This window comes from Lissotriton vulgaris, chromosome 4_1, assembly GCF_964263255.1.
Source record: "Lissotriton vulgaris chromosome 4_1, aLisVul1.2, whole genome shotgun sequence".
Classification (NCBI taxonomy): Eukaryota; Metazoa; Chordata; class Amphibia; order Caudata; family Salamandridae; genus Lissotriton; species Lissotriton vulgaris.
The window spans coordinates 613,272,716-613,344,804 of record NC_141691.1 but is presented as its reverse complement, the minus strand read 5'-3'; positions in this window follow the sequence as shown (position 1 = coordinate 613,344,804).

Here is a 72,089-nt window from a genome sequence, read left to right as displayed (position 1 = left end):
CTTTCAATGTGAATATCTGCAGGTCTTCAGATTAGATTTTTGTAATTCTGGTATTAGTATATTTATTAAAATGTACTCTATTTTTCTAAATTGTTTCGGGTCTTTTCTTGTGTTGTGTTTTCATTTTATTACTGATTGTGTGCTGCTTAAATACTTTACACATTGCCTCTAAGTTAAGCTTGACTGAATCACTGAATTTTTTATTTGTTTCAATTAATAAAAATTGTTACTAAAAGCCATACATCATGTAACCTTATTTGATATCAATATTACTTAAAACACGAGCCAAACTACCAGTTGGTTAAGCACAGTATAATTACTGACTTTTTTGTGGTTCCCCTTGACAAGGATTGTCGTTGTTACCAAAGTGGTGTTTCCACCCCCTCAACCAATAATCCAATTTTTTACACTCACCACTTGTAATCAGTCTTCAAATCAAAGTGAAGATATGGATATGAAGTAATTCTTTCCTCAGTTCTTCGAGTTATCCTCATCTCACCTATGCAGATCAATATGATCCTGGAAGAAGAGTAGTCTCTATTCCTCAACTACCACATTTTCTATGAGGTTTTCTACATTTTTCAGTACAAGATAATAGATCCAGATCCTTAAGCATCAAAACAATTGCACTAACAATCTTTGTGTCTGATGGTACAGGGGACCTAAAAGGCATTTTGGGCCTCACTATTCCAGACGTACCATGTCCAGGTGTTGTGGTGACTGCTCTATAAACAAAGACTACATCACCTCTGTCATAGTTGCCCATCCAAACCAGTGTCTACATCATTGAATTCACAGCTATTAGCTTGGCTTCTGTCTCTGTTGCTCACTTCTCTAAGTATTCCAGGCAGGATACCATTGACACCAAGGCAGGATACCATTGACACCAAGGTTTTGTAATGAAGTCCAACTTTGTCAATATTGTCTTGAAAGCAGCCACTAAAGCGGCGATAATTTTAACGCCGTTTCTTGATAATATGCCCCTTGAGTTCTCCGCAGGTGTTGGTGCTGGCCTTGCTGCTGGGTGTGAGTGTTGTGGTGTGGCTGATTGACATGGAGTCAGTTGTTCCCCTAGTGATGCAGCTAAAGCTGCAGTTCCGGCAGAAGAAGGGGCATTCAGTGGTCCTGGGGAAGGCCTGGGTGCAGCTGTTGTTCTGGCGTCTGGGGTGCAGGGCTTGAAGTTCATCTGAAGTGAAGCGAAGGCGATCAGTGGTGGTTGGAGTCCTGGCTCAAAGCAAGGTTCGCACACATGCACGGTGTGCCCTCTGTGTGTATCTGCTTCATGATTGCACTGTGATCTCCATGCTAGAGGGCGAGCTCGCTCTCTAGGAAGGGAGGTGGCGGTGGTCTACACTTGGGGAGATACCAGGTGCAACAGGGAATGACGTGGGAGGCGCGGAGAACCAGCAGGCCTGCCTATAACAGAAGGGATCTTGACATATGGGAGGGAGACTGCTACATGGAAGGGAATAGGAAAATGACATTCCTCTGAACTGCATTACATACCAAATCACACACCTGACAGCTATTCCCTCCCAACAACCTAACTACTACCCACGTCACAGGCTCTGGTTTTCCTTTTCATCTTTTAAGTCCTACAGCCACCATATTCTGCAGGAAAAAAGCAGACCTCAGTTTTGAAGAGGAAGAGAAACTTAAGTGAGAATGAGAAAGCCATTGAAGTTAAATGTAGGGTAAACGCTACAACTACGTTGGTTGCTCTCTTTCACACTCAGTGAACCACAGAAGGCAGTCTTATGGCAAGAGGTGACATACTCTGTCAATGCATTGTGGGAGGAGACACACTCAGTGGGGGATATTTAAAGTAAGTGACAAGGTGAGAGGAAAGAGGATAATGAGAAGTTCCTTGGATTCAGCTGGCAGAACGTCTTCCTGGAGGGGTACCTGGATCTCATTTCCATCTCACTCTCCTCAAGAAGGTTGTCCTCTAAACAAAAGATAGGAGCGACAGAGATCTCTGCTCATATGTTTGTGAATATTATTTTGTAGTATGTGAATATTACTACCGCAGTACTGATAGAGCGCGGGCTCACCTGCTCGAGATTTTACCATACTCGCCTGGGCCCATAAAACATACACACTTTGAACAGGTAAACCTACGCTAAATCAGGATTTTATTGAACCATTTAGGACCTATACCGTTTGTCTTACCAATCCTTGTCACTGGTACCTAGAGTCCTAAGGGATCAAGGGAGTTAGCAAGAAAATAGCTAGTAAATAAACATTTGCACTCATAAAATAACCACAGACTCGGGAAAGATTTAAACTCTTTATCTATGTAAATTCTTAAATATCAGAGTCAATGCCAATTCGATTAAAGCACATTCAATTAGAAAGAATATAATCAAAGCAAGATGATGCATAAATATTATGATACTTTCTTTAAGCATTGAAACATAGGAAGGGTAAGAAAAGGGAAACAGTACAATGACATACCCACATGAATTTTATATTTATCTAAAATGGTGTGAAGACCAACCCACGGCCACGGGTGGAGATAAAAGACAAGACTTCTTGTAGTTCAGATGCCAGTAAGACGGCACAGGTGTAGATCAGGACCAGTGAAGACCAAATTAGGATGGATTCAGGATGGAACCAGGTACCCTGAGCTAAATACAACGCCAGCGTTACACCCCTCACTGCGGCTAACGATTGGACCCCAATTGGGTTAGCAAATCTTCTCCCTCAGGATCCTCGATTGGGTAACCGAACTCCTTCCCAGAACCCAGATTGGTTTATCGATTCTTCTGACAGAGTGCTCCACCAGCACCTCTGCTCCCAAATCTTCTGACAGAGTGCTCCGCCAGCACCTCTGTTCTCGATCGCCTATTGAGTGCGTTGGGTCAGTGACAGGTCAGCTATTCGGACAAGTCGCAAAATGTAACTAGCTAAGCCTACCTTAGTTATACCATTTTCCAGGGCAGTGTACCACCCCCCAATGTTGCAAATGTGTGTATTCCCTCAATTTGATTGGTCAAAGGATGAGGAGAGGTCATCACACCACACTAGTAATATGGTCATTTCATTCAAATATTAAAATTAATGTTCCCTCCCGTGATTTTATTTTCCCATGCACTTTTATTCTTCCCAACAATGGATGTTTCAATAACAAATACAATGTATACGAAGATTGGTAAGTTGTCTTCCTTTCCGTGGGTCAATAGTTCACTTTCCCAGGCGCATCGCAGGCAAGACTGTCGTTGGCATAGATGCAATGCCATGGCTTGTGGACTCTTGAAAATGCAGTTCATGCGCAGTTGCGGGACTCAAACTGGAGTAACATTGGACTTGACTGGTCCAAACATGAGCTAATAGCAAAATCAAAGAAGAACAGTTTTAGAACAAAGAATAAATGAATGGACTGTATACCACTTATCTCTACTCTATTCCCATTACTTTATTTTAACTACAGCGTTAGGTTTTAGGCAGAACGAAAAATTAAGTAAAAGCAGCAATGCAAGCATTAGCACATGAAAACATAGAGCAGCCATCTTTAGTTCTAGTGCGCAGAAGCAAAGTTTTCCCACCAAAGCAGAAAGTATGTCATGTCACGTGAGTGTGACAGATGCATGCGCAGAAAAGTTCCCGCATTGTGGCGGCCATATTAGGACACTCGAGTTACGGTTAGTAATAAAGCACATAGGAAAGCTTCCCCTGGATACTAGAAATGTTGTGTGGTGCATTATTAGTAATACAAAACATGTTTATTAGTGTATTACAGTTTATTTCGAGAGGGTTGAATCCAAGCAAGTCTCTTTACGAGTGAAACCTTGCTCCATCAATCCCTCTTTGATGATATTTTATATCATCACATATTACTGAAACAGATGTCAACTTTTCAACATTTACTCATTTCTATTTCGTCAGGTTTTTCATCATTACTCATGTGGAAGTTTTTCATCCTTTTATACAAATCCCCATTTAATTCTTCAAGACTTTGAATTTGACTTTGTTCGCCTCCTTTTTCCTGAACACGTTTTTCTACCCGTATCTGGTCCTGCTCAGGTCTTTGGATTTCTTGATTGTCTTCTGCCTGAGCTTTCGCCCTAATACCTATCTTTCCCTCCTCAGACTCTGGAGTTCTGGCTGGAGTTTCAAATGTCTGAGTACACCGATCTTTCCTTATCTGGTCCTACTCAGAATTACTTTTGACTTGGATTTCTGTAATCTGAGTACATTCTTCTATTCCTGACTCATCCTCACTATCACTTTGTCTATCTAGATAGGTTTGACTTCTGGTTCTCACAAAGTCTTCAGGTATGTTGAATACTGGAATCCATTCAGACTGGTGCTCGGTTGTTCCTCATCAACTATTTCAGGATCAACTTCTTGAGACCCCTCAGCTGCAGAACCTTCAGCTTCTACTTCATCAGGTTCTGTCATCCTCTTGGTATGACTCGCGTGGATCCAGTTTGGAAATCCCCTGCACTTTACAGCTGTGGTAGTAACCAATATCACTTGATGTGGCTCTCCCCACCTTGGTGCTAGGCAAGATTCTCGAGTATGTTCCTTTATCACTACCCAGTCACCTGGATTCAGGTCATGTGCTGGAGTTGATTGTCTGGCGACAGCGTCTTCTCCAACCTGGTGGGAGATAGAACGCATTGGTCAGCTAGTTCTTTGCAGTACTTGAGCACTAAATCATCAGATATATTTATCAGCTTGTGTCCTGGTATCCATGCCTACCTCATTGCTCTTCCCATGAGTATTTAATGGGGAATCAAGCCTGTGTTTCTGTCTGGAATGCTTCTGAGTCCCATCAGAACAAGAGGTAAAGCATCAGGCCCCTCCAATCGGGTAGATTCATACATCTTTCCCAACCGTGCCTTGATTGAGCCATTTAGCTGTTCTACCACTCCAGAAGCCTCTTGGCCGTATGCACAGTGCAGCTTTTGCTCAATTTGGAATACTTCACAGATCAGACAAATTATTTCAATATTAAAATGAGACAATCGGTCTGATTCAATCTTTACTGGAAAACCGAAACGTGGTATGAGTTCCCTCAGTAGTAGTTTAGCTACAGTAAAGCTATCATTCCTGTGGGTAGGGTAGGGTTCCATCCATTTTGAAAACAGGCAAACAATGAGAAGGACGTACTTCAGTTCTCGGCAAGGTGGTATTTGGATGAAATCAATCTGGAGTCGTATGAAGGGACCTTCTGCCTTTCCAATCTTTTCTGGCAACACTACAGTTCTCTTACTAGGATTCATTCATTGGCATGTTATACACCTCTGGCAAAGACTCTTTGCTACATTCATGAATCTCCCCTTGAACCAACTCTGTCTGAACTGCCTAATCATCACGTCTCTACCTCTGTGAGAACTTCCATGATACATCCTAGCCATAGAAGCAAGCATACAATCTGGTAACACAGGTCTCCCATCAAGGTAAACAATAACACCATCCTCAACCCTTCTCCGACATCCTATTTTCTCCCACTCTTCCTTTTCCTTCATTTCTGCCTCATTTTGCAAATCTCTCACTTCTTCCCTTGTTTTCACTCTTTCAAGCAACATAAGTTGGCAGCTGTTTCCATGTGTATCGATTTTCTTATTTATTGCCATCTTATGTTTGGCACAATGCTGGGCTAGTTGGTCAGCATATCGGTTGCCTGCTGTCACTCTGTCATTTCCAGATTGGTGAGCAGCACACTTGACCACAGCCACTTCTTTTGGTAATTGAATTGATTCCAGTAAGTCTTTTACATAATGTCCATTCTTAATAGGAGTACCCGAAGAAGTCAGAAAATCCCTTTGCATCCAAAGTTGGCCAAAGTCATGCACAACCCCGTAACCATATTGACGGTCAGTGTATATGGTTACTTTCAAATTGTTCCCAAATTTGCAGGCTCTTGTCAATGCAACTAATTCGGCTACTTGTGCAGACTAGACTCCAGGCAAATAGGATGCTTGCACTGGACCCCACAGAGTACACACAGCATAAGCAGCACTTAATCCTCCTTCCTCATGTCTCATGCATGAGCCATCCACAAACAGCTCATATTCAAATGTCAACAATGGCTCTTCTTTCATGTCTGGTGGGGGCTTTTTACTGTATTCTGTGAGGTCGATGCAAACATGCTCGACTTCCCCTTTCACTTCTGCGAAGTGTGAATCAGGTAACAGGGTAGCTGGATTTAAGATAGTGCATCTGGCAATGGTCACATTCCCTGCTCTTAGAAGAAATCGCTCCTACTTAGTCAGCCGACTAGGAGTCAAATACTGAGTACGTGTTCTGATTAACAGAATCACCACTGAATGTGGGACATACACAGTTACAGGGTGTCCCATAATGATTGATTCACTTTGTTCAAGACTCATGCAGGTTGCAGCTGCTGCTTTCAAACATCCTGGCAATGCAGATGCCACTGGATCTAGTGTGGATGAAAAATATGCCACAGGACGTCTCATTAAACCATGAGTTTGGGTCAGAACAGACCAATTGTCGCGTGCATCACAGAATAATGCAAATTCTTTTGAATAATCAGGCATCCCTAAGGCTGAAGCTGAGCAAAGACAGTCTTGCAGCTTTAAGAAGGCAGTCATGCTTTCGTCATCCCACTCTACTGGATCTTCTGCTCTTTTCGTTGTCATTTGTATCAGAGGGTTAGCTAGGACTGCAAATCCCAAGATCCACTACCTGCAGTAACCTACAACCCCAAGGAACATTCTGATTTCTTTCTGCGTTTGAGGTAGATTCATGTTTCTGATTATTTTGCTTCTTTCAGAGGTAACTCTTCTGAAACCTCTTTCTATCTGGTGCCCCAGATACTTTATCGATGTGGTGCAGAATTGCAACATTTCAGGTGACACTTTATGCCCTCCTTCTGCCAAATGATTCAGCAATGCAATGGTATCAACAACACAGTCATTCCGAGTCTTAGACACCACCAACAGGTTGTCTATATATTGCACCAGGACAGATTGTCCGGGCAGGAGCAATGATTCAAGACATTTTTTCAATATCTGATTAAAAATCGATGGACTTTCTGTGTAACCCTGGGGGACACGGTTATAAACGTAGACATGGTCGTTGAATTTGAACGAGAAAAGATATTTGCTATCTGGATGTAATGGTATGGGGAAAAATGCATGGCACAAATCAATTACCATGAACCATCCGGCTCCCCACAGTATCTGATACATAATCACTGCAGGATTTAGCACAACTGGACAACATGGGACGACAATCTTATTAACCTTGCGGAGGTCTTGTACGACCCTATATTTCCCGCTCGGTTTCTTTATGCCGATTATTGGTGAATTACATGGACTGCTCATTATTTCCTGTAAAATTTCTGCTGCAACACCTGCTTTTATTTCTGGGCTCATTTTGTATTGTCGAATGTTTGGGTAAACTGCACCTTCTTATACAGTCACTTTTACTGGGTCAACATTTGCCATTAATCCTGCATCTCTCCCAGTGAAATCCCACACTTCAGGATTCACTGTATGCTGTAATTCTTTTGGGAGGTCTTCCACTAGCATCTTTTTATTTTCAGTTTCTTGTTTGGCCAACATTAATTTATAAACTCCATTTTCATCTGGGGTTTGAATTTCAACACCACTTGGGGTGCAAAAGACTGTGTGTTAGAACCGGCTGTCTCTAGTTGGCAGAGGTATACACTTCTGACAAATAGGGACACTCCTTTTCTAGTCAGGGCAAGGGGATCACACCCTTTGATAACCCCTGCTCACCCCCGTGGTAGCTTGGCAGAGCAGAACAGGCTTATCTCAGAGGCTGTGCGTTAAGCAACTATGACCACATACAGTAATACCGTGAATGCACTACAAATGGACACGACACAGTAGTATTATAAAAATAAGTATTTTTATATAAGGCTTAGCACAAGACCAAAATAACGACAAACTGTACACAATCGGACTAAATACTTGGGAAGGAAAAAAAGGATAGTTCAAAGGTAGTTTCTTCTTTAGCACAAAGTTTTTAGTATCAAAGCAAATCTTCTTCTTGGCAATGCAGTTCTTAGCAACAGGGTAACCTGCACGGGGGCTACACGACGTCGAGGCAAAGTTAATCCAAAGGTTCGGCGTCGACCGCGAGGAGCGCTACGTCAAGCCTGGAGTCACACGGACCCCCAACAACACAGTACCTTAGGAAAATGGAGCACACGATGATCAGCGGCGTCGAGCAATCCGGCGTCGCGTCTTCGGTGTCGATCCGGCCTCAGCAGGCGTCGTCGTTGATGATGCGGTTGCACAGAGTGAGCAGCGCTCACGGCGTCGAAGGGCACACAGGTGATGCGATCAGCAGCGGTGCAGACACGAGGTCCTCTGGAGCTAGAGCCGTACTCCCACTCACTGGCGTTGCTGCTGGCGTCGGTTGGGCCTAGCGTTCGGTTGTCGTGATTGCTGACTCTTTCAGAGGTGCTGGATTCACGGTCCCAGCAAAATAGCACTTTAAGCAGATGAAGTCCTTTAGCCCTGTGACTTCAGCAGGAGACTGGCACTCTTCCAGTCCTTGGAGATTTTCTTAGCAAGCGTGAGAGTACACACACAGTTCCTCTCTCCTGGTTCCTTGGCAAAAATAAAGAAGCACTGCAGGATTCCCCCAACAACAGCACACTGGCAGAAGGGGTAGGCAGTCCTTAGATCAGCAGGCCTCTTGTCCTTGGTTACAGGGTTCCTTGTCAGAAGTGATCTAAATTCTTGGTTCAGGGGTCCTACTCTTATACCCCTTTTCGTCTTTGATCCCTTTGTCCATGCCGGGGGTTTCCCAACATCCTGGGTCCGTTGTGGGTGGAGCCAGGCAGAAGCACCTGGCCTATTCACTGAGCAGGGCTGGGTCCTCAGACGCCCAGCAGGAGGTGGAGCCAGCATTGACACTGGCAAAGCAGAGCTATCGGCCACCTGGCAGGAGGTGGGGCTAGGATCGTCCATGGCAGGCACAGAGCCATCAGCCGCTTGGCAGGAGGTGGAGCCGGCATTGTATCAGGCAAGGCAGGCTATCAACAACTACTCTCCCCCTACTCTCAACGTAACTGTCCCACTCATCCCACACTGACTCATCCAGACCTAGGGAGCCACCCAGCTCCTGTCACACACACGCAAAACCAGCAGAAACCAGATATGGTTAGACAAGAAAATAGACACCTTCTAAAAGTGCTATTTTCGAACCCAGAGTCCAAAAACCATCCACACCAACGGATGCGTAATTAAACCCCGAGTTCAGGGATACCAAACTCGACATTGCACCATGCTCTCCGAGCCAGCGAGGATCATAGTACTAATAATCCCGGCGGCCCATTCTAATCAATGGAGAGCAGGCTACCTCGCAATAGTGAAGGACCAAGATGGCGGTAATTCACTATTAGGACATGCCAACTTGGTCAGGCGTGTCCTACCTCAGACTTACAATGCACCCTGCCCGAAGGCCGACCATAGGGGTGACTAACATGAAGCCAAGGGAAGGTTTGGAGGGCTGGCAAGTAGGTATACTTGCGCGGCCGGCGTGACAGCACGAGGCTGCACGTGGGTCTCGCAATGACCGACCCGTAGACATTCTTTTACGAGGCCGCTCCTGTGGGTGGCACAACACGTGCTGCAAGCCCACGAGCGGCATTTGCGTTTACAAGCCCCGGCACTCTGGGTGCACTAGACGAGGGACTGATAGTAAACCAAATAAGCCAAACATGGATACAATAGATACATCAATTTAACATAGGGAGCACTTGCGCTATGGCACTGATCAGCAGTGACACGGCGCCCAAAGCATATACCAGCAAAACATCGTAAAACAGTAGAGGCAAAACAGAAAAAATGGAGGAGAGACTCAAGCCAATGATGTCAGGTCTAGCACGTGTCCCCTCCAGCTGAAATGTGGGGAGAACTACCCTTGACCTAGGGAGTTCTCTTCACTAAGGCGGAAAAATCTGGACAGACCATCAGCATTGGCGTGATCTGTACCAGGGCGGTGTTCCACCGTAAAGTCCATCCCCTGGAGAGAAATGGACCACCTCAACAGTTTCGGATTCTCACCCCTCATCTGCATCAACCATCTGAGGGGCCTGTGGTCTGTCTGAACCCGGAAGTGAGTCCCAAACAGGTAGGGTCTTAGCTTCTTCAGCGCCCAGACCACAGCAAATGCTTCTCTCTCTATCGCACTCCACCTCGTTTCCCTGGGAAGTAACCTCCTACTGATGAAGGCTACAGGCAAGTCTCGGCCCTCTTCATTCACCTGAGCTAGAACAGCCCCCACGCCATGCTCTGAAGCGTCCGTCTGCACAATGAATTATTTCGAAAAGTCGGGTGCCTGGAGTATAGGTGCTGTGCACATTGCAGTTTTCAGGGTGTCAAAGGCCGTTTGACAGGCATCAGTCCAGATCACGTTTCGTGGCTGCTTCCTGGAAGTCAGCGACGTCAAGGGGTGCACGATGTTACCGTAATCCTTGACAAACCTCCTGTAGTAACCCGTGAGTCCTAGGAAGGCTCTCACCTGACTTTGGGTTTTGGGCGGCGCCCAAGCCAGGATGGTATCAATCTTGGGTTGCAGGGGGGCAACCTTACCGCTCCCTACTTGGTGCCCCAAGTACACCACCGAACCCTGCCCAATCTGGCACTTACTGGCTTTGATTGTGAGGCCTGCTCCGCGCAGGGCCAACAACACTTCCTGGAGGTGGCGCAAGTGTTCCTCCCAGCTGGCGCTGAACACTGCGATGTCGTCCAGGTAGGCGGCACTGAAATCCTCCAGTCCAGCCAAGACCTGGTTGACCAACCTCTGGAAGGTGGCAGGGGCATTCTTCATCCCAAAGGGCATCACCCGGAACTGGTATAGCCCATCTGGTGTGGAGAATGCTGACCTCTCCTTTGCCCCATCAGTCAAGGCGATCTGCCAGTACCCAGACGTTAAATCAAACGTACTAAGGTATCGGGCAGCCCCCAACCGATCGATGAGCTCATCAGCTCTGGGGATGGGGTGCGCGTCAGTCTTCGTGACCGAATTGAGCCCTCGGTAATCCACGCAGAACCGGAGTTCCGGTGAAGCACCAGGCGCTGCACCCTTCGGGACCAAGACCACTGGGCTGGCCCAAGGACTGCTAGAGGACTCAATCACCCCTAACGCGAACATCTTGGAGACCTCCTCCTTAATGTACGCTCTGACCTTGTCAGTCACCCTGTAAGCCTTGTGCTTCACAGGAGGGCTGTCTCCGGTGTCAACGTCATGGAGACACCAATGCGTGACACCCGGAACCAAGGAAAACAGATCCGGGAATTGTCCCAACAGTTGGCGACAATCCTGTTTCTGCTCAAGGGTCAGTGTGTCAGAGAGGACCACACAATCCACCGACCCATCTTGCTCTTTAGCACACAGGAGGTCAGGAAGAGGCTCACTCTCCTCCTCTGTTCCATCATCTGTAGCTAGGAGCATGCCCACTTCGGACCTTTCTAAGTGGGGCTTCAAGCGGTTGATATGCAGGACCCGCAAGGGGTTCCTGGGAGATTTCAAGTCCACCAGGTAGGTGACATCGCTCTTCTTCTCCACAACCTTAAACGGTCCAGTCCACCTGTCCTTGAGCGCACAAGGTTCCACAGGGGACATGACCCACACTTCCTGACCAGGCTGAAGCTCTACCAGAGTGGCATTCCGGTCGTACCAACGCTTCATCTCCTCCTGGCTGGCCTCCAGATTTGCCTGAGCAAGTTCTCTGAAGCGCCGAGTCTGGTTCCGAAAGGCCAGCATGTAGCTGTATACATCCTGGGGAGGTTTCCTGGGAGATTGCTCCCAGCCTTCCTTGACCAGACTCAAAGGCCCTCTTACCGGGTGACCGTATAAGAGCTCAAAGGGGCTGAACCCTAGAGACTTCTGCGGTACCTCACGGTAAGCAAACAACAGGCATGGCAAGAGGACGTCCCATTTCCGCCTCATTGGTTCTTCAAGACCCATAATCATGCCTTTCAGGGTCCGGTTGAATCTCTCAACCAGCCCATTTCCTTGAGGATGGTAAGGAGTGGTGAACTTGTAGGTTACCCCACACTCCTTCCATAGAGACTTCATATAGTTCGAAATGAAGTTGGTGCCTCGGTCCGACACCACCTCTCTGGGGAACCCCATCCGGGAGAAAACACCCATCAGTGCCCGTCCCACCACGGGGGCCGTCACTGTTCTGAGAGGGATGGCTTCCGGGTACCTCGTGGCATGGTCCACCAAGACCAGGATGAACCTGTTGCCCAGGGCTGTCTTGGGGTCCAGGGGCCCAACAATGTCAATACCCACCCGGTCAAAGGGGGTACTGACCACTGGAAAAGGTTGGAGGGGAGCCTTCCGCTTCCTTCCGCTTCCTTCCGCTCTTCCCACTTGCCTGGCAAGTGTGACAAGTCTTGCAGTGGATGTCTACATCCCTTCGCATCTGAGGCCAATAAAAATGGGTGACAAGCCTGTCATAGGTCTTGTCCTGCCCCAGATGTCCAGCTAACGGAACGTCATGAGCCAAACCCAGTAGGAAGGCTCTGAAGCGCTGGGGTACCACCAGCACACGGGCTGACCCAGGCTCAGCAGCCTTAGGCTCGCTATATAGGAGGTCGTTCTCCCAGTACACAAAATGTGACCCTGACTGATCACCTGAGGATTGGGCTGAGGCCTGCTGCCTCATGCCCACAAGAGAAGGGCACACTTTCTGTTCCGCACAGAATTCCTCCCTGGAGGGACCACCATCCTGCTGCCAATGGGTCAGCTCGGGCAGATCTCCCAGTTCGGCAATTTGTTCCCCTGTGGGCTCCAGGGCATCCCCCTCGGGGTCTACCTCCTCCTGGACCACGGGAACTACGGGGGCCGGTTTCCCGCGCCTCCTGCCTCTTCTCTTCACAGCTGGGTCCTGGGCCGTACTTTCAGGCTCCGGGACCCCATCAACACCCTTACTCGCTGTCATGGATCGAGTGGTTGCACACACCCACTCTGGCACGCCCAACATTTTCAAGTGCGCCTCCCTCTCCACCTTAGCCCAAGGGGAGTCTTCCAAATCATTGCCCAGGAGACAATCGACAGGCATGGCGGGCCTCACAGCAACCTGAAGAGTACCTGAAACTCCCCCCCATTCAAAGGAAACCTGAGCCACCTCACACTCTTTCTCTGAGTTGTCGGCAGCTATCACGGGGTAGAATGCGTGGGGAACCACCTGCTCTCTAGACACCAAGTGACACTTGACAGCTGTCACACTCGCTCCGGTGTCTCTGAGAGCTTCCACTCTATGGCCATTAATGGTCACCCACTGCCTATATTTACTATTGTTACTAGGCAGAGGGGGTGGAGGGACCATTTGCATGTCTCCTAGCGAGACCAGGGACATTTCTGCGGGACCCCTCCCACCATGGACAACCATCTTCTCCCCTCCCAGGGCTACACTCGCCAACTGACGGGGGGGGTGCACGCGGCGATGCATTCGAATCCTTTTTGGGACACTGGGGGTCATAAAACCGGTGTCCCACCTGCCCGCAACCGTAGCAGGTTAGGGGGCCCCTATGAACAGGTTTACCCATCGGGGCCCCTGGCTTCTTCTCAGGGGGAGGCTGGGAACCTTTCCCTTGGTTCCCTTGGGGATTACTTTGGGGCCCTTTCTGAGACTCCTTCTGTTTTCCCTTGTCCCCCCACTCTTCTGCTGGGGACCCTGCCCACCTTTGCTGAGTCTCCCACTGGACCCTTGTGGACCCTGGTACTGACCCAGCGGTCCGCCTCCTCAGCAAGTTCTCTAGGGTTAGATATCTTGCTATCAATCAGGTGCTGGCGCAGCTCTGGAAAACAGTTATTAGACAAGTGCTCCCAAGCAAACAAATCATAAAGAGCTTCATAACTTTCCACTTTGCTGCCCTTTACCCAACCATCCATGGCTCTGCAAAAATAAGACACATATTCAACCCACGTCGTACCAGGCAACTTCTTACATTCTCTAAAAGCTTGTCTGTACTTCTCGGGGGTTAAGTCATACCGCAACATTAAAGCATCTTTCATATGAGCATACGACATCCTATCCGCAACAGGCATGTCTAACAGGGTATCTCTTCCCTCATTCACAAAGCGACCCCACAACCCCGCTCCCCAATCCTTCTCAGGGACCCGGTGGGCCAACAATGCTAACTCATATGCTTTAAACCATTGACCAATATCTTCATTCCTATTGTAATATTTGATCACATCTTTCGGGAAGTAAAACTTACTTTCTGCAGGCTCGGATGGAATGCTGCCACCAGAGGGATTCAATTCTAACTTTTTAGCTTGGATATCCAGCTCCCTCAACCTGGCTTCACGCTCCAAAGCTAACTTCTCTCGTTCAAACTCTAGCTTTTTGATCTCCAAATCAGCTTCCCTTCTACCTCTTGCATTTTCTAACTCCAACTGCCCATTTATCTTTAGCCTTGCCATCTCCATGTTGTAAGCTCGCTCTTTCTCCCTTTCTTCTCTTTCTTCAGGGGAAAGACCTTTGGAGGAAACACTGCTTCCGGGAGAGGGCACAGGTCCATTCACTGGCACCTCCTCATCCCCTTCCTCTGTGGGTACCACCACCACATCAGAGGGATTTCTGGACTCCCACCCGGCCTGCAATACTTTATAAAAATCATCTTTTCTCGAGAGGCCTGTGGTAGGAACTTTAAACTGGTCGCAAAAGTGTTTCAGCTCATCTTTCTTGTATTTCTTGAGCTTGCTCCTCTCGAACTCCTCCCCAACAACGATAGCAGGGGCAGTGACTCCGTTGTCACTCATGGTTAAAACTGGCAGTGTTCAAAAAATCAAGTTTCAAGAAAGCTGAGAACAAAAATAGGATCCTCCCCAATTAGACTGTGACTGCGTTATGGTCTGCTTTCACTATGTAGCGCACACGAATCACTGTACATGGGTCATAAGTGCAAAGTCCAAAATCCTCACCGCTGACCCACCAATGTTAGAACCGGCTGTCTCTAGTTGGCAGAGGTATACACTTCTGACAAATAGGGACACTCCTTTTCTAGTCAGGGCAAGGGGATCACACCCTTTGATAACCCCTGCTCACCCCCTTGGTAGCTTGGCAGAGCAGAACAGGCTTATCTCAGAGGCTGTGCGTTAAGCAACTATGACCACATACAGTAATACCGTGAATGCACTACAAATGGACACGACACAGTAGTATTATAAAAATAAGTATTTTTATATAAGGCTTAGCACAAGACCAAAATAACGACAAACTGTACACAATCGGAATAAATACGTTGGGAAGGAAAAAAAGGATAGTTCAAAGGTAGTTTCTTCTTTAGCACAAAGTTTTTAGTATCAAAGCAAATCTTCTTCTTGGCAATGCAGTTCTTAGCAACAGGGTAACCCGCACGGGGGCTACACGACGTCGAGGCAAAGTTAATCCAAAGGTTCGGCGTCGACCGCGAGGAGCGCTACGTCAAGCCTGGAGTCACACGGACCCCCAACAACACAGTACCTTAGGAAAATGGAGCACACGATGATCAGCAGCGTCGAGCAATCCGGCGTCGCGTCTTCGGTGTCGATCCGGCCTCAGCAGGCGTCGTCGTTGATGATGCGGTTGCACAGAGTGAGCAGCGCTCACGGCGTCGAAGGGCACACAGGTGATGCGATCAGCAGCGGTGCAGACACGATGTCCTCTGGAGCTAGAGCCGTACTCCCACTCACTGGCGTTGCTGCTGGCGTCGGTTGGGCCTAGTGTTCGGTTGTCGTGATTGCTGACTCTTTCAGAGGTGCTGGATTCACGGTCCCAGCAAAATAGCACTTTAAGCAGATGAAGTCCTTTAGCCCTGTGACTTCAGCAGGAGACTGGCACTCTTCCAGTCCTTGGAGATTTTCTTAGCAAGCGTGAGAGTACACACACAGTTCCTCTCTCCTGGTTCCTTGGCAAAAATAAAGAAGCACTGCAGGATTCCCCCAACAACAGCACACTGGCAGAAGGGGTAGGCAGTCCTTAGATCAGCAGGCCTCTTGTCCTTGGTTACAGGGTTCCTTGTCAGAAGTGATCTAAATTCTTGGTTCAGGGGTCCTACTCTTATACCCCTTTTCGTCTTTGATCCCTTTGTCCATGCCGGGGGTTTCCCAACATCCTGGGTCCGTTGTGGGTGGAGCCAGGCAGAAGCACCTGGCCTATTCACTGAGCAGGGCTGGGTCCTCAGACGCCCAGCAGGAGGTGGAGCCAGCATTGACACTGGCAGGAGCAGAGCTATCGGCCACCTGGCAGGAGGTGGGGCTAGGATCGTCCATGGCAGGCACAGAGCCATCAGCCGCTTGGCAGGAGGTGGAGCCGGCATTGTATCAGGCAAGGCAGGCTATCAACAACTACTCTCCCCCTACTCTCAACGTAACTGTCCCACTCATCCCACACTGACTCATCCAGACCTGGGGAGCCACCCAGCTCCTGTCACACACACGCAAAACCAGCAGAAACCAGATATGGTTAGACAAGAAAAAAGACACCTTCTAAAAGTGCTATTTTCGAACCAAGAGTCCAAAAACCATCCACACCAACGGATGCATAATTAAACCCCGAGTTCAGGGATACCAAACTCGACATTGCACCATGCTCTCCGAGCCAGCGAGGATCATAGTACTAATAATCCCGGCGGCCCATTCTAATCAATGGAGAGCAGGCTACCTCGCAATAGTGAAGGACCAAGATGGCGGTAATTCACTATTAGGACATGCCAACTTGGTCAGGCGTGTCCTACCTCAGACTTACAATGCACCCTGCCCGAAGGCCGACCATAGGGGTGACTAACATGAAGCCAAGGGAAGGTTTGGAGGGCTGGCAAGTAGGTATACTTGCGCGGCCGGCGTGACAGCACGAGGCTGCACGTGGGTCTCGCAATGACCGACCCGTAGACATTCTTTTATGAGGCCGCTCCTGTGGGTGGCACAACACGTGCTGCAAGCCCACGAGCGGCATTTGCGTTTACAAGCCCCGGCACTCTGGGTGCACTAGACGAGGGACTGATAGTAAACCAAATAAGCCAAACATGGATACAATAGATACATCAATTTAACATAGGGAGCACTTGCGCTATGGCACTGATCAGCAGTGACACGGCGCCCAAAGCATATACCAGCAAAACATCGTAAAACAGTAGAGGCAAAACAGAAAAAATGGAGGAGAGACTCAAGCCAATGATGTCAGGTCTAACACTGTGCAATTCCTTTTACACAGCAAGTCCCTACCTAATAGGTTCACTGGACTGGAGTTGCACACCACAAATTTGTGCATTTCTTTAAAATTCCCTATTCTGATTTCCATGGGTTCTGTAACGGGGTACTAATTTGTTTATTAGAAACGCCCACTACTTGGATCGCCTCTCACGAGAGGGGTAGGGTTGGAACGTCTGCTGTTCTCACAGTAGAACGGGTAGCACCAGTATCCAACAAAAAGGTAACATCATTTCCCTCAACTTTTCGCTCAATGTATGGACCTGACTGATCTACCGGCAAGTTTGCACCAAGTACACACTCCTCGTCCTCCCCTCTCAGGCACCGTCAGTAACTATCTTCCTCAAAAAATGCAAAACTCAAAACAAATTGTGATGTCACTACATCTCTCCTTCCACTTCCCTCCCAATTTGTGGAATCCACTTCGTAATTTGCTTGGCTCCCAGAATCTGGCATAGGTGCAAGTGGTAACTAGGTCTGTATTACCTGTTGCCGTGGCTTCCTTGACACCCCATTCTACGTCTGTGGATTCAAATGATCGTTTTGCACATTGTTACTCAATATAACCTGTTCCAAGGACACCCCCACGCCGCACGGCCACCAGCTGCTGTGTGTGCGACTCGCCCCGCTGCTGCTCGCAGCCTCGCTGAGCCTGCCTCGCCGACTCCGCCCCCGCCATATTTGCGTGTACTGTTTGTTTATATTTTCTCTTTTTTGTTTCCCTGCATATTGTTCAATATTAGTATTGTTTCCCATCTGCTGTAATAGATTGCTGTTATTGCCTGTGCTGTTGTCCGTCTCTGCCCCCTGTGCCTGCCCGCCCCGCTACCCGCTTCCCGCCGCTGTGCTTGCGGCCACGCCCCCTTTTCCTTCTGTGCCCTCCCCGCTTCCGCCTCCCAGCTGCTCCTCCCTCCCTCCCACATGGCCATAAATGGCGACCGCGCGGCGCAGGTGTGTGTGACCTGTTCCCAGGACACCCCCGCGCCGCGAAGCCACCAGCTGCTGTGTGTGCGACTCGCCCCGCTGCTGCCCGCAGCCTCGCTGAGCCTGCCTTGCCGACTCCATCCCCCGACGTATTTGCGTGTACTGTTTGTTTATATTTTCTCTTTTTTGTTTCCCTGCATATTGTTCAATATTAGTATTGTTTCCCATTTGCTGTAATAGATTGCTGTTATTGCCTGTGCTGTTGTCCGTCTCCGCCCCCTGAGCCTGCCCGCCCCGCTCCCCGCCGCCGTGCTTGCGGCCACGCCCCCTTTTCCTTCTGTGCCCTCCCAGCTGCTCCTCCCTCCCTCCCACTTCGCCATAAATGGCGACCGCGCGGACGCGCAGCGGTCACGCGCAGCGGGCGCGCCGATTGTGCGCCGAAGGCGCGCCAAAGGTAAGCCCGTCAGCGCCCGTCCGCGCCTGGACCGCTCCCAGCGCCAGGACACCTGGCCCCCACCGACGCAAGACGACCCGACAGACCTACGACGACGACACCCTCAACGCACTCAATACCGGCCGGAACCCCGCCTGATGCCGGGCCACCCCGAAACGCTTCCACGGACCCTTCACCTGCACAACCTGCAAGTTCACCTGCCTCCGAACATGCATCGCGCCCGCCAAGCCACACCCCAGCAGCGACCTCAAGTGCATCCTGCTCAACACCTGCTCCGTCCACAGACACGCCGTCAAACTCTGGAACCTGCTCGACACAACATCACCAGACGTCGCGTTCCTCACGGAAACCTGGATGAACGCCTCCTCAGCCCCCGACATCACCATCGCCATCCCGGATGGATACAAGATCATCAGGAGGGACCGCGTCAACCAGACCGGGGGAGGCATTGCCATCGTCCACAAGAACACCATCCGCATCACGACCGACGCCGACGACACCTACACCGCCGCCGAACACCTCCACTTCCAGATTCACACCGACCCAAAGACGACCCTCAGAGGCACCCTCATCTACAGACCCCCGGGAACACGCACACAATTCAGCGAAGACATCACGGACTTCATCAGCCCACGCGCCCTCCCCTCCGCCGACTACATCCTCCTAGGGGACCTCAACTTCCACCTGGAGAACAACAAGGACCGCAACACCGTCACCCTGCTGGACAACCTCGCCAACCTCGGACTCAAGCAACTGGTCAACACCCCCACCCACTATGCCGGTCACACGCTTGACCCCGTCTTCTCATCCAGCAAGCACATCGCCTTCAGCCACTCCACTGGACTTCACTGGACCGACCACAACTGCGTCCACTTCAGCTTCAGAAAAACCACTACCCACCACCACCCGCAACAGGTTCCTCACAGAAGCTGGAGCAAGATCACCGCCGACCAGCTCACCACCTCCCTCAGCCAGAACCCACCTGCCAGCACACCGGACCCCAACGAAGCAGCCCGCAACTTCACGCTGTGGCTGACCGCCTGCGCTGACGACCTCGCACCACTGAAGAACCCTCCCAGCAAACCCAGAAGCAAGAAAGCCCCCTGGTTCACCAACGAACTCAAGGACTCCAAGAAGACCTGCCGCACCCTCGAGAAAGTCAGGCTCCTCGACCGGACAACTGACAACATGACCGCCCTCAAACACGCCACCCGCAAGCACCACCAGCTCATCCGCACCACCAAGAAGAAATCACTGAAGGATCGACTGGACAACAACGCCCACAACAGCAAGGAACTCTTCAGCATCGTCAAGGAGTTCTCCAACCCCAGCACCGGCAACAACAACATCACCCCTTCACAAGATCTCTGCGACTCCCTCGCCTCGTTCTTCCACCGCAAGATTGCCGACATCCACAACAGCTTCGGCGCACCATCCTCGCACCCAACCATTGAACCAACGCACCCCACCGCCACCCTGTATTGCGACTTATATAGCGCACGTACCACCAGAAGGCATCAAGGTGCTTGCCTTGGGAACCCGTCCTGGCTTTTCCCTGTGAGATAACCCCTACTGGGCATCCCCAAGGTGAAATCCAGGCATCCCGCAGCGGGTGGGCCGCCGTAGTGGAGATTAAGCAGCTATTGCCCAGAACTGCAGCGTGGGTCCCCATGATTAGAATAGGCACCAAGGCTAGAATTATCGAGTCCGTGGACATTTTTGGGTTCAGGACCCTGCCGCGTCGGGAATTGAACCCTGGTCCCGGGCCAGACCTCTGCATCAGGGTCTGCCGCTCTAATCAGTGAGCCACACTTCTCCACACCTGGACCGCACCTGGACCGCAGTGACCACCGAAAACCACCAAAGACACAGCCCGCACGATGAACACCATCCACTCCGGATCTCCGACTGACCCCTGCCCCCACCACGTCTTCAACAAGGCCGACTCCACCATCGCACCCCAACTCCGAGACATCATCAACACCTCCTTCGACACCGCCACCTTCCCAGAGAGCTGGAAGCATACCGAGCTCAGCGCCCTACTGAAGAAACCAACAGCAGACCCCACCGACCTCAAAAACTTCCGCCCCATCTCGCTCCTCCCTTTTCCTGCCAAAGTCATTGAGAAGATCGTCAACAGACAGCTTGCCGCCTTCCTCGAGACGAATGGATCCCTCGACCCCTCGCAGTCTGGCTTCAGAGCCAACCACAGCACCGAGACCGCCCTCATCGCAGCCACCGACGACATCCGAGCCCTTCTCGACAGCGGGGAAACAGCGGCACTCATCCTCCTGGACCTCTCCGCGGCGTTTGACACTGTCTGCCACCGCACCCTAGTCCAACGCCTCAGCAACACCGGCATCCAAGAGAAGGCATTGAAGTGGATCATCTCGTTCCTCGCTGGAAGAACACAGAGAGTCCGCCTCCCCCCGTTTCGCTCCGAGGCCACCAAAGTCATCTGCGGCGTCCCGCAAGGATCATCACTCAGCCCCACCCTCTTCAACATCTACATGAGACCTCTCGCAGCCATCGCACGCCAACACAACCTCAACATCATCTCCTACGCCGATGACACCCAGCTTATCCTCTCCCTCACCAGAGACCTCGACACCGCCAGAACCAGCCTCCACGAAGGGATGAAAGACGTCGCCGAGTGGATGAAGAACAGCCGCTTGAAACTGAACTCAGACAAGACGGAAGTCCTCATCCTTGGACCATCACCCTCCGCCTGGGATGACTCCTGGTGGCCCCCAGCCCTGGGCACCGCCCCCAAGCCGACAGACCACTCACGCAACCTGAGCTTCATCCTGGACTCCTCCCTCTCGAAGACCAGACAAGTCAACGCCGTCTCCTCTTTCTGCTTTCACACCCTCCGCATGCTCCGCAAGATCTTCCGATGGATCCTGATCGAAACCAGGAAGACGGTCACCCAGGCCCTCGTCACCAGCCGACTGGACTACGGAAACACCCTCTACGCCGGTACCACAGCCAAGCTACAGAAAAGACTACAACGCATCCAGAATGCCTCCGCCCACCTCATCCTGGACATCCCTCGACGAAGCCACATCTCCGGCCACCTGAGGAACCTGCACTGGCTCCCCATCAACAAGAGGATCACGTTCAGGCTCCTCACCCACGCACACAAGTCTCTCCACAACCTGGGCCCCAAGTACCTCAATGACCGCCTGACCTGCCACACGCCCACCCGACAGCTACGGTCCGCCAGCCTCGCCCTCGCCGCCGTACCACGCATCCTAAGAGCCACCGCCGGAGGCAGATCCTTCTCCTACCTGGCGGCCAAGACATGGAACTCCCTCCCCATCCACCTTCGGCTGACCCAGAACCACCTCGCCTTCAATAGACAACTCAAGACCTGGCTGTTCGAGCAGTAGCGGCCCCCTTCCCCCTAGCGCCTTGAGACCCTTCCGGGTGAGTAGCGCGCTATACAAGTGTTATGATTGATTGATTGATTGATTGATTATACCCGTTCCTCCAATGCCCCATTGTTCCGCACCCATGACAAGGAAACTTTTTCTTGACCTCCTCTCTGTTCATTCTACCTCTTGGTTTACCCCCATTTCCATCTCCTTGATTCTGATTATTTTTCAATTGTTTTAACTGAAGTTCCTGCTGCTCTGCTAATTTTACCTGTGCCCACATTACCGTTTATTGTCAATTTCATCCCCACAATATTTTGCATACTTAAGAATTTCATCTACCGGCTTGGCCTGCCAGCAGATTTTAGGATCTTTAATCATTTGCGAAATTTCTGGCTTTAACCCTGACACAAATTTATCAATAAAAAGTGTCATATCTTTTGTATCAATGCTTTCCAAACCACTGTACTGCTTGAATACCTGTAAAAGGTGTTCATAATATGCATGCACTGATTCATCTTTTATTTGGATAGTTCTGTCTATTCTTGTCCAATTAATTTCTTCATCACGTCATCTGATGGTGCTCCTGTCTTTGGGTCTCTTGGGTACTCGTCATAAGGCCAATCAATAGTGATCTTACATTCTGTCCATAGATCTGCGGGGACTACTATGTCAAACAACCCATCTAAATCTTTTGAAACTTTTACAAATCTTTCGACTTGTCTGTACCACTGTACAGGTTTCTCTCTGAGTTTCGGGAAATCATTTGTAAATGATAAAATATCCTGTCGGGACCATGGGACATGCACATAACCTCCTCCTGGCACTTTTCTCATCGTGCACAACTTTTCCACCTTTTCTGGTTCTTTTAATAAATATTCATTTGCAGTTTTTTTCGCTTGGGCCTCCTCCTTTTTCTTTGCCCATCTGGCTTTCCGTATGTCTAAATCACCCCACTTCTGCAACAATGATAGTAACTCCTTGATCTGCACTTTACGTCCTGACACATTCATGTTTTCCAAATCTTTGTCAGAAAATTCAGCTCAGTAAGGTTTCTGTAAAACTTTAGATTTTCCAATATCAATTCCCATTTCAGAAGCCAAACTCATCAACTTTTCATGAAATGTTTTAGTATGGCGAGTGATGCTTCAACATATAAACAACAATTTGTCTTCACTAAAAGTATTTAACCTTTCCAACCCCACATTTCCAGCCATCATTTCTTCTAATTTAACTCTCAATTTAAAGATATCCAATACCTTTGGCTGTGATTTTGGCTTTTCTATTTCTCTGGACCATCTCTCTATCTCTTCTGGGGATACTACAGTAGCGCTTCTTGTACCTGAGGATGTTTCCTTCCGTACCTCTCTAGCACTTCCAGGAGTGTTTTTCCTGATCGAATCACCCACCGGTTCCCTTATAGGTAAATCCATCAGGGAAATCACTGACTCGCATTCACTTGCTTGATCATCAACTATCAAGGGTTCTTTTCTAGATTGCACTACAGGTGTAGTCAAAACGGGAGGTTTAGGACAGGACTGTTTCTCTCCATATAATGGAACAACGGGACCTATGGTTACCGGAATGGTCAATGCTTCATGACTCATATTCAGCTGTGAAATTTTCTGAATTAATTCACTTCTCTGTTTATTTATGGCTTCTAGTTCCTTCTTCTGTAGCACTTTTTCTAACGAAGTTTCATGCACTACTTGCGGAACCAAAGATGGTTTTAAGAACGGGGCACTAGGGTTAACTCTATTTGCTTCCTCATGGTAAGATGGCGGACTGGTTATTAACAAATCCTCCAAGTAGTCATCATCTGATTCACCACTAGTCATTACATTTTTTATTTTCTCTGTGCACTTGCTTCCTGACGGTTCCTCTAAAGTCAGTACAGGATAGAATCCTTCTACTAACATAGATTGTCTCCATTTCTTCATTTGTTTATCTCTTGTCTCTTTAGGAAATCTGGGATAAACCTTGCTCCAATTTCTGTTGCTTCTGGGTCTATCTCGCTCAAAAGCCTCAGTTTCCCATTCTTCTAATGCTTCGTACTGAGTTAATCTAGCTCTGGGATCTAATTCATTCATGGGTGTTCTCAAATTGTACAAAATTCTACCATTAAAAGTACCATGTTCTGGAAATGCCAAAACACCATGATCTTTTGTGTACTCTGTCCAATTCTCTAACCACACACAGGTGTGGTAGCCCCTTTCTACCATTATGTATGATGCGGGCGAATTTGGTGGAGGAATAATAATTCCTTCTCTAGTTTTAATCGTTCTATCCTTCTTAAAGAACTTTTTTATTTTCTTAAATAGCGACATTTTTCTCTCTCCTCCGAACATGATATGATGTCTTCCTTTTATGTATTGTTCTTGTGCAAAACCTAAGTACCTCCTATCGGGTCTATTTCCTATAACTGTTGGATCTAAATGCCACTTATAATTTGTACCGATAAATTTAATATGCAGCTACACTCAATTGTTTACTAAATTCTTCACCAATATCAGCGCGTTTCTTATTTTCGAAAACCATTTAGTGTTTAGAATTCAAATAAATTCTGACCAATAATTGTGTGGCTTTTCTCGTGAGACAAGTTCTCATGCTCCTGTACTCACCCCTCCTTTACAATTACCTCAGCTACACACCCGATGTCTTAACCAATACCAGAGCTGCTCTAGGTGACGTTAGCACAGCACCTCAACTGACTTCCTCCTTTGCAAGGAAATATGAAAACTTATTTCTTTTCCACTTGTAAATGCAATATTAATTAATTAACAACGTAGAAACATTCGCCACTCTGCCTAAGTGACTAAATTCAAAGGAAAGATGATTTGCACCTACTGCGAGTAAAACCTTTCTGCTTACTCTTCATACACTGCGAGTAGATCCCTTCCGCCTACTCTTCATACAAACATTAGAGAACCTGTTACTCCCTCAGGCTTACCCTTTCTAGGTGATATAAGGCCAAAGTTTCACCAGCGAACTCCTTTGTTATCATTTATTCACACATTTATACAGAAAATCCCTAATCAGTGCTTCCAGTTTTACCTAACCATGCACTTACTTTCTTAGGTAGGTGACCTCACTGCAAAGTGGCTTCCATTTACCACCCGCTATTCTGCCCCTGGGGATTCCAAAACAAACATAGAACAATACAAATGGGTTTTTTGGTTAATACATAAAATCAATCCAATCTCAAAAATAATCAATACACAACTAACTACCTATCTTAACTAAACCCTAACCATCTGACTGCTACCAAAAGAATACTGATAGAGAGCGGGCTCACCTGCTCGGGATTTCACCATACTCACCTGGGCCCATAAAACAAACACACTTTGAACAGGTAAACCAACGCTAAATCAGGATTTTATTTAACCATTTAGGACCTACACCGTTTGTCTTACCAATCCTTGTCACTGGTACCTGTCCTAAGGGATCAAGGGAGTTAACAGAAAAATAGGTAGTAAAAAAGAATTTGCACTCATAAAATAACCACAGAATCAGGAAAGATTTAAACTCTTTATGTATGTAAATTCTTAAATGTCAGAGTCCATACCAATTTGATTAAAGCGCATTCAATTAGAAAGAATATAATCAAAGCAAGATGATGCAAAAATATTATGATTCTTTCTTTAAGCATTGAAACATAGAATGGTAAGAAAAGGGAAACAGTACAATGACATACCCACATGAGGATGATGATGATTAAAACCTTATATAGCGCAACTTAGCCCGTAGGCGTCAAGGCGCTGATGATGGAAAAGTCTGTGTGGAGGGGAGGAAGCGTGCCGACTAGCAATAGAATTCACTGAAGAGCCAGGTCTTCAGGGCCTTTCGGAAAAGGAGATAGGATGATTGAGCCTTAAGCTCCACTGGAAGGGAGTTCCAAATCCTTGGAACGAGGGAGGAGAAGGCCCTCCCTCCCCACCTTGCTTTAGTACTTCTGGGAATGACAAGGAGGTTTTCATTCGCTGAGCGAAGGGCCCTGCCGGGGATGTGACGGGACACCAGAGAACAGATATCTTCTGCCCCAAGTCCATGCAGAGCACGGTGAGTAAGGCACAAGGCCTTAAATTGAATCCTTGCTTGCATGGGGAGCCAGTGCAAATTTTTCCTGATGGAGAAGCCTGATGACCGCCTCGGAGCGTCAACAACGAACCTTGCTTCCGCGTTTTGTATAATCTGGAGGCGCTGGACAAGTTGCTTGTTACTTCTATGATAGAGTACATTACAGTAATCTAATCTTGAGGTTATAAGGGCCACCCTAACATGTTTACGGGCTTCTATCGACAGATAGTGAGCGATTTTCTTTAAAATTCGCAAAACCTCACAGCAGGTTGAGGCAGTCCTGCTAACCTGTTTATCAACATGAATTTGATATTTTCCATAAATGGTGTGAAGACCAACCGTCGGCCATGGGCTGGGATAAAAGACAGGACTTCTTGTAGTTCAGATGCCAGTAAGACGGCACAGGTGTAGATCAGGACCAGTGAAGACCAAATTAGGATGGATTCAGGATGAAAGCAGGTACCCTCAGCTGAATGCAATGCCAGCGTTACACCCCTCACTGCGGCTAACGATTGGACCCCGATTGGGTTAGCGAATCTTCTCCCTCAGGAACCCCGATTGGGTAATCGAACCCCTTTCCCAGAACTCTGATTGGGTTATCAATTCTTCTGACAGAGTGCTCGGCCAGCACCTCTGCTCCCGAATCTTCTGACAGAGTGCTCCGCCAGCACCTCTGTTCTCGATCGCCTATTGAGTGCGTTGGGTCAGTGACTGGTCAGCTATTCGGACAAGTCGGACAAACTAACAAGCTAAGCCTACCTTAGTTATACCATTTTCCAGGGCAGTGTACCACCCCCCAATATTGCAAATGTGTGTATTTCCTCAATTTGATTGGTCAAAGAACGAGGAGAGGTCATTAAACCACACTAGTTTTGAGGTCATTTCATTCAAATATTAAAATTAATGTTCCCTCCCATGATTTTATTTTCCCATGCACTTTTATTCCTCCCCACAATGGATGTTTCAATAACAAATACAATGTATACGAAGATTGGTAAGTTGTCTTCCTTTCCGTGGGTCAATAGTTCACTTTCCCGAGCGCATCGCAGGCAATACTGTCGGTATAGATTCAATGCCATGGCTTGTGGACTCCTGAAAATAAAGTTCATGCGCAGTCGCAGGACTCAAAATGGAGTAACATTGTACTTGATTTGTCCAAACACGAACTAATAACAAAATCAAAGAACAGTTTTAGAACAAAGAATAAATTAATGCACTGTATACCACTTATCTCTACTCTATTACCTTTACTTTATTTTAACTACAGTGTTAGGTTTTAGGCCGAAGGAACAATTTAGTAAAAGCAGCAATGCAGGCGTTAGCACATGAAAACATAGAGAAGCCATCCTTAGTTCTAGTGCGCAGAAGCAATGATTTCCCACCAAGCAAAGAATATGTCACGCCACGTGAGTGTGACAGAGGCATGCGCAGAAAAGTTCCTGCATTGCGGCGGCCATATTAGGACACTCGAGTTATGGTTAGTAATAAAGCACATAGGAAAGCTTCCCATGGATAATAGAAATGTCGTGTGGTGCATTATTAGTAATACGAAACATGTTTATTAGTGTATTACAGTTTATTTCGAGAGGGTTGAATCCAAGCAAATCTCTTTACGAGTGAAACCTTGCTCCATCAGTACTACTTCATATACTACAAAATGTAGTTTGTGAATAGGCCTCATAGTATGCAAGTCTTGAGGACAGGTATTTTTTAATAAAAAATGATTTATAAAATGTTATATAGCGCGAACATGACCCAGGCGGGTATCAGAGCGATTCACATTTAGGATAGGTGGGGTATAGAAGTGGGAAGGAAAGCATTTCTTGAATATGCGTAACACGAACAAGATCAAGCACATTCTATAGATCTATGAGCATAGCAGGCGAACGCTGGGATACACAGGTGCACACCACTTTAGTTGTTCAACAGGGCACAGTGGAAGCAGTGGAAGAAATTTGTCGGACTTCCAGTGGAAGAGAGTTCCAAATCTTCGGGCAGCACCTGAGAAGGCTCTGTGACTCGTTCTAATTTTGTTGAAGAGCTGTGGTTTCAGGGGCAATGAACTTGCACTTCCTGACTGTCTGCACCCATCTGATAGTTCTAATATTTTTTAGTCAGATAAATGGGAGTCTTGAGATGGAGGGCTTTGTTTGTCATGCAGGCTACTTTAACTGTATCCTTTCTTCGTATGGCAACCAGTTTAGGGATTTGAGGGCTGGGGAGATGTTTATTTTTGTACCAGTAATCAGTCTGAATGCGGCATTAATGGAGGCTCTTAGTGGGGCCAAGTTATATTTGGGAGGTCCAGAGAGCATTAAGCTACCATAGGATAGCCTAGGCAGTACAAGAGCTTGTACCGCCATCTTGAAATCCTCCTGTGGAAAGAATGGTTTGCGATTCCTCAGTATGCTTAACTGTTTTTTAACACACTAGCTTACATTGCTAATATGGTTCTGCATGTCCAAGTGCTTATCTAGTGTGAATCCGAGGGATTTCGCAGACTCGATAATGTGGGGAGTGCAGTTGAAAGCGATAAGGGATTTCAGCCAGTAGTTGATCTTGGGAGTGAGATTAGATGGAGCAATGATAAAGAATTAAGTTTTGGAGGTGTTAATCATGAGGTGGTTATCAGTTAGCCAGTTTTGAGTATTCGTCAAGGTAGAGTTGAGTGAAATGAAGTCTTCCGGGAGGTGAGTCTCAAATAAAGTTGAGTGTCGTCGGCATACATATGGAAAAGAATGTTTGCAGAGTTCAGAGCATTTGCCAACGGTTCCAGAAATAAATTGAAGAGTATCGGTGATAAGGCGGACCCCTATCGAACCCCCATAGATAATGAAGAGGGCTGGGATAGGGATTAATTCACTTTGACTCTTTGTAATCTGTTGTGGAGGAAGGAAGTAAACCATTGCAATACCGGTTTGCAGAGTTATTGTTTTTGTTACATTTTATATTTTTTGCCTTATATTATGTTCACTTGACACCCCTTCCTATTGCCATCCTGAAACAAATGGAACTGTACTTTTTACACCTAAAAAATGTAGGTAAAAGTAAGGCGATCAGATCAGCGTAGCGCATGCATTCCTCAAGCTTTGTGAATAGAACAGCTGGTACTTCCATAAGGCTGATACACAAGGGTGCAACCAACAGGTGGCGCCAAGTTACAAAAAAAAGCCAAACATGCATTTTTTTATTAGTAGATTGGAGATTACCTGGAGTACAAAACTTCTTCACACCGTTCAGCCCAATACCTACACAGCCTATACAAGGTAACTAGGTAAAAAATGTGTGTGTATTCACATCATTTATATTACATTTGTCTAACACTTCCTGTTCATGCTCACTTTAGCACTACTATTCATGATTGACTTATGTATAAGGTATGCGTAAATTGCATATATTAAACACATTCACAGAGCACACGTTACACAGCTGTTCTCCTTTAAATGTAGTTATTTTCATCATACCTTTCCCTGGGTGCAAATTTTACTAATGCCAGGGCTAGTGCTACTCAAAACAAAAGATCAATGTATACAGTAGTCTTACAGTACCTACGCAAATAGCTGCAAGAGGGAGTCAGATTGGAAGGAGTGGCTACAAACAATCAACCTATTGTTAAGGAACTGGGACTCTGAAAATCTTTGCAGCAGAGCTGGCGATTGCCAGTAAAAAGTACTGCCTAACAGTGGAGCTCTGCTGCACCCTATGTGCTATCCCCAACCAGCTGATGCAAAACCATACCAGAAAGTAACAGGAAGTCAGAGGACAGAATATTGATTATGTAAAATATTATCTTAATCAAAAATGTGTCTTTTAGTGAAATAACATAGAGTTCAAGCTGTAGGAGGAAATAGAGTGTTGCATTTTTATTATTTTTTCATTCAAACAGGACTTTATATTTGTTGTGGTCCGTGTTGAATTATGAGTAAAATGTCATTTTCCTGGAGTCTGCATCCATCTCTTGGTATAAATCACAGTGAAAGGTTTAGAGCTCTATCGGAAACACCACCTCATTTGATTTATGAGACTGATAAAAAATGTAAACGTTTTGAGATTTTACAATGTAACTATTGATATCTGCGCTCCTAATATTTTCAGTGCAAATACAACTGAAGGGCTTTAGTGTAGACTGCGGCTCTGGAGGCTTCTTGGGATGAATAACTCCTGATTCCTTTCCTCATTTGTCTTTAGCGTAAGATGTGAAATACTGATGCTCGTTTCGGGCTGGATTTGTGAGATGTTATTCGGGCGAAGCGTGGCGACTCTCCTTTGTATTTTTACTTCGCTGCATAAAAATGTAGGAGATGATTGGACACGATAGAAAAATCATTATAATTTTATGACTGTGTTGTGCGAGTTTACAGAGCGCTCGGAAACGCTCGGATGATAACGCCATTTTGAGTGTATGTCTGGCTAATAGACTCATTCTTTTGTTCTGCTAAATATGCAGCGGTTTAGCTATATTTTTCAATTTCTATTTCTTTAAAAAAAATCAACAAATGCAAATTAAAAAAAGCTGCAGCAGGTGAGAAGTACCTGGTACATCAATATTATGACATAGTGTTTTTCACATGTCATTCAGCTGTGCAGTGGGAGGTGTGATTCCATGACTGTCAATAACCTAAGAACCTGGGCCCTCAAGTACTAAGGCCCTTAGCATTTGCAAACCGTCCGCATTGGTAAATCAGAGGGTTTGCAAATGCTAAAACCCTTTTACCTATGTACTAACACATTTAGCGATTCTGGGAAGTGCTTCCGATTTGCAAAATATGTTTAGAAATGGATACAGAGGGCAGTGGCATAACGCAAAGGGATGGGAGCCCTAGACCTGTTGTGCCCACCCCCACAACGAAGGAGCTATGCACCGGTGGGGAGGCATCTTGTAGGCGCCCCTTCCAAATACTGAATCAGTATGCTATGTATCAATATTTTGCCAACTAAATTTGGTAACAAACCCTTGAAAAGTTCCTGACACCACAAAGGTGGTGGTAACCCATTCGCAAAAGTGAAGAGGTCCTAAGAAACCCTTTCCAATTTGTGAATGTTAAAAAAAGTTTCTTAGGAAGTAGACAGTAGTTCATAGGGCTACTGCTAACTCTCACACAAATAGAAAAAAGAAAGCATTGCATTGTTTCTTCTAAAAAAACAGGCTGTATTTTTTAAAAAAGTTTGCTTTATTTAAAAGCCGTCACAAACATGGTGGTCTGCTGACTCCACCAGATCACCATTCTTGTAAAGTTCTCCAACAGAGCAAGTTACAATTTGTGACCTATCTCATTAATATTCAAGAGGTAAGTTAGATTTTTTATTTTATGAAAAGAACTATTTATACATAGGTCAGTTTGCAAAATAATTTAGAGGCTGTAAAAGTTGGTACGCACATTTAAAACGTGATATTGCACATTGCATGAAATTGATGTTGTTTACATCATCAGCAATTTCATGTAAACACAAGTGTAATGTTATATAACATTTAGAACTTTTGCCATATAATGCTGTGCTTAGTGCCATCAGGACTCGGATATATCCACAACTGTCTTGCAAGGCTTCTGTTTCCCTGAACCTGGTATGAGATCTGCTAGTTACTGTGAAATGTAGGTTTGCCATTATGTAACATGACAGTTGATGTATGTGGCAAACACATATGAGGTACACTACACATGCAATTATGACTATGCTGCATGTTACATCTGCTGTGTGGTTATATACTTCACTTGACTCAACACAAGTCTGTGTATGCCCCTTGAGTTCAATCAAAATGTCACTGAGAAAACGATGATTCACTAGAGACAAGCCCGCTCTATTACCATCCCTACAGGGCCTACCCTTCTTTCTATCTATCTATCTATCTATCTATCTATCTATCTATCTATCTATCTATCTATCTATCTATCTATCTATCTATCTATCTATCTTTCCTGAAAAAAAACAAAGGTTAAAGTGATGTTACAGTTAGGTGTTGGAACGAGATAAGAACTAATGTTTACAAACTAAAAAAAACTGACATTTGTCAGTTATAGTTTAGTGAACTGTCACTTGCACCCCGTGATGCCCTTTTAATGACCTCACATATTGCAACACTCATGACATGTTAAATGACATCATTGATGACATCTCAAATGACGTCATCCTTGATACTGTTATTCACATTGCTCCTTAAGTCCTTACATCATTTTAAAACTGAAATTTAGTAGCAAAGGGCATAAAGGGCATAAAGTCATATACAGTTGTTGTGGTAGTCTTGTATATATCCATGTGTCCTCTCAATGTGGAATCATGGGCCCAGGTAAAGACCTGCGATTGAAATGTTTTGTCAGGTACGTATAAAGCATGGAAGTGATACAACAGATCATCCTTCTCTGATTTGTTTTCTGGTTCCTCAAGTACCCAAGCCTGCTTATCGACGTTACATAAGAATACCTTCAAATCCTCTAAGAAGTCTTCTGAAGTAATCAGTGCTATTTCTTTTTCCAGGATTAAGGCCTTTTGAAGGATTCATGGAGGTTCAATCATAGGATCATTTTCATCCGAGACTGTAGGATCCGGTCTGGATAACACATCAGCCTTGGCATTTTGGGGTTCTCGTTTGTACTTAATAATGAAACAGTAATCAGAAAAGAAAAGGGCCCATCACAGTTGCCGGGGCGTCAGAGCCTGGGCTGTCTTCGGGAATAACAGGTTCCGATGATCTGTATATATTTCGATTGTGTGCTCGGCCCCTAGCAGGTGATGTCTCCATTCTTCATATTCCCTTTTTATTGCTAACAACTCCTTATCTGTGATATTGTAATTCATCTTACAGGTAGTGAGTTTTCTTAAAAAATAAGCCACAGGATGTAATTGTTCGGTTTCTGGGGGACTCTGAGACAGAACTCCCCCTAATGCGTATTGTGAGGCGTAGGTTTCCACCACAAACAGCAACTGAGCATCCAGATGTCGTAATACGGGTGCCTGAGTGAAATGGGCCTTTAGTCCCTGAAAGGCATGTTCTGCCACTTCATTCCACACATATGAAACTCCTTTCCTTGGAAAAATCCTTGATAAAGCGCCTGTAGAAATTGGTGAAACCCAAAAAAACTCTGTAAGGTCATAATACTTGTAGGGGTTTCCACAATGTGATTGCTGTGACTTTTCTTGTGTCCATCTGTATTCCCTTTGCATTGATAACATACCTTAAAACTCTATTTCAGAGGCATGGAACAAACACTTCTCAAACTTGGCATAAAGGAATGTTTCTGTAACCTTGAAGTACTGCTCGCACATGAGTTTTGTGGTCCTTTTGATTGGGTGAGTGTATACGAATATCATCAATGTATTCCATGTAGAAGATCCAAAAGTCCATGAGGTACCTCATCCATGAAATACCAGAATGCCGCAGGAGAATTTCAGAGGCTGAAGAGCATCACCTCGTATTCAAGCAACCCGAATTTTGTTTGGAATTCTGGCTTCCACTTATCACCGACTTCACACTCACCAAATGGTAAACACCTTGGAGATACAACTTAGTGAAGATTTCAGCTCCTTTTAGTTGATCCAATATCACAGGTATGAGGGGCAAAAGATATTGGTTCTTGATGGTCACCCTGTTAATAGGTCTGTAATCAATACAAGTTCTCAGGTCTCCTTACTTCTTCGGAATGAAAAAGAGAGGGGTAGAGGCAGGACACGATGAAGGACATATGAACCCTGTTGCAATATTCTCATCCAGATATTCTCGCAGATGTTGCGTTTCGGGTTCAGTTATAGCACAAATTCGGCTGCATGGAATCACAGCTTCTGGCATCAATTCTATTCTGCATTCATATTCCGTATGAGGTGGGAGGTGACTGGCTTCTTGTTTACTGAATATGAAGCGAAACTGTTCATAATCTGGAGGCAAGGAGGCAACACAACATACCAATGGTTTTTCGCACTCTATAGACAAAAGAGTACAAGGTCCTCTGCTGAAAAACAGTTTCTTTATTACAAGAGTCAATACAAAAAGAGGAGACCATATTAACAGTATTAGCAGCACAGCGGACAGTCAGATTGTGCTGTGTCAACCATGGCATGCCTAAAATCAAACGAAAGTGAGGAGCGTCAATGAGATCAAACTGTATGGTTTCATAGTGATCCTTTCTGAACTGCATCACTACGGTTGAGTATGGAACCTTAAGGGCCCTGAAGTCAATTCGGTCCCATCTACTGCCTTCACAGGTTCAGGAGATTCCTTTTTTAGGCAATGTACACCAATATCTCTATCATACTTCCTGTCTATGAAATTGACATAATCTTCTATCCCTGAGAAAGGGATCTCTTGCTGACTCAGGTCCTTTAGTTTTCTGACTTCTTGCTTCAACTCCATTGCTTTTGCACTATCGCTTGCATCTTTGTAAAGTGTTGATTCTCTGCAGGCCGGGTTCTAGCCTTACACTCTTTGATGAAGTGTCCCTTCCGCAATACTAGCATAATCTCTGTTTGTGCCTTTTTTCTCATTCTTCAGCGGTAAGGGGTCCACATATACCATTAGCTTGCATGGGCTTCATGCCTTCTGGATGTCTTAATACTTTTTTATTTACCGTCCTAGAACGAGGAATGTAGAACTTAGGTTCGCCAGGGTTCTTATCACTCTATCATGTATCGGGCGATCAAGTTGTACGGTGAGCTCAATCAGTTCTTCACAAGTAGGCTGTAAGTAAACCATTTGGTTAGGACATCTTTCAACTCACCACATAACACCTGATAGAACAGTGTGGTTCTTTTTTCTTGAGACCAATCAGTTTCAACTAGGAGGCAATTGAACTTGTGATATAGGTTAGAAGATCCTCTGAACCCTGTTCAAGGGAGATCAGTTTACGATCCAAAGTAAGACAAAGTGATTTTCTATCAAACAATATGCGCAGCTCCGTACAGAAATCAGAGAAGTTATACAATATGGTGTTGTCTCTTTCTATCAATGGGATCGACCAACAGGTTGCATCCCCCCCCCACATAAGACATAACAAAAGCAGTTTAGACTGATCGTCATGGAATACTGTGGGTTTGCATAACAAATGTAAACAACATTGATTGAGAAAAATACCAACCTTTTTGGGGTTGGGGTTGTATCACCTGAATAGACGCTGGACCTGAAGCTGACAGAGGGAGGTTGTGTGACACAGAAAAATACCCAGAACCTGGCACTTTCCCTCCGGTTGAGGCCAGTACTGATTGTCCTATAGAAGCACCTGATGTCTGTGTCAGAGGGGGCAATGTCCAATCCCTAATGTAAGAACCACTCCCATTATCTGGTTTGCCCCTTCTGGCGAGTCCAGCTACCTCTCTCCTCATGGAACCCAATTCCCTCCGTAACTCCTGATTTTCCGCTAGAAAAGTGTTTACATCCATCTATCTGCATTGTAGACATCGTTTCTAAGATGGAACTAAGGACTGTATTAGTATCCATCGCCCAGGCTGGATATGCAACTTGGGCTTGTCAATCTGTCAGGTTAGCAGAGAGTACAAGAGTGAAAGAAACCACTATTTCACAAGAATGCACCCAGGGGAAAAGGGGATGGAAAAAATAATAAAATGCAGCGGAATGTCACTGGAAGGCCACTAAAGTCTGCACTTGTGTAAGAGAAATACCTATTTCTCTAGGGGATGTAAGCCTGACGTGAGACCCTGTATGCAAGAGGAAATATAATGAGGCATTAACATTCAGTATGAGCCTTTCAATCAACTATACGAATTCATGGTGTTATCATCAAAATATATCAACTCACATGCACTCAAAACAGCAGTAGTTTGTTGAATGTAACTACACCACAGTATTGTTCATTTGAAATCGGTAATGTCGCAGGCAATAGTCTTGTACTGGAAGAACGAAGTTCAGGCCCACAAAACAGTCTATAAGAAACAATAAACAAAGAAATCGTGGTCATATAGAATGTGCATAGCAAGTTACTTATCGGCCCTTAAGATGATTCAAAACCTTTTCTCCTGTTAACATCACTGAAGCAAGAAAAAGTAAGGGCATGCCACTCCGTATCAGCTCCGGTAGAAATACAATCCTTCACGTCCCACTGCTTGATTAAAAATAGCTATCCACACAGATTCGATCTGTCTGTGCAAGCCACAAAAAGTGCTGGTGATTGAGAATGGGTATCCTTCACATCCCACTGCTTGATTAAAAATAACGCTCCACACAGATTCAATCCATCTGTGCAAGCCACGAAAAACGCCGGCGGTTAATATCAGGTCCGTCGTCTTCCCATTCAAGTGGCAAGGCCTCCCGCCTTCCAGGGAGGCACAATGCTCATACGTAGGCCGAGATCGCAAATGTGGGAGAAAGTGTTCGGGAATGAACACAATGAAAATCACACAGAGAAAGCTCCAATACACAAGGAGCTCCTTAAAGGATTGACAAGCACCGACCCACGCTATCAGAGCGGCTTGAATACTACTGGATTCTTCCATGATTGGGGAATACGTGCTAGCTTGCCTTTCTGGCAATTGGATGTTTATAGACAAGTCCTCACTCAACACTCGCAACCCAGTCACACGATGATACATAAGTGGGATGAGCCCAGGTGGTGTCTGTGTGTGCATTTCTCTCAACCCAGGACTCAGCCTATGATTGACAACCATGACACTTCTCCATGGACTGGGGGACCGAGGGTAAAGGGATATCCTGCAGAACTGGGTGCGTGATTTTTCAAAGGAGGCCTGTGTCTCTCCGCATAGAGCACCCAATACTAGCCTGCAAAGATTTTTTTCATCTCCGGAGCCTGCTCATGGAGGTAGGCCCTGGCATCTCAAATTGAGGGCACAACCCTAGAAGCAGAATCCCTAGTGCCCATCCAGTACAGGAATTTCCTGTATTTGTCCCCTTGTTTGTACACCTTGCACCAGTGCCCTCCAAAAATGTCTGGCCTCTTCCAGGGAAATCAGATTAAGAATAGACCTCGCCAGTGCCAATTTAGAGTCTACGTCAGCCAACAGCCATCTGCATATCTGCCGTTCTGGGAAAAGGACCTGGGTCTCTAGGGCCAACATTTGTGACAGTTTGCATGCTTCTGCAGCCCGGACATACCCCTTACCTGTCCCCTAAGGGGAGGTTTACTGGCTGCCTAGATAGTGCCAGTCGAGTCCACCATGCCTCAATTTGTTTCAAAATACGAGCAAACTTCAGTTTCCATAAAGTAAGAACAATCCTGGTCAACAAGATACTAGCCGTTGATTCGCTACATGGGGTGCAGGGCCACTATGAGGGATCCAAACTTAAGTAGGAGGGGGCATGATCTGATATTACCCTAGGAAGGTTCCCAATCTCTGTGTCATATGTTTAATGCCTCTGTGTTTTTATAAATCTTTGTATATATTGTGTTTACAGGCCTCAAGAAGTCCAGTGTGTTGGACGAAACGCATTAGCTGTTTGAGTGTTACATACTTAAGTTCGTTTTGAAACCATGTACAGAATAAAAAGAAGATTTATACACAAATTGGAAATCTTTCCTTTTGGATTTGTTATTTTTTGTTGATAGATGCTATTTGGTGCACCTTATTGTATATTTATGTTTGTATAGTCCTTGTTTATGGGACCACACCTTGGCAGCGGGTGTTGATTTTGTTTGCACATTTCAAATATACTTAATGTTTGAACATTTGGACATATATTGAAAAGGTGCGATGTTTTGCTAAGGGTCCGCTGCTGTGTTTATGTTTTTAGAAATTATAATGTCTACCTTCCAGTAGACATTCAATATCCACATATCGACCATGGAGATCTCATGAGAGGCTGCAACTACGGATGTGAATCCCTTGTGCAGTGGCATGGCAACTCCTCGGGAGCCCCAGGAAAACCCAATGTGGAACACTCGATCATAGCCGAAGCGACCCAAGAGGGTGCAATCAGTCCCATCTGGTGGGTTTCTTGAAACATAAGCACCTCAAGACTGAACCCTTTCACTTATCTAAGAACAGCTGATCACTTGATGCGATCCAGCAGGCTGTTAACGTTCCAAGAAAGAACCTTAACCAACATCAGCAGTGGGAAAAGACAATGATGATGTCAACCTTACCTGGAGCCGCCAAGGGGTCCAGAGAGACTCAACCATGGGAGGAACATGTGGGACCATGTACCTAGACTCATGTGCGTGGTGTAGAAGAGATATGTCAGCAAGATAGGTAGTCAAATCTAAAGGAATAAACAAAACAAATAGAACAGCTTCCTCCCCTAACCTCCCTCACCCCATACTTCCACCCCTGAAGGATATGACACACTACCCCCAAACATACAAACAATCAGCGGGTGTTAGAGCTGCCCAAAGGAACCTAGTGGCCCCCTCAATTAGGATTCCGGCACCCAACTGTAGGAACTCACATATCATGACAGTAAATCAGAAACTAAATAATCATAACAGAACTAAAGAATTTACAAAGAACAGATTAGGTGTAGGGAGGGAGACCAAAAGGATCATGGTTCAATTCCTTTCCCAGTAGCAACACCCAGGATAGCATTCGTAATGTCAGGAAGACCTAGTGGCGCCCTCCTCTCGGGCTCTGAAAAGATCTGGTGTGTCTGAGAGCGGAGCGTCCGTGCCAGCGGTGTCAATGTCAAGATCCCTTTGGTCCGTGCTCGATGAGTCTTGTCTCGTCTGTGGGCAGGAGAGAGTCCTTCAGGAGTGAGATTGCTTCTTCCTGGAAAACTTAGGGGGTTTAAGGGGGTCTCCCAGAGTTGGGAGGTGACCTCTACAGAGGTTCCAGGCAATAGAGGTGCTCACTGTTCCTATGCCCACTCCCAAACTTGGTTTGGAGTTTCAAAAAAATAAGCAGAGGAGTTAAATGGCACTTTCCATCCGGCTGGGAAGAGGAGCAAGGATTGCAAATTGAGAGCCCACTATCAATTTGCAATACATGTTCCTGTCCTCTGCTTTATGTCCTCAAATGAATGCCTGCACTGTTGGACTGCACAACTATAATCTGGGAAGATCATAATCCTAGCAGGAAGTTCAAGTCTTGGTGCAGCCTGGCTTCATGGAGGATAGCGTCTCAGTCTCGATGTTTATGGATGTGGGATATTATCAGTGGTGAGGGGCCCTAGATGGGGAGACAGGCCAGAGGTTGGTGAGTTCTCACAACCACAAACCACTGAGGCAGTTTGTCAGAGGGAATCAATGACTTCAGCTAGTCTTCAAGTAGCCGATCCATGCCGGAAGCTCACAAACCGGAGGTTGTTCCTCCACGATCTATTTTCTGCATCTTCAGCTCGCTCCTCCAGCAACGCTATGGTGGATAATAGTTTTTTTTTGTTCAAGACCTTTATTGTACTTCACCATTATACACAGCTTCTAGCCTACAACCTCTTGGGCCGGCCGCGACGGATTCACAGTCACTCTGAAATATTAATAATAACACAGCCCATGTGCCGACATCCCGGGGGTACGGCGGCGTTCCATAATCATGTGAGTACATAGTTCACTGTAGGATCATAACTCTACTTGGGTCCGTTTTTAAAAAAAAATACAAAAATAAAAAATAAACTTGTTAGTATCGCATCAAACATGGAAGACGACATAAACAATCGTGTAAGTAGTATTTTTCAAATACGTAGTGCAAATACAGGTAAGTCCCCACCGGTAAACCTTCTGCAACTAATGGCTAAATTCCGAAATGAACTGAAAACCCACTGTACGGCACTTAATCGTGGGAATGGGACTCTTAGTCTGAAAAGGCCTCATCCGAGTCAATCTGGGGCAGCTCACAAATATCCCCCCTGAACTTGTTCCACGCCCCTCAGATCTGTCCCCATTTCCTGGGGCACCCCCTATGAACAAACACTGCTTTCTCGGCAACCATCGCTACATCCATGTCCCTACACCAATCCCTCAGCGTAGTAGAAGCTTCAGCACCCCACAGTCTAGCTATGTTTCGCTTTGCCACCATCATCCCCAGCATGGCCCAGTCCTGCTGTCGGAGGGTTAAATCCGTTGCGTCCCATATGTTTAACAGGCAATGCCGGGGTTCAGGCAGCAGGGAAACAGTCACGGTCTGGGAGATGGTACGCATCACAGCGGCCCAGAACACTGCCACTCGACTACAATCCCAAATAGTGTGATAGAACGTTCCCCTCTCCCCGCATCCACGAAGACAATACTCGTGAGAGGTCTTCCCTATCTTATGTAGGACTGTTCTGGTGTAATACGTGCGGCGGTGCAGTATTTTCAGCTGTACCAATTTAAGTCTGGAGGGGATCGCTGTTTCCCGCGGCGAGGAGATAGCCTCCTGCCATTCTGAATCATCAAAGTCGCCCACATCCTTCGACCAGCTCAACCGTAACTTAGCTAACCTGTCCGGGAAATTGTTGACCAGCTTTCGATACGTGAATGATGTTGCTTTGTGGGGCATGTGTTCTGTCAGTAACTGTTAGAACTGGGGGTCTCTAGTTGGCAGAGGTAGGTACCACTGTCCAAATAGGGACCCTTGCTTCTAGTCAGGGCAAGGAGATAACCCTCTTAGATAACCCCTGCTCGCCCTCTAGGTAGCTTGGCCTGAGCAGTCTAGGCTAACCAGAGGCAATGCGTAAAGTATTTGTACCAACACTCACAGTAACACAGTGAAAACACCACAAACTGATTCCACAACAGTTTAGGAAAATAAAGATATTTATTCTAAACTACACAAGACCAAAACGACAAAAATCCAACACACACAGTTCAAGAATATGGTTTCAAAAGAGTTCTTCAGGTTGTAATCAAAGTTCTTTAAGTTGCGTTAAAGTAATCCACAGATGTGTGAAAAGTTCACAGTTGCGTCACGTTTACTCACAGTACCTTTTAGATGCAACAAAGTTCCACAAGCAGGAAGCTGGTGCGGTGGAAACAAGCGATGCGTTACTCCTGAGACCCTGGGGAGGCGATGCGACAGCCCCGCTGCAGCAGCGGGCGTGTTGCGACGAATCCGGTCTGTATGGGGAGGAAGGCCGCTTGCGTGGATTCCGGTGTGTAGGTTCCGTAGGAAGTCTGTTCTCGCAAAGGCATGATGCGATGATCTCGTAGGGGCTGCAACGATCTCCGGGGCGACGATGCGCGGTCCAGCGGTGATCCTCTCTCTCGCAGCTCCTCGATGCGATGGTTCTGCGACGCTGCTCGCAGCGACGTGATGCGGTCCGCAAGCAAGCGGTGCGGTGATCTCACCCAGCGACGACAGGCTCTGCGACGACACTCGCAGCGATGTTCGATTCTCCCGCACCGGTCTGGTGCGTCCCGCAAGCGAAGGATGCGACGGCTCCGGCAGCGGCATCAGGCGCTGCGCCGATCTCGACCTTTGTCGCGGCGGGAAACTTCTCGCACTGTCGGGGATGCGCTCCGCAAGCGAGCGATGCAACACTTTTCAGATTCAAAAGTCTCTCAAGCTTAGTTTCAAGCTTCCCAGCTCAGGTTCAACTTCCAGAGGCCCCACAACTGGATCAAGCACTCTCGGAAGGACAGAACTCTCTCAGCAGAGTTCAGGGAAACTGAGGGTGAAGTCCTTTTGTTCCTGGGACTTCAAAAACAGGGAGCCAGCTCTTCTCAGGCCCTTGGAGATTCCTTCAAGACAGGGGACACAGCTCACAGCAAAGTCCTTCCCCTCTCCTTGGTAGCAAAGCAACAGTAGGTCAGTCCAGCAGAGCAACAGCAGGACAGTCTTCCTTCTTCAGAGTCAGCTTTCTCCTTGGCAGAGGTTCTTTCTTGATTCCAGGATGATCTAATTTTCTGTTGTCAGGGGTCCTGTACTTATACCCCTAAAGTCTTTGTTCTCTCTGTGCATGTGGGCCCTGAGCCCGGTCTGAACCAGTTCTGGGTGGATCCTGAGCACTTTGTTTTGCTGGCTGCATCTTTCCTTTCAGAGTGAGGGGCAGGGTCCTCAGCCGCCCAGCAGGAGGTGGAGCCAGCATTGTGGCAGGCAGGCACAGCCCTATTCAGCCCAGGTGCTAACTCCTCCCACCACTCAGGTTGCAATTGCATTCATTCAGCCTAGTGCTGACTCATCCAGCCTCTGGGGGAATTCCCCAGCCCCTGTCACTCACAAACCAGACAGTCAATACACAAACAGGCCCAGGCACACAGAAGGGTCAGACAAGAGAACAGCAACTTTCTAAAAGTGCTGTTCTCAAACACAGGATTTAAAAACCACCTTTCCTAAAAGATGTATTATTAAATTCTGAGTTCAGGGATACTAGATACTTATGTCCCATCTTGTTCCTATGGGAAGAAACGCTGTTAACCACTGTAGCCAGCATCCCCCATGTTAACCTATGGAGCAAGATAGCCTTACAATAGTGAAAAACGAAAATGGCTGTAATTCACTACCAGAGAATGTCACCTGCACGAATACATGCTCTACCTCTCACATACACTGCACCCTGCCCAGGGGGGTACCTTGGGCCTTCCATAGGGGTGACTGATGTGCACGAAAAGGGAAGGGTTAGGCCTGGTCAGTGGGGACACTGACCAGGAGGACATGGCAGTTCTAAACTGCCCATAGGCGCTGCAGTGGCAGGCCTGAGACACCATTTTTAGAGCTACTCCTGTGGGTGGCACAATCAGTGCTGCAGGCCCACTAGTAGCATTTGTCATCACCAGCCCTGGCACACCCAGTGCACTTTACTAGGGACTTCATGGTGATACAAATATGCCAAACATGTATATCCAATCAGAATAACAATTTACATAGGGAGCACTTACACTCTGGCACTGATCAGCAGTGGCAGAGTGTCCGAAGCATCTAAACCAGCAAAAACGAATCCAGCACAGCATCAAAAAATACAGGAGGTAGAGGCAAAAAGATAGGGGTAATCACACCAAAGATGCCAGGTCTAACAGTAACCTATCCTCAAGAGGAGTGGATTCCTGTAGGACTGTCTCTGCCTGGGACGGCTGTCTGCAGTGCATGGCGGATTTGTATGTACCTAAAATGTTCAGACTGTGCCATCTCATATTTGGTTTGTAGAAACGCGAAGTCCACTACCTTGCGCTTCTTCCAGAGGTATCCCACAACTGATATTCCTATGTTGTCCCACGCCTGGAACCCTTTACTGTTGCGAAGGAAACCTAGTCTGCATGAGTCCCACAACTGTGTCATTTGCGTAATTGTGTTTGCGCATAGGAGGTGTCTGTGTGCCTTGTACCAGAGTTGAATCGTGTGTCGTGTCGGTCCCACCAGGTCAGTCGGCACACTACGGCTATAGAGGTTTCGCAACAAACCTCTGGGCTCCAAGCAGTGTCTATCAGCTAAATATGCGGGTTCCGTTTGCGGGGAGTGCAGCCAGTAGTTAATTTGTTTGAGGTGGGCCCAGTAGTATAGTTCCTTGTTAGGGAGTGCTATGCCTCCATCATACCAGCCCCTGACCAGTTTGCACTGCGCAATCCGTGCTGGCCCACCGTCCCACAGCAAAGCCGAGACCACAGATGAGATCGCCGTGAAGTAGGAGGGGGGACCGGGAACGGCGTATTTTCGAGAATATACAAGAAGCGGGGAAGCGACATCATTTTGAACAGTGCAGCTTTGCCAAGGAGAGTAAGAGGGAGGGAACGCCAGACTTTTACATCCCGTTTGAAACGGTCCAGTGGGGGTTTCAGATTTAGGGCGTAAAATTCGTCCGGGTCCGACGAGGCATAAATACCCAGATATTTAAACGCCGCGTCGGTATAGCTCAAGGGGCAGCTCGCCGGGAGCAACGGTGGATGGCCTGCAAGATCGAATAGGACCGATTTAGTCCAGTTAATCCTATATCCCGAAACTCTCCCAAATTTTTCGCAGACATTAAGAAGCTCAAGAATTGACTTTTTGGGAGAGGTGAGATAGAGAAGGATATCGTCCGCGTAGAGAGATATGCGATCTTCCCATGTTGGTGACCACTGGAGACCCTTAATGGATGGTTCCCATCTGATCCAAATTGCTAACGGTTCAAGGACCAGAGTAAACAGTAGGGGGGAGAGCGGGCAACCCTGCCTGGTCCCTCGACCGAGCGGGAAGTCCCTAGAGATGTGGCCATTCGCCACCACCTGGGCCAGGGGCCCGGTATAAAGTAAACGAATCCAGGCGCAGAACTTGGGGCCAAAGCCCATATGCTGAAGCACAGCAAATAAACAGGGCCACTCCACGGTGTCAAATGCCATAGTGGCGTCAAGGGAAAGGAGAACAGCTGGTTCTTCTATACTGTCCCGGCGGGCCAAAACAGCCTGCAAACGTCGTAGGTTATGTGCCGTATTGCGAGATGGCATGAAGCCAGATTGATCTGGATGCACCAAGGTAGTAAGGTGTGGAGCCAGTCGCTGCCCTAGTAATTTGGCGAGGATCTTTGGTTCCGCATTTATTAAGGAGATAGGGTGGTAAGAGGCGCAAGCCTCAGCCGTCTTACCGGGTTTATGGATCGGAATAATTGTGGCGAGGCGTTGATCTCTAGGGAGTTCTCCTGCTTCCAGACTATCGGTAAACATTTTGACGAGATGGGGGGCCGTGATTTGAACCGAGTTCTTGTATAGCTCCACTGGGAGCCCGTTGGGGCCCAGTGCCTTACCAGACGCCAGTGCATAGGTTGCCTCTTGTATTTCTTCCACTGTGATATCCGCCTCCAGTTGGAGCGCCGCTTCTGGGGAGAGGCCGGGAATGGTCAAATCTTTGATATAATCATAGGCCTCCTCGATCGAATACTGCGCCTGGGGGGTGAATAGTGTTTCAAAGTGGTCTGCAAGTAGGTGGACTATGGCCTCGGGGTCCGAGGTCGTGTGACCAGAAGGTGACGTCAGCTGTGCAATGACTCTACCCGCTCTCCTTCTTGTCCAGCCATGCCAGCATCTTTCCGGCCTTGTCCCCCAGCTCGTAAACCCTATGACGAGTGGCCTGAATTGTATTCCGCACCATTTCTTTCTGGTATGTCATCCACTCGGTGCGCCGTAGCCGGACCGCCTGGGCAGCCCCGAGGGACGGTCGAGTCTCCTGTTCCTGAATAGCAGTGTTAAGTGCCTCCTCCAAAGCGCTAAGTTCCTGCCGCTGTGTTCGCTTGTGGTCTGCAACTAAGGCTATGGCCTGTCCACGTAGGACCGTTTTGTAAGCCTCCCACAGGGTACTGTGTGAATCTACCGATCCAGAATTCTCCCGGAAATATTGTTCAGTAGCATTATTTAAACCCTTCATTAGAGAGGAGACCTGCAGGTAGCTCGCGTGGATTGGGAAAATTCGGCTTCTATGGGGGCGGCGGTTCGTGTATGTGAGTCGCAGTGGAGAATGGTCAGATATTCCCCTGGGGTGGATGTCTATCTCCTCAATGCCCTGCAGCCCATCCCCAGACACCAAGATGTAATCTATCCGAGAGAGACAGTCATGGGTAGCTGAGTAGTCAGTATATTGCCTATCGTAAGGGTGTTTGTGTCTCCAGCAGTCCGTGAGTCCCAAGGCGTCAAGTAGTCCGAGGAGTCATCCGGCTCCCCGCACCGTTGTCACATGTGGGTGTCTATCGAGTTCTTGATCTGCAATGTCATTGAAGTCGCCCCCCATCACCAACGTTGCGGTCGGCAGAGTCAAGAGAAAAGCCGTGAGGGCAGTGTGTGCTGTAGCATGTAGGCCTGGCGGAATGTACACGGACACAAAGTTAAATAGCTGGCCCTCCCACTGCACCGTTGCCGCTGCAAAGTGTCCCTGAGGATCTACACTTGTCTGCTGAACCACCAACTGAAAGTTTTTCCTTATTAGTATCCCTGTCCCCCTCGGACCCGATGAGAAGTCTGCATGTGCAATGAACTTATATCCCCATCTATCCATTGCCTTTGAGGCCGAGGCTACCAGATGAGTTTCTTGCAGTAAAACTATGGCCGGCCTACAACGCTTTAGGTATTGCAGCACTAGGCCACGCTTTACCCTGTCCCCCAATCCCCGAACATTCCAAGTTAGGACTGTTAAAGCCGACTGGCGGGTTATACGAGTTTCAAGTGCATCCACCGCTTGTGCAGCCATCTATCAGTGTATGTAACATCGCGGGGGATAAATACTGTAATGCATCTACTTTCGAGAAACGTGTCATCTTCATTATAATACAAGAAAAAAAAGAAACAAAGAAAAACAACCCAATCAACCCCTCAATACCTTCAAAAACCGAGTGCCTAGCGCTATCCTGCTTGACACACCTAACCAAAAAACTACCCCCCCGTTCCCCCCCCTCCCTGCCTCCCTGCTTAACGGACCCAAAACTGTCCGCCCCCCCAACATAGCAGAGTGCTTTACCCATCCCTTCAACAATGTACTTGCTTGCTGGGGTGAAGCATTCCCGGAGCAGGCGGCCTCCCTGCCCTCTTTGGGGTCTCCCAGTCCAGTGTCCAGGCGTGGGCCCCCCAACCGCTCATCTTTAAATGACGCACCAGGGTGTATTGATCACTCATGCATCAGCATCTTCCTCTGCTTCGAAAAGTTCCTGAGTTGGAGACTTGGTCTCCCCGTTGGTGTCCATTTTTCCTGTTGGATCGGCGGGGCATCCCCGCCTGACGCCATCCGTCTAGCCAGTCACGGGCCGCCTCCGGTGAGTCGAAGAACCATACTTTGTTGTCTGCTACTACTCTTGGCCGGGCCGGAAACAGCATCGGGTAATTTAGTTCCTTTGCCCTCAACTCCTTCTTTACTTCAAAGAAAGTTCTCCGTTGACGCGAGACCTCTGCAGTGTAGTCCGGGAAAAAGGCGAGCGTCGAGTTCTGAATCTGGATCGGCGTTGCCACTCTCGCCGCTTGTAGAATGGCATCTTGGTCTCGTAAGTTAAAGAGTCTCGCCAATATCGGTCTAGGAGGGGCCCCGGTTTGGGCTTTCCGCCGGGGACTCTGTGCACCCTTTCCACCGAGAAAAACTGTGAAAGTCCTTTTGGCTGCAACTGTGTCTTTATCAGTTCTTCCACATAGAGGTCCATGGCACGGGTCCCCTCCGTTTCTGGAACCCCAAGAATGCGCACATTGTTCCTCCGAGAATGCCCTTCTTGATCGTCCAGCTTTTCCCTGAGTGTTTTATTTTCGGCCTCAACCCGCTCCATCGCTGTTTGTAGTTCCGAGACGTCCTCAACCAAGGATTTCGCGACCACCTCGACTTGTTTCACTTTTTCCGCCATTTTGTGAAAGTCTGCACGCAACAGCGTGACCTCCGTGGCCGTGGACCCCACCGTTGCTTGCACTTGGGCCAGGGCTCTCATCACATCCTCAAGTGTCACTTTCTTGGTCCCCTCCCCCTCCTGCGGTTTTCCGGTGGTTGTACGTGGCTCCGACAGTTGAGAGTTGTGCTTGTCAAACGCATATTTATCCAGCTTGGATTGTGTAGAGCTGTTTTTAGAACCTCTGCCTGCCATATTTCCAACAGGTAACGCTGTCCCGCCGCTACCCTTCTTACGCGTTACCAGTAGTACCGCTCCAGAGCTGTTATGTCCCTGGTGGTCCGTCTCTTCGCTATTTTGCGACTATCTTAGCTCCCCGTCATGAGTTTTGTTGCATTGAGTGGTCAAAGTGACAGGGTTTGCTCAGCCGGTAGTAGCGTCTGCGCTCCTCCGCACGCACTGACTAAAGGTCTCCAAGTCCTCCTCCTCGGCCTTTATGTCGTTGGCTCTGCTATTTTGCAGGGTTATTTTCTTCGACCTCTTTCCGATCTCCTATGGTGAGTGCAGGTCCTCCAGCTTTGTTCGTTCGTCAGCTTTCCTCTCCTCTCTGCGTAGGTTCCCTGCCTTGTTCCTCCCAGCGATTCCAGTGTCCGCCTGTATGTGACCTTCCGCCCCACACGTGCTCTTCAAATTCAATGGCAGTATCAAAATGCCTATGATAGTGCTGGTGCAGTGCGTGCCGATTGGAATGCTCGGGTCTCTGCCTGCTGCTCAATGGTGTAATAGATGCCTTGCTGACTGGTGTCGGCAATTGACAGCGCCTCCCGCGTGGTGTAGTGATGATCTGGCCTGTAGCAGGATAATTGGGCCAGCAGGACCTTCCAACATTAATCCTCAAAGTTGCACTGTAAACTTAAGCAACCCGAGTTCAGTAGGACCCTGTGCCTCGAACAACCGTGCAATGGGGAGCCGCCGCCGCCAAAAAGAACAGCGCGTGTGCGTGCTTCCGGTCTCGCGCTGCAGGGTCCGGACAGGAGCCTCTTTTAAACAAACCTGCCCCCGTTCCGCCGGAACCAGGTGCCCAAATTCGTGTCGCAGATGCCGCTGTTCTGTGGAGCGGTAGCGGACCGGTTGCTGGGTATTCGATCTCCTGGTCGGGAGCTTACCGGCTTCCTGCGTATTACTGTGGGGAGGTGAGCTCAGTCGCGTGTCTCCGGAACCGACACCTCCTCGCCTCGGTTGTCGCTCCCGCTGATAGCTGTCTGTTGTTTTGCTGCTTATGGGGGGTGAGGGTGTATTCCGGTCCGCAGCCCCTCTGCCTTACAATATCGGTCGCCACCAACGCTGACTTCCGATTGCAGTCCGCCGCCTCCACCGCACTTCCGCCTGGCCCGTGCTCCCACTGTGGCTCGGTGAAGATCACCGCTGCAGGCCCACAGGAGTCGGATCCCGTAACTTTTCACCCTGGCATCCGATGTTGTTCAAAGTGCCGTCAGTTGGACCCCGCCACGGTCCTAGACCCGGTGTGCCCCCTCTCGAGGCTTCAGTTGTGCGGATAAATATGCGGATTGTCGTGGGAAGGCCTCCTCACCCCCGGAGCTCCTCAACTAAGCTGCCGCCATGTTCGGCTGCAAGCCACGCCCCCGTGGATAATAGTTTTGATACCTGTAGTTTCAGGGTCACCACCTCATTCTTCACTCTAGCCAACACTCTAGCCTCCATTACCCGACCAGCGACATTCTGGAGGTCCCTAGGCAGCAAGAACACATCCATGCAGGCCTCACCCACCTTAGATTCAACCACTTCTCTGAAATCCTGAATCACCTTAAGGATGACATTGAGGTCTGCCCGTGAATGGGCCAATCACACAGAGGAGGGGCCCCCAGCAGCCCCATGGGTACCAGCAGCGGGTTTGGTGTATTAATCATTCATTACCTGCACCGGCGGGGAGACATATCTCTTCACATCTCCAACTGGAAGTCTGTTGGCGTGCCCTGGGGGAGCAGAGGCCACTACTCGGTGGCTCAGTCACACTGGTGGGGCAGCATGAGCAGTCAGCAAAGCCAAGAGACCATCAATGAGGCAAGGTAATTGAGTGTGGAGAACACTAGGGGCCAGGCCTGTCACCAATAGTGTGGTTCCCCTCTGTAGGGCCCACCTCAACAGGAGGCAGGGCCCCAAAAAGGCATAGGTGTCATAAGGGCCAGGCTCCTTGAAAGCCCCAGTCCAAAGCAGGGGGAAGGAGAGTCCAGCAGCTCAGTCACGAGGCCTGATACAAAAAACAATTTAGATCCCAGGAGGCAATAATGTACAGTGCAGTTCCTTACTCCACAATCTCCGCAATTATACCACCCCCCCTTTGCCAACCCACACAGAGGCCACAACGGACACCTAGCACCCTTCCCAACAAGATGCCGAGAGGTGCAGAGGTTTAGTGCCCTCTCCAAGTCACAAGAAGCAGCTCCGGCAACCAACTCAACCACCCCATGCTGCTCTAGGGGGCAAAGGTACATTCATGGGAGAGGTGACCCCCAGCAGAGAGCTGGCATCCAGGGCCTTGCCTAGGGCCAAGCACTGGCAGGGTGAGAGTAAAGGGAGGGTTCCCAACACAATGCAGGGCCTGCTCCCCTACCTCACAGTGTGCCCACTGACAGTCTCCGAGTCTGACATCCTCCGAGGTGCTGATTCAGCCCCCCATGCACTCCATGTGCTGCAACAGCTGCTGCCTCCAAGCAGCCGAGGGTCCACGATTGCTGGTCTCTGGGAGGCGCTGCCAGGCATGCTGCTGCCGCAATGGCCCTCCCTCTGGCCCTGGAATAGGCTCGCGCATAATCACAGCAGGGCCACCTCTCCTCATGAGGTTCACTGCTCAACCGGGGCCAGCTATCTTGTGTGTGGCTCCGAGCGGTCACTGCATCATGACCGCAGATTGCGTCTTTGCGGCTCCCAGCACTACATTTCAGTCCTCCAGTCTTCCCCACCACAGTGCGCAGCAGAGAGGCAAGAACTTTGCTGTCAGGGGGCGGATGATGGAGGATAGCCGAGGGGGCTGTGGAAGCAGCTCTAGATCACAGCCCACATCTTGGTTGCCGAAGCCATGCCCCCTGATGGATGGATTTCTTACCAGTAATCTCCATCTCTCCTATTTTCTCTTTCTCACCCCACTGCTTGTACATTCTGATCATACCAAGCCACAGCCTCAGGATTGCAGATGATGCACCTTACAGTCAGGGTCTGTAATGGTCAGGCAGGGAGAAGTTGAGTAATAACAATGACTAGTAAATAATCCAGTCATTAGCTCCTCATCACCTTCTTTGCCCCACTAATTACTCATTGAGGATGCCCAGAAGTGGTCACACCTGAGGAAAAGGTAGATTGGAAAGCTGAGGTTTACCAACACCAACCATTTACTGCACCACCATGTGGGAAGAAGCAACAGAACTCAGAGTGCATTAAGGACTAGCATACATGCTCAGAATAAATCGCACAGACCAATGGAGTATGCAGTTCCTTTTCAGAAGAAGAGGGAAGATTTCCACTCAAGTCAGACTATTCCTAAGGAGTCAGCAGGGAGTGCAAACAATTGCCCTTACACACCCAGGTAGGTGTCATGCTTCGTCATTGAGGTTTTACTCCACGTTGGTCCCGCTCTGCAATGGCTGATGGGCACCCTCCAGGGGGAACATTAACCAGAGATCTTATAGTAAGCTGTCTGTGAAGGCTGAGGATGTGGGTATTGGTGTAGATTGGGTGATTAGTGAAAGTTAAAAATAAGGCAAGGGGTACTCCAAAAAATACTTTTTAATGACAGAGTCCTCCTGCCTATATTAAAAATAGTGGTGCTATCTGCTATAACTAATCATCTAAGATAACTACTGTGTCAACTTATACACTAAACACTCCAATCTACACCAATACCCACACGCCCAGCCTTCACAAACGGCTTAATAAAAGATGCCCGGTAAAGTGTCCCCTTGAGGTGGGTAACTTCTGGAATCTGTGGGGAGTCACAAATTTCCTACTACACAGCATGCTCCCAAGTAGGAATTGTGTAGATTCTTTTGGATTCTGAAAGTTTTCAGTCATAGAAATGTGATGTAAATGTGTGATTTCAGGCAAAGTTTGAGATTTGCATGGCAGTATGGGAAAAAATAAAACCTCATGGGATCCACACAAGGCACACCACCCTCGACTCCCCAAGTTGTCTAGTTTTCAAAAATGTGCAGGTTTCCTTGGTTTCAATAGGTTCCACCTCAGTTAGGGCCCAAAATCCACAGCTATCCAGTATGAAATAAACAGGTCAGCTTTTGGTGGAGAAATGTGATATATCCATGTTGCATTTTGGGCCATTTTCTGTCATCGGAACTAGGCCTACCCACATGAGTGAGGTACAATTTTTATGGAAAGACATAGGGGAATGCTTGGTGGGAAGAAGAATGTGTTTCCCTGCAGGTTCCAGAACTTTCCATCACAGAAATGCGAGGAAAATTTATTTTTTAGTCAAAGTTTGAGGTTTACAAGGGATTCTGGGTAAAACAACCAGTTGCGAGCAACACAAGTCACTCCATCCTGGATTTTCCCACATGTCTAGTCTTTAAAAATGTGCAGGTTTGCTAGGTTTCCCTAATGCCTCCTGAGTTAGGGCCCCAAATCCACAGCTCCCCACTTTACAAAACATGGGTTAATTTTGAGTGAAAAAAAGTGATGTATCCATGGTGTATTTTGGGATGTTTCCTGTCGTAGACACTAGACACCCACACAAGTGAGGTACCATATTTATCAGAAGACTTAGGGGAATGCTGAGTGAAGAAAGTTTGTGGCTCCCTGCAAGTTTCAGGACTTTCCATCACAGAAATGTGAGGAAAATGTGTTTTTTAGTCAATGTTTGACGTTTGCAAGAGATTCTGGGTAAAACAACCTGGTGTGAGCCACACAAGTGATGGAGTACTGAGCGGAGTATCCAAATTTCCCAGAAGTAGACCATTCTAGATGTCTGAGAAATAAAGAGGAATTAACATCATTCAAGAGTTCAATTTACAGTGTGGCCCATTTGGATATAGAGTGAGGACCCAAAAGAAAATAAATGGGATTAAATGTAGGTATATTATAAATTCAAGTCAAACTGACAAAGTTTAGTCTCAACAGCATAAAGCTAACGAGGAATTCAGTAATAGCAATGCAGAAAATAAGAAACAAATGGCTAGATGTAGGTAAATAGTATTTACCGATTCGTAAATACCGAATTTTACCGATTCGGTATTTACGAATCGGTAAATGCTATGTACCTAATAATTCGGTAAAAATTACCGAATCGTTAAGATTCGGTATATACCGAATCGGTATTTACCGAATTGGTCATTGCCATTCATTCCTATGGGCCTGGAGGCCCATAGGAGTGAATGTCAATTACCGAATCAGTAAATACTGAATCGGTAAAAGGGGGAAAACATTGAAGGGTGGCAGGGTGTCACTTTAACACCTTGTGCACCCCTCAATTGTTTATGGGTGCACATGTTGCAGACATACATGCCATAAGGGCATGTATGTTTGCAACATGGCACTGAAGCAATTTGCATTAAATGGCTTTTTGTTTTTTTCCGTTATTTACCACCAACTTGTAGTTGGTGGTAAATAACGAATCCTAACATGGGATAAGCACTCATTTAAGTGCTCCCTACATTAGGAATTCGGTAATTTACCGAATCGGTATTTAAGAAATCAGTAATTTACCGATTCCTTAAATTACCGATTCAGTAATTACCGAATCCTTAATTTCAGCCCCCTACATAAGAAAAGCCTATTACCGGTCGGTAACGGCCAAAATTCGTTAATTTCGGCCGTTACTGACTGATAATGGGCCACCTACATCTAGCCTAAAATATTGTAATCAGTATATGATTTCTGGTCCTTTTGCCTTTACATGAGTAAATTTAAATTATCTATACTAAGCCTGAACTAAGTATTATCAATCGGGAAACCCTAATTAGATCTAGTAAAGCAGGAAGGTATCAGCATTTTAGAGCCTTCTGTAGAAGTTCTCCAAAACCAGGACTAATGTATAGTGTAAAGTCACACAACAGAAATATAGCAAAGACGTCTGTACCCCTCTGAGTCTAAAAGGAATCTGCCTAAAGCTAAAGTGTGACCACCAATTAAAACTCCACAGAACATTTGAGAATCCCACATCATGTGTTCCAATACTTTTCCACCTTCGCACAGCAGAACTTGACAACTTTATTTAATACTCCCATCTCATGGCCTGATCATCAGGACATCCTTGGATTTCTCCAGTCTCCAGATATAACATGAATAGGTGTTCTCCGTTTGTTTGTTAACATCTCTCGTCCTTGCCAAAAGTTGTTCTCCTGAGCCTCACTATCTCTCATACACAATGTACCTTTCACTAACTATGAGATCGTATGAACGGAACTGCAAAGAAGAAGAAAACATTGCAACCCAAGCAAACTTTCACATTCAAGGTTGAACAATACAGGTCAAATCCTTAGGGCCTTTGGTCAAGTTAACATAGCAAACACTTCAGTACACAGTTAAATGCATGGTTATGGATACATATACAGTTATAATATTTGCAGGTAGTATTTAAATGAATACGAGTATATACAGAGTTAACAAAGTTACGCAAACTACAATAATTCAGATATATATGAAAACTGCAATTTGGTATCACTATAAGTAAAACATCAGTATGCATATACATGTCTGTGTTATACAATAAATACATCTTCAGTATTCCAATTATGTGCACCACTTTATGTTAATGATATTAAAGCACATGCATGCAATCATTTATTATTTTTTCACTGCTGTCTCTAAAAAAAAATTTAAAAATGATATTAAAGCACACAAACACATGGTACATGCACGTATGTATGGCATAGTCAAGACGTGAAAGGGTGGAACCAATATTATGCTGCTCCAGTCTCCCTTCTTATGGTGAATCAATCCATCACAATCTAAGATCTAAATCTTATCAAATGGACCAGCTAAAGATTCTTCCAGATATTTCAAGTTGTTATAGTATTTACTCTGACTCTCCTCTGTCTCTACTTCCACTCTCTTACTCTTCATGCCCGTTTGATTTTCATGCCCTTATATCCCTTAAAGATCACAACTAGAAATATTACACAAAGGGCAATTATCACCGGAGGATTCAGAATAGCACCCAAAGTTCTGTTTCCCAGGATTCCAAACAATTTGCCAACTGGAGAAAATTCACTTCCAGTGGCTTCTTAAGCACCTGTTGCTTCTAACTCCTGCAAATCCTTATGTAGGTCAGAATTATTCTTGATAAACATCTTCAAATCCTTACTCTTGTCAGGAATGCAGGTGCAGCATTGCTGGACCTTTAACATTCGACAGACTCTCAGTCTCTGTTGTGAGCAGGATGTCTAACGCAAGGTAGTTTTGCAAAACCATGTACCTGATAGCCACCATTTCCATACATATAACTAACAAAGCTCCTGCTGTACTGGTAGCCAACTTATTCACTATAGAGGACACATTTCTAATCTTAATGTCATTCAAAATTACACCCACAGATGGGCTCATCACACCAAAAATATCTCTCACTACTTCTTCAGCACTAACTACTCATTTATGTCTCAAATTGTGTTTCCACACAGTGTCATTGAGATTTTCCACATGATAAATCTTTGGGAAAACTACACCAAGACAGCAAGTACCAAACCAGCCTCTAGGCAATGTAAAATAAGCATGTCCACAAATATAATAGACTCCAGGAATAACTGGATCGTTACCCATCAAAAACAAATTCTAATTTCCCCTAACTTCAAATGTATGGTCGCACTCACTCTTTCCCACAAAATGATTTTCAAATGCTGATCTCTCTACAAAAATACAAAATTTCCCTTTACTTTTCTAATCTAGAGTCAATGCTGCTTCATTTCCAACCGCTAGATGCTCTATTTCATTTCTAGTCCACTTATGTTCATTCTTAATGTTCTTGTCTGTTTTTTACCTAGATTCCATACTTCTCCTCCTGTCTTCACCTTTAAGGAACCTTTTATTAATTCCAGGAAACTTAGCATTTGAAGCAATGCGACAATTTAGGTGTTCAAGTATAGGGACTTCTGAAAAAGTGAAAGACTGATTGAAAAAATAATATTCAAAATGTTCACTACAACAGGTAACAACATAAGTCAAAGGGAAATGATGATAAGTGATACCCTCTGCAGCTGATGCCGGCAATTGAGTACAAACGTAGTATTCCCTGGCATCTATAGTGTCAATATGCTCATAAAGCATTTTAAAATAAGTATTTGTAGAATAATCCTTTCTAGATGTGAATGAATGAATGACCATTAGCTCACTGCAACATTTTATCCACGGCTGGAAGTCACATGGACTCAGTATCCCAGCAACCCTACAGCCTCAACTCGCGCTGAAAAAGCGCCATCGATCCCTGGACCGGGTTTGACCATTAGATTGCTGCAACACTGTATCCACAGTTGGGAGTCACATGGACTCAGTATCCCAGCAACCCTACCACCTCAACTCGTGCTGAAAAAGTGCCAGGGGTCAATAGACCGGGGTTGACCGCTAGCTCGCTGCAACATTGTATCCACGGCTGGGAGTCACACGGACTCAGTATCACAGCAACCCTACCGCCTCAACTCGCCCTGAAATAGCTCCAGCCGTCCTCGGACCGGGTTTTACCGTTAGCTCGCTACAGCACTGTATCCACGGCTGGGAGTCACACAGACTCAGTATCCCAGCCACCTTTCCGCCTCAACTCGTGCTGAAAAGGCGCCAGCGGTCCCGCGGCGCGGAACGCGCCCAGGCCACGCCTGGGCGAAGCTTGGGCCAAGGGTTGGCCCGTCCACGCCAGTCATCGTCCGTGAGAAGGCTGGGCTGAGCCACCCCTCTAATACCTGGCAATTGGACATCTTATGTCATTCACCCTCAAAGATGGTAAAACGGAAGGCAAACTCAAACGACCCAGGCGTCGAAATCACCAATACGCTAGACTCATTTCTCTTAAGAGTGGCGGATGTTCTTTCAAAAGAGATTGAGATTACCAGTAATTGTTTATTTGTACATGATTAATTAAAATCTTTACAAAACTGTAAAACATTACTAAAAATTATTTAGAAAGTTCATTTGTGCACAATCTCATCAAATTAGTTAAGATTAATTCATGATTGTCCTTAAAATCTTTCAATGTTCATCCCGCGCTCTTATACCTTTTTTCTGCTAAATCAAAAAACTTTACGACCTGGCAGTTTAATTTGGTGTTGGTGAAGGTAAAACACAGTTTAACAGCCTGCCTGCATGTCCGAATGCCGTATAATTTGAAAGAGGACCGTAATAAGTTTGAGTTTGGGACTAATACAAATCGCGTGGACATTGTCTTCCTTGCCAGCTTTGCACAGGCGGCACTGCTGTGAAAAGTTTTTTCTCACCCAGGGTGGTAGATGTGGGAATTACATTCATACCAATGTTGAGGTATGCTTGTGGTTGCGTTCTTCCATAGTCTGTAGTCACTGAGCGTGATCCAGCCATGCGCTCTATTTGCTATTGCCTCCTTGTCCTCAATAGCTGAAATAGTACGTGCTGATTTTTTCGCAACTTTTTTGAAGGACGAGAGGTCTATTGGGGTGTCCCAGACGTCAGACAGACCTAGGACTTGAAGTGATTGAGATTACCAAGCAGCGCCTTTCGCTAGAGGAGGTAGGATCCTGCCCGGGAATATCTGGATCTGGCTCCTTATTAACCACCCGAACCCATGCAATACCTGTTGGCACTATACCTGCCTCTGACATTGCCTTAGAAATGTAATCTCAATCTCAAGGCATCCCTTCATCTGAACCCCCATTCAAAAAGAGTAGGGGGAGGGTAAAGAAGAACATAGCACCTAAGACTGCGAGACCTTTGACTACCAGTGATCGAAACACAGAGCGCCCTTCTCAGTCCAGCTTGAGGGTTGCTCCGCAATTAACAGACGATCTATGCGGGAAGTTGAAACAATCTTTTTCTCTTCTTTTGCAACCCCTTTTAACAAGACAAAAAAAAATAGAGGAATCTGTGTCTCTGTTGTGGAACAGTCTTTCAGTCTCTGTCATGGGTGGGGGAAGGTGGGACAGGCACACACAACTAGTTCTGTTCACTGTAATCCTTTGTTGCCTAGCGCATTCACTTGCCCGCTTCCAATGATTTGGCTACGGAACTTGTAGCAATACTAGCTGTATCGAAGCCATCCACTGATAGTAATTACCCTGCTACGAAAATTGACGTTTCTTCGAGGAGATTGGAACTGAAATGTCTTTCCCAGTTTTCAAAATTTTCAAATATGTGCCCTCCTCCGTGTCCTTCTCAGCTTCAGGCAACTTTTACTGGGGGCTGTTGCTGTTAATGCTCAATCTTTTGCAAATAATGGGGTCGATTAGGATGGCGGACGGACGAAGTCTGTCCGCCATCCTGTCATAGCATGGGACCGTCCGCCCTAATGGCGGAGGTCCCGTGCACCGAATTAGGATGCACCCGCCACAGTGGTGGGTGCATCCCGCATTTCTAACATTGCGGCGGGCGGTGCTGAAAGCACCGCCCGCCGCAATGCTGAAAATGCATGTTGTGAGTTTAAAAGCACAACATGACAGGTGCCGCGCTGTGTCTGCTATGTTGTACTTTGAAACACAGGGGGGTACCATAGGTACCCCCCCATGTGCACCCCCACCCTCCCTTCACCCTGGGGGCCCACAACGGGCCCCCAAAGCAAAGACCGTATACCGCTACAGAAAGGCATTCCCCAAGGCCATCCTAATATGGCTGGCGGTGTCTGATAGACACCGCCACCATATTAGACCTTTTCCGCCACGGTAGCAAGGTGACCGCGGCGGAAAAGTGGCGGCGGTCTTTCCGTCCGCCGCGGTCCCGTACGCCATTGTAATATGGCGGGGGGAAATAAGTGGCGGACGGGCACATAAGGCGGACGGATCGCCACTGCCTGCATGGTGGTAGCGATCCGTCCGCCATCCTAATCGACCCCTATGTTTGCCCAGGTAGCACTGGTACAAGCGCTCATCATATCTAACATTGTCTGTGGCCTTTATATTGGCAGGGAAAGCCAAATTGTGTGTTACATTTCCTGCAGAATTAGGTTCATGTATAGGAACTACAGGACAAATGGTAACCTGTACAGTAAGAGCATCTGGAGCATTACGATCTGTGGAGGTACCAGGAGCAAAACTCTCTGCACTCCCTCCCTTAGGGTTCCAATTCACATTCACAGGGGTGACTTTCATTGCATTAGGGCTCACATTTACTGGAGCGGTAGCCACTCCAGAATCTCCACTTCCATTAGCGCCTCCACCTCCCATTCATTGAGTCTCATTCAACAGAGGTAGGCGTTCTGACAATTTATTTAGAAGACTAACGCTAGAGTCACTGTCAATGTTATCACTTCTCTCATCTGGTTCCTTTTAATTGTCCCTTTTTCCTTTCCTTTCTCAAATTCTTCACTTGTTACTGCAGGGTATAATTTGGCTCCCTCTAACATGTCAGTTCTCCACTGTCTCTGTTCTGCATCCCACCTTGCATCAGCATAAGTATGCTCTGCCTTTCTAGCTCTTCCCTGATACCTTTCCTTATCTCTGGCTTGAGCCACACGCTCCCCTGCATTGAGTGCTTCAAACTGTTTAGGTCTAGGCTGTGGTTTCATCTCATATAATATCCTCCTCAAATTTTAAATGATTCTCACATTGAACGTATCATAGCTTGGAAAGGCCAGTGCACCTTCTTCCTCTGTGATCTTGTGCCATTGTTTAAGCCAAATACATTTGTGTTAGTCCTACATTTATCACCATATGATGACTAGAGTACATTTGGGTGGTGCCTCTTCTCCCTCCCTAACAGGTATTGTCACATTTCCACTCACAAATCTCGTATAACTATAAAACATTTAATTTCCCAGCAAAACTTCAACAATCACTAATAACATATTGTTTCAGAGCGGTAAATAATGATTTACCCACAATTATTGCTCAGAATCAATTACCAATACTAGCGCGACACCCCATGACAAAGACAACCAATAACAGTATGGATTTACACCAACCAACCAATCTCAGCACAGCACAACGTGACATCAATCTCACTCTTTGCAACAGTTCACTCTCGTTTACAATTTTCATTAATGCACTCTCCTCAGCAACACGCATGCAAAACAAATGCAAAGCAATTACAATGAATAACTTTGTCTGCTCCATTTAAGAAATCAACAGTATTCAACCATACAAAAAATGGTTTTGAATAACACTTTCTGACATACTCAGATACACTTGAATGAGACCTGGACCTGCGGGAATCACCCCGATTAGTACAGCTTCTCCCTGTACAAAGGGTCCACCACACCAATCCAATATCACTTTCACACATAAAGATAAATGTGCCTATCTCAATTGTGCTGTTGACGACGTCTCACGAGAGGCACCCAAAACATTAGCAGACAATTACAATGGCGTGCAACCGAATTGATACCCACACTTCCGCTTTAACACCTCTTTCTCGAACTGCTGAAACTCTGCTGATCCTCCATCTGAAACATGGGCTCTAGGGATGGGATTGGATCTGAACTACTCTGACATAAAGTATTCTAACTTGCGTTTTCCAGGATCTAACCATCCTCATTTTGCTACCATCTGACAGAGCACTGAGCTGAGTATCCAAATTTCCTTGTGATAGAACTTTTTAGATGCCTGAGCAATAAAGAGGAGTTAACATCATCCAAGAGTTCAATTTGCATTGTAGCCCATTTGGCTGCGAATACTCAAAAGTCGATAAATGGGATTAAATGTAGGTCTATAACAAATTCAAAGCCAAACTGATGTACACAAGTCTCAAGAACATGTTGTAAAAATACAGACTCAGTACTGGCAGTCCAAATCATCTGACAAAGTTTAGTCACAACAGCATAAAGCATACAAGGAATTCAGTAAAGCAATGTAGAAAATAAGGAACAAAATCTGTTGATCAGTATATGATTTCTGGTTCTCTTGCCTATACATAAGTATATCTAAATGACCTACACTAAGTCTGAACTAAGTAGCATCAATCGGGGAAACCCTTATTAGATCCAGTAAAGCAGAAAGTATCAGCATTTTGGAGACTTCTGTAGAGGTTCTCCAAAATCAGGAATGTTGCACAGCATAACGCCACACTAAAGGAATGTAGCAAAGAGGTCTGTACCCCTCTGAGTCTAAAAGCAATCTGCCTAAATTTAAAGTGTGACCACCAATTAAAACTCCACAGAGCATTTGAGAATCCCACATTACATGTCCAAGTACTTTTCCACCTTCTGACAGTAGAACTTGGCAACCTTATTCAATACTCTCATTTCATGGTCTGAACATTAGGACGTCCTTGAACTCCTCCCGTCTCTAAATGTAACATGAATAGGTGTCCTACGTTTGTTTGTTAGCCGCTCTCATCCTTGCCAAAGGTTTTTCTCCTGAGCCTCACTATCTCTCATAAACAATGTGCCTTTCATTAACTATGATATCATATGAGTGAACCTGCAAAGAAGAAGAAAAAATTGCAACAGGAGCAAACTTTCACATTGAAGGTTAAACATTAGAGTCGAAATGCTTAAGGCTTTTGTTCAAGTTAACATAGCAAACACTCAATACACATTTAAATGCATGGTTATGGATGCATATACATATACAGGTATAAAATATTCAGGATACTAAACAAATGAATACATGAGTTTACAACATTACTCAAACTACACAAATCCAGATATATATATGAAAACTGCAATTTGGTATCACTAAAAGTTAAACATTAGTATGCACACTCATAAATGTTTGATTTATACAGCAAAGGCGCCTTCAATATTCTGGTCACGTGCATCAATTTATGTTAATGATATAATAGCACACAAATGTATAGTACTACATACAAGTATGTATGGTGTAGTGAAGGCGTGAAAGGGTGTACCCAACATTTTGCTGCTCCACAAGTTACACCATTCTGGATTTCCCTAGGTGTTTAGTTTTAAAAAATGTACAGGTTTGCTAGGTTTCCTAAGGTGTCGGGTGAGCTAGGGCTCAAAATCGACAGCTACTTTGCCAAAAACAGGTCCATTTTGAGTGGAAAAATGTAATGTAGTCATGTTGTGTTTTGGGCCATTTCCTGTCACAATTACTAGGATTACCTACACAATTGAGGCACCATTTTTATTAGAAGACATGTGGGAGCATAGAATAGTAAGATATTTGTTATTACCAATTGTATTTTGCTGTGTTTGTCCCTTCCAATTGTAAGCCAGTGTGTAAGAAAGAAGACATTTTGAAAAATACTCTTTAAATCATATGCTAGTACGGATACCCACAAATTCTAAAATGTAAAAATGAGCACAGCTCTTATCTTGTGCCCATTACAGTAATAAATAGGTACCCTTGATACCCAATTTTCACTCTATATATTTCACCATAAGAATTGGTCTATACTCGGTACACAATGAAAAGCCATGATAAGGTGCAGTTCAGTTGTTGGCTCTGGGTACATTGGGTTGTGGCGAACCTACACATCTTATATATCCCTCAAAAAGAAGGGTCTAGTGGACATAATGGTATATTGCTTTTGTAAAGTGGCACAAGGTTACAGATTAAAACGTCACAAATGGGCGTTTTTTCCTAATCATTTTCAGGATTTCTTTATTTCAATAGTAATTTTCTGGGAAAACCTTGAAGGTCCTACACATATGACCCATTTCTGAATCCTAAATTTTGTCTACTTTTCTGAAATCTATAGCTTTTCTGGCTCACCCATGGATTTCACAATGGTTTCCACCGCAAACTGGAAGTAGGTTGAGAACACAAAAAAATAGGAAAAATGGTCTACCGCTTTGAAAAATGCCAAACCTACGGTATAAAAGTGATTTCTTTAATTTAGAGTTGCATATTCCTGAAGGCAGGGAAGATGGTGACTTTAACACAGCAAACTGTTTATTGATGCCACTTTAGGAGAAAAAAACAGACACCTTTATCCAGAGGACTTTTTTCCTATTTTTCCCCAAAAACTAAACATTTTGCTAAATGTTGCCTATTTTTTCCATCCTCTCCATGGGAATCCACAGCCTCAGGGCATTTTCACAATACCCAGGCTACAGGGAAAAAAAGAATACAAATTTGGCTTGGATACCTTACGTGGTAAAAAGATATGGAGCACAAACTACCCCAAATTGCGAAAAAAGGGCTCAGCATTTGGGGATAGGAGGGCGGGAAGGCCCTGCAGTTAAGTGATTCATGAATAGGTAATCACCCCTTGGGTTTACAAATCCATTTAAACAACCAGCCAGACTTATTCCATACACTCCCCTTAGCGCCACCTAAGGGAATGCTTAAGACATTACAAGCCGAAATCTTTCAATTCATCTGGTTCCGAAAGAAACCACGCATGCACAGGGAGCTGTGTTAAGTATCATTCAAAGATGGAGGCATGGGCATTCCTGATATCCACATGTACCTCTGGGTGGTACAGCTATGGTACCTGGCAGAATGGCATCAGCCCGAGTCAAAGAAGCATTGACTTTTCCAAGACAAGACAAAGCAGTGGTGGGAACCTATACCTCTCCCGCATCACACGAGTAATAATCGATGCATGGGATCACACAAACATCAAATGTGGTCTTACTTCCTTCCCCTCCCCACTGATATCACTGTTCGATAACCCAGACTTTTCTCCAGGGCTTGACTCTGGGGAATTTATGGACTGGAGATGCTCTGAGTGTCGCTCCATGGGGCACATGATAGACGAAGACGGGGTGATTCCGTTTCAGCAACTGAGTGGGGAGTCTTCCCTGTCTGACTCTGAAAGATTACACTATCTACAACTCCAACACTGGTTAACGTATCCCAGTAATAAACACTCCAATCTGAGACCTCTTACAGCATACCAGTATTGGCTGGTTACCCATACTTCAGGTAACCGTCTCATCTCAGAGATATATGCGTTTTTGATCCAACGCCATAAATACACGTACAAAGCCAGTCAACATAGATGGGAGCAGGAGCTGGGGTGACTGCTAAATGAGAAAGAGTGGGGAGGCATCTAATTTAGAGCAAGACACTTCGCCACAAATACTTCCGTCACCAAAACTTTTGTTAAAATAACCACATATTGGCAGCATACTCCATCTAGATTGCACAAAATGTATCCAAATCGTAGTGATAGGTGTTGGAGGGGCTGTGGGGCCCAGGAGATTCTGGTGCATGTGTCATGGGACTGCCCCTACTTCATTCATCCTGGCTCAAATATTAGATGAGATTGACGCTCCCTTAGAGACGCAAATGCCTAGATTCCCAGCAAACCGTTTAACATATCCCTTGAAATCCAGACGGGGCAGACAGATAGGTCTGGCACAGGGGGCAGCGACACAGAGTGTCCTAACACACTGGGACACGCCGCGACTACCAACCCACACAGGATGGTTATACAAGCTATGGAATATACTGGGCATGGAAAGAGTATCCTTGACACTCACAAACCAAGGCGAGGCCTTCAGAAAACTGTGGCACCCTTATATATCTCTTCTATCACAAGATTTTAGAGAATTGACATGCCCTAAATATTTACGACTTTTACAGCTCTCAGAAGTGAACCCTAATGTATAAGCGGCTACAACTATGTGTGGTGTGGACGACTCAGTCTTAACTATGAGAAGCAACGTGAACAAAGTTTTGTGGGTTAGGGAGGGAACGGGAAGGGAATGTTCTCACTTTTTTTCTCCTTTTGAGCCGGACTGTTTTCTCTCTCTGCTTTCCTTTACGTTTGCTTCTTTTGACTAATGTCTTGTGCTCTAGCAATAGTCTTTAATGGTGACACTTGTAATGATGCATACTCTTTGTGCTTGGCATCCTTTTCAAATACAATAAAAAAGATTTAAACCATAAACAACCAGCCAGGAAGAGAACAAGATGTGATAGGTGCAAAATAAGTGCAGTGGAACCGGGGTGCGCTGAGGGAACTACATGCATTGAAGCTAAGCATCAACCATTTGTCATTTTCACTATTTTTTTTCTAACAATTTAGTAACGCTGTAAGATTTCTTTCGAAACAAAGGGTCGGAAGCACTCAGATGCACAGAAACTTAGGACATTCTCGGACTTCTTGGCATGCAGTAATAATCTAGTCTAAAAAGGCAATGTTGTTTATCAGCCTCTTTATATACACGCCGGAAGGCTCTTAAATAAGAAAGCAATTTACCTGTTAAATCCAGCTGAATCATCCCAGTTAAAAGTACCTTCTGTTTTATTTTAAGAATGCAAAGAATGAAGGTCAGCGCATCACATCTGTACAGTTTTTTGGATATTTGGGGTTTATTACATGGATCTTTTTATGACAACTATCCATTTATTTTAGGAACGCTGCAACAGTGCTTGAAGTGTATTTTTTTTAAAATAACCAGCTATTATAGGAATGACGCATAACATTACATAAACCATGCTGCCTAAAAAGTAAAGTTTTTGGAAAATTATCTATATATGTTTTGAATCATTTGTGATTTATAAAGACACCCCGCTATTTTTTTCTATTTCTTTGTTATCGGATTTGGTTCGTGGAGCAAACAAAATTTACATAACTATTTGTTTTGAAATTCAGAAAATTGTGCTTGAATCCACATTTTATTTTCTAGGCCCTCATTCACTTTTACTAAATTATGTCGATGAAAAAACATGACTTGCGGAATTCTTGCTTCTCTTTTGAATAGTCTTAGGGCCATATTGATCAAATTGTAACACAACAGGTTCTGCGTTACAGGTAAAGGGCAGAGATGCGCCATATTTATCACAATAGGTGGCATTCCTGCCTTTCAACCAAACTGGCGTACAAACGCAGGCACTCTTGCAGCATGGTGCAAGGGTGCCTGCGTTGCAAGCAGGATTGTTTGTGTGTAGGAAGGTCCACCTCCCTGCTCAAACACAATCCCCTGATGTATTTTTCCTCCTTCTACGTATTCTGCAGAATGGAGGGTTCCGAGGGACGCAGAAGGCGCAGCCTAGTCTTCCCCTGGGAAGCTTTGTGGGGTTGTGACGAGGCCGGACTAAATAGGTGGGTTGTGGGCAGGGGCAGGGTTTTGGGGAAATGATAAGAGGAGTCAGGAGAGGGGTTACAGCCTCTTCCAGACTCATCTCTCACCACCAGGGGGTTGGTAAATTCTAGGTGTTAGGCCAACCATCGTGTACAGTAGGGTAACCAACTGGCATTGGTGCAAATTCAGGACGGTGAGTGTAAAAATTCAGGACAAAGGGTCAAAAATCAGGACACAAATTCAGGACAGGAGGTCAAAATTCAGGACAAAACTTCAGGACAATTGGATAAGGTTTACAGACACATCAGAGGTCGCGCAATGGTATACAAGTAAGCCCAGCCATATCCAAACATATTCAACCATTTGCAAACCTATCCATCATGTATCCTTCCATCTATCCTTTCACTCATCCATCCCTTCATCCATCCTTTATCCATCCATCACCCTTTCACCCTAGCCATCTGTACACTCATCCATCCACTCTTCTACCCATCCATCCATTCACTCATCCATCCAGCCATTTACCCTTTCACCCATCAAGCCATCCTTTCTCTTACTCATCCTTCCACCCATCCACCCTTTCAGTCATCCACCATCCTCCCTGTCTCTCTCCATCGTCCCTTTCACTTAGCAATCCTTCCTTCCATCATCCATCCATCCATCCACCCACCCACCCATCCATCTACTCATCCACTCATTAATCCATCCATTGACCCTATCACTCATCCATCCTTTCTCTCATCCATTTATCCTTTTACTCCTTCACTCATCTATTCATCCTTTAGTCCATCTATCCTCCCTTTCACTCACTCATCCATCCTTACATCCACCCTTTCACTCATCTGTCCATCCATTCACCCTTGCACTTATCAATTCATCAATCCATCCATCATTTCACTCATCAATCCACCCACCCACCCACTCACTCATCCACCTTTTCACTCATCCATCCTTTCACTCATCCATCCACCCTTTTACCCATCCAGCTACCCTTCCACCCATACATCCAGCTATTTACCTTTTCTTCCTTCCATCCTTCCACCACTCACTCATCAATCCATCCATCCTCTTTATTATCCATCTATTCAATCTTTCATTCATCCATGCACCCTTTCATTAATTCATCCAGCCATCCCTTCACTTACTCACTCGCCCACCTTTTCATATTCATTTTGAGCTGAGCCTTTTTAAGCTGCAGAAGCCATTCTTGGACTGGGACAGAAGCCCGCCAGGGCAGAGACAGGATCCACCACAGGTGGGTGGGGGGGGGGGGGGGGGACAGGAGCCATCACTGGGGGGAGGGGGGTGGGAAGGAGGGGGACCAGGATCCACCAGGGTGGGCACAGCGGTGGGCATGCAGTACCCTAGTATCATCTTGGTCTCTTCCAGGGTGGGGTAGGGATCCTCCCCCCCCCTGGACAAGACAATGAGAAGTCAGTCTCTCTTTCCAAAATGTTACTTTTACCAGCCCCCACTGTGATGTACAGCACTTAAAGGAGATACTCCAAGAGAACTGATTTAACTGATTGTCCTCCTTACTTTGTTAATCAGTGTGGGTGCGATTGTGCCATTTCTTTATTTTATGACATTAAAGACTGAATGTTTGAAGAATCGAGGTTTGTTTACAATTTAGTGACAGTTATTAAGCTCTGTGCTGTGATGAGAACCGCATGCTGCCTCGGTGTAATCCAGACCGGTTGTAGGATGTTTGGGGCCCTGGGCAGAAAGGGCATGTGTGAGGCCCCTCTAAATTGCAGAGACATGACGCATTCAGGGCTGTTTGCATCTCAATAGATGCCCCTGCTCCTGAAGCTGCAGCCCCTCCCTCTCAGCCACCTTCAAGCACCTCTTAACAGCTCATCAAGGGTTGGAGGTGTGAGGGGTGGGGGCTGCAGCTTCAAGAGCAGGGGCATCTATTCAGATGCAAACAGCCCTGAATGCGTCATGTCAAGTCAAGAAGGGAGGTGAGTGGAAGCTGTGTATGCTTTAGGGATGTGCGACCGTGCCCGGTTAAAATTACGGACAAATGGCGTCCGTTAAAGAATCCTTCACGGACAACGGACAGACGGACGAAATTACGGACTGTCTGTGAAATTTACAGACGGTTGGTCACACTAGTGTACAGGCTCCTGTGGCCCCATGTTGGGTTGCAGAACAGGCGATAGCACTTTGTTAGGCCCGACACACTCTAGGTGCAGCCTGAGTGCCGACTTACTCAGGCCTGGTGCTCTACGACCAGGCCTGGTTTGATATTTGCTACCCAACGTGGGCAGTGGCAGGCAGCATTGCTGCTGCACCACAGCTAGTTCCACTCCTCGAAGTATGAATACAGGTAGGCGGGGCGAGGCCGCAATGCGTCACCTGCTGCTACTGAGGAAGTAGGCTCAGGGGAGGTGGTGGAGTCTCTCTGCATCATTTAGGCAAGCAGCATTAGTAAGCGGCTTGTTGGTGGCACATGCGGCTGAAGAGGTGGGGGGGCCTACAGTGCACAACCGTGAGTAAGCGCCTGCGGTGGCCAAAGTGAAAGTAGGCCCTTCTCCAGTGGATGCCCCTAGTCTCCACCGCTGAGGCAAACCCGAGGCCCCAGCAGAGTGCAGAGCGAGCCATGGCCTTCCAAGCTAGAGTAAGCAGTGTTTGGACACAGTTAGGGAACCTGGCAGCAGTGGGGACAGGGGCTCTGATTTGGTAGCAGCCAAGTCCAGGGATGCAGGGACAATAGGGAGTAATATGGTTTGGGGCTTTGCCCCTCCCATGTCAGGTTAGGATTGTGTACACAGGCTGGAGTGACAGGGGAGAAGTCATGGCAGCAGGTGGCACGGGGCTGTCCTGGAATCCCACATTCATGAGTGGTGCAGGCTTATTGCAGATACTCTAGAGTACTGGGTGCCTTTTTTGCCGGGATGGGGAGGTGCTAGTGGATCAGGCATGACAGGTGCAGTAGCCAAGAGGTATGGTTGGCGTAGGGGAGACTAGGGCCGCCCTGGGAATCTGTAATGTGGGGTACAGGGGGGGGTTGCCAGATGAGAGCAGAAATGGTTTCTAATTCTCTGGTCTCAAGGCCTGGTAGTGCAGGAGACCCGTCTAGTTGGAGCAGCCAGGTGGTTGCTGGAGTGACGAGGCCAGCAGGTGAGGCTGACAGACAGTTGGTGACACCAACTGGGTGCATAACAGCCCCTGGACATTGGTCTGAAGAATTAGGGGGGTCTCCGCCAATCTTCCCTTTATCGTGGGCTTGTCCACATACTCCTCCTGAGGAGATACCCTGTGTTGGTCAGGGCTGTGCATGGTGCACTCAGTGGAATGGCCTCCAAACGATTTATGATTGAAGTGTACACGGTGAGGATGAGTGGTTGGAAAATGATGAGGGCAATGATGTGTAATAGGAAGTTGAAGTCCGTGATGAGCACGAGGTGAGTCTACAGGTGATGCAAGGCACCGGGAGTGGGGCTGCAACAGACCTGACAGTTGGTGTTTTACAGAAGTCCAGTAGCAGTCGATGGAGGCACCAGCAGGCAGCAGAATGAGGCTCACAAGGGCTTTCGGAGCTGGAGACTTACCTTATGGTAAAGAAGACTGGTGGTCAGTATGGGATGCACTAAATGGTGGACTGGTGCTATATGTGTAATTCGATAGGTGTGGGTGACGTGGTAATAGAAGGTGCAAGAGAGCAACTGAAGGTTTTCGAGGTGGGGAGGATGGACATGGGAACCCAATGACACTAAACTGGTGGTGAGTATCAGGTATCATGATCAGGCGAGAGGGAACAAAGAAGAGGGGTGCCATAAAAAACAGATGGTGTACACGGGCCTGGCGATGCCCTTTTGGTTTCATGTTTTGATGAAACAAAGAAAATAAATATGGAAACAAACTTCTGCATAGGGACATTCAGACGAAAGAAGGCTCTGAAGAGGGAGCGTGGGAGCTGGCAAGGTGGCCCTGGGTACACATTGCTATGGAACTGGACGTCAGCGTTCTTAATTTATGATATCATCTATTGTGAATATTATGCAGACAGGGCCATTGCATTATTTTAGTATCTGGATATTGTGAGGAAAGCCCACTTGCTTTTCAGGGAATATATTTGGCTCAGTCATGATGAGCAGTTTGGAACTAGGGTAGGTATGAACCCAGACGATCCTCGGGGGGACATTGATTCCAGACTGTGGCTGCAGTGGATTTCTTCAACACAATCAATGGCCTTGACTCATATGGTGAATGGCCTTCTCATTACATGTGAACCTTTCAAACCAGTCCCGCCAACAAGGGGCGGGTACTGTGCCAGAGCCTGCAGGTGCCAATGCGGGGGGCCTGTTGGAATTTTAGCAAAGGTTTTCTCCAGACAGCCATGTATGTTCAAACATGAGTGCTCCAAATGCAGGAGCAGACATCCCATTACACAATGTTTTCTCGCTGGCTACACTCTCGGAGCAGGGGAAGGCGACTAGGAGGGGAGGACATCAGGGTCCTACTGGGCAGCAAGGCTTCTATGCCATTTAGGTTAGGAAGCTTACTGCCATGGAAGGCACAATACTTGGGTTGGAAACAGTCAATATGATGGTGGGTTTGGCGAGAGGTAAAGTTTCGAGATGCAAAGTTTTTGGGAGGAGGTGACTGGGGTAACGAAGATTGGAACTTAGGACGTACAGAAGATGTTAGGGATTTTTGAATTTTGTATGCAGAGTGGTGCCGGGGACATACGTTCTGCAGGAGATTGGACATGGCAATGTCAGGTGTAAAATTTGCCTCACCACAGAATATCGGATTTCCAGGATGGTGAGTGCAGACCTCAGCATGTGAATGTTTTTTCTGAATGACTTTAATGGAGTGTCAGTGATGTTCAGGAGGAGACCACAGTGTGACAGGTGCAAATATTTCCAGATGCAGCAGCCTGTGAGGTGTGCTCCGGAGTCCATTGAGCTAAGATCACAGTGACAGGGTAGGATGGGTTGTACGTTTATTATGTTTTTATTGATAAGCATATATCACCTGACAAGAGCGGGTACGTTGGCAGGTTTGTCTTTTTATGGCAAGTTGTATTGGGGGTTAGACCCAGGGAGGCATCAGATTCTGGGGAAGATTCTGAAGGGGTAGAGTAAGGGGTGGAGTAAGGAGAGAGGTACGACAGTGGGGAGTTGCGGGTAACCTTTACTATTGAATTGATGTTGTAAATTCTAAATGTTTAAAAGGGTGTTGCTATGATAAGTTTGAATGGGCATTATACTGGTTATATATGGTATACAGATGTTTTTGGAGCTTTTCAGGGTGTTCGAGGTGTTGGGGTCAGGACTTGTGTAAGGGGTTGCTGCATGATGAAGTATGCCTGGAGCAAGGTCAATAGGGGATTTGACTTCGAAAATCTGAGATTGGTCAGGCAGGGAGAGGGCAGTGGGTATGGTTGCAAGAAAGGGTATGGGAGAAGGTGTGTTAGGTAAGTGATTGGCGCTGGTTTCAAAAGTAACCAGGCTGTAGATAGGAGGTAATATTCTTCACGAAGGAGGGAAGAGGGTCACTACTTTCCAGCAGTAGGCAGCACTACCAGGAAATGGGTTGAAATACTCCTGTTCTTGGGACTCATTCTTTCCGTATTGGGGCAGCAACTGTGGCTGGCCGATAGGGATTGAGTTGGTCTCAGATATGCAGGATTGGTAGGAAGAGGTCCAGGTGTTGTGAGAGACATCTGCAAAAATGAAGATTGGGGTTTTGGCTTGGAGGGGGATTTGGGAGGGGTTCACGACGCACGCTAATATTTCTTTTTCCTGTAGGGTTTGTGAGTGCCCTGGGAAGGAATAAAATGGTGACTTGGATGTTCGTTACTTGATTGAAGAACACCACTGAGAGCAGCCAGGAGTGCCGGAGTCTCGTGCATAAAGCCCAATTGATGAAGGACGCTTATAGAAAATAAAAAAAATAAAAAATTGAAAGGCTTTTGGGAACCACATTCAACTTGAGTTCAATTTATAACAGATTCCCCTAATAAGAGTCATTGAAGTTACGGGTATTTGACAGTGAAGTAATACAAAGGCATCCTGTGGACCACATAGTTTTTACTCCTGAAATAATGTTCATTGAGATTGATTTTCCTGAATTGCAGTTGGAAACAAGAAACCAGAATAGATTGTTCAGCACTTGAAGATGTAGTTGTCTCAGTATTTGGCTGCGCGGCAATGTATAAGTTGTGAGGAATACAACAATGATTGGCTTCATGTATATGTTATGAGAGTCTAATCTTGGTCTTGATAAAGATGGTATAATTTTGATAACACCATTGAAACGTGTCGACGCCTTGGTACACAATTCGTATTGGTGGCTCGCACCATATATATCCAACGTTTGTCAACATATCGGGTTCCAGTCTTTACGTTTTTGATACACAAATATGTTTTTTATGACAAAGTGTACTGTCTTTTGTTAATCTCATTGTCTTCAATGTCGTTTGTCTGATAGGATGATTTTATATGTGGTGGGAAACTCTTTTGCTACTTGCTGTTATAACAGTGGTGCTTCTTTATAGGAATATGAAATGTATTTGATATGATATCCTGTGCTTTTTAATATTGTTTTATTCTTCATCATTGTTTTTAACGTTTTTAATAAAAAGACATGTATAATTTCTACAACTGGTGTACTTGTTTGTGCTGATAACAAGACTCCCTTGGGTTGAACTTGATTCAGCACTTTTTGGTCGGGTGATTGAATGTGAGTGGTGCAGAGTATTAAGGCAAACAAAGGAAGACTTTGTTTTTTTTTACTTGGATGGTTGGACATTTGTTTATTCATTGGGCACTTACATATGCAGAGCAGCAGATACATGGAATGAACGTGGGATTCCCAGCAACAGGCAATAGGTGCTCTGGTGGGGAAAGGGGGTTGAGATGGGCAATCTGTCGCCCTTTAGCAACCAATGTACCAAAATGGGGTTTTCAGGACATGCTTGTGATATATCTGGTCCAGCTATCGGGGCTA